Source organism: Orcinus orca, chromosome 12, assembly GCF_937001465.1.
Source record: "Orcinus orca chromosome 12, mOrcOrc1.1, whole genome shotgun sequence".
NCBI classification, from domain to species: domain Eukaryota; kingdom Metazoa; phylum Chordata; class Mammalia; order Artiodactyla; family Delphinidae; genus Orcinus; species Orcinus orca.
In genome coordinates, this window is record NC_064570.1 from 91067722 (window position 1) to 91139810 (window position 72089).

General features: G+C 40.3%; 2 long non-coding RNA genes and 2 pseudogenes across 2 annotated transcripts; all 4 read right to left on the reverse strand.

The window, feature by feature from the left end:
• Nucleotides 1–19962: 19962 nt before the first annotated feature.
• Nucleotides 19963–21003, reverse strand: LOC125960621 (centrosomal protein of 78 kDa-like; annotated as a pseudogene).
• Nucleotides 21004–21866: 863 nt separating this feature from the next.
• LOC125960622 (uncharacterized) lies at nucleotides 21867–34215 on the reverse strand. Its single transcript, XR_007470476.1, has 3 exons — nucleotides 33704–34215; nucleotides 22856–22962; nucleotides 21867–22032 (listed from the first exon to the last, which is right to left on the reverse strand). It is a non-coding gene; the product is annotated as an uncharacterized LOC125960622 (long non-coding RNA).
• A 12886-nt stretch (nucleotides 34216–47101) lies between these two features.
• LOC125960640 (centrosomal protein of 78 kDa-like) lies at nucleotides 47102–54239 on the reverse strand (annotated as a pseudogene).
• Nucleotides 54240–56140: 1901 nt separating this feature from the next.
• Nucleotides 56141–59297, reverse strand: LOC125960646 (uncharacterized). Its single transcript, XR_007470514.1, has 5 exons — nucleotides 59164–59297; nucleotides 58346–58564; nucleotides 57370–57437; nucleotides 56551–56646; nucleotides 56141–56239 (listed from the first exon to the last, which is right to left on the reverse strand). It is a non-coding gene; the product is annotated as an uncharacterized LOC125960646 (long non-coding RNA).
• Between the last annotated feature and the right edge of the window lie 12792 nt (nucleotides 59298–72089).

The window sequence follows — 72089 nt, forward strand, 5'->3', positions numbered from 1 at the left end:
GATGCCATCTAGAAGTACTCCTGTGCAGTTCATCATGTCAACCCAGCTAATAATTTTAGAATGTTCAGAGTGAATAATATATGCAGCCATAAAGCATATTTCTAATCAATGCAAATAATATTTTTCCTATGCTAAACCCAGAGTTAAGTTATAACACGCATCATAAGATTAATGGGCCATTTTTTCTTCATCACTTTGCTAAATTACTTAGTCTGGAAACCATTCAGAAGGTTGCGAATTGGGGCTGAGCAGTAGTAGTGAGACTGTGCCTCTGATGATGAAACTATTTCCACCCCGACCCCTACCGCTCCCTTCTTGGGAAAGAAGGCAACATTTCTCCTAGAAAAAGTCACAGGTTCATAAGCTGGCTTGTATAATACGTTTGGAGGAATAGTGTGTCTTTTAAGCAGAGCCTATCTCGGCATATAAAATAATTTTTACCTACCATTTAATGAAATTAACACTCACTTTGAGTCTAGGTCTTTTGCCATTTGACTCCTGGATCACGTCTATGGATATATGTTTTTCTTGAGACGAAGTGTGAACCCAATATAGTATCCATCATTCAGTCTATCTAGCTGATGTACATCATCTGAAGCACAAGCTCCCTGAGGCCAGGCACTTTATCTGCTCTATCAGTGTAGCCCTGATGCCTAGTGTCTAGCTTTTGGAGATTCTTAATAAACATTTGTACTGAATAAGGTATGTATATGGTGAGCAAAAGTTGGCTTCCCATTTTACCATCAAGAGTACCCCACTCATGTTCTGTGAACACTGGATAGCAGAATCTTACTATGTTATTTTTCTGTTCCCTTTGCAAGTTTCCTGAAAGGGCATTCCTGTCCTTAGAATGTCCATCTCCTCCCATCTTCCTGGAGAATAACTCTTCTTTCTTAAATACTTAGCCCCATTATTGACTCTTTAAGATTGAATGTATTACCTCCTTACAAACAGAAAAATGCAGTGCTTTTTTTTTTTTGGACATTTATCACCAGAAAATTATTCTAACACCTGAAATTCTGGACCTAAAATGCCTGGACTAGTGGTTCTCAAAGTCTGGTACCCAGACCAGCACATCAGCTGCACGTAGGAATTTTTAGAAATGAAAGTCTTGGGCCCTTCTCCAGACCTACAGACTCGGACACTCTGGGGGTGGGGCCCACTACCTGTTTCAGCAAGCTCTCTTGGTGATGCTGATGCATACTCAAGTTGGAGAGCCACTGCTTAGACCTAGAACTTAAGGTTTAGGCTTTGGACAGATCTGAGTCCTAAACACTACAGAGACACTGGAGTGACCACGAGCAAGTTACTTCTGGGAACCTCTTAGCATCTGTGTGCCTTGCTTAGCTAATAGTGATTTTAATTAATTAGAATAATGCACACAGTGTACTCAAGAGAGTAACCAAAGCATACTTTATGTTCCATAAGTTCTAGCTGTTTACCATTATCATCAATCAGAGCTTACTGACACGTCCTGAAGACATTCTTCTAATAAATGTAATAATGTGGTTTGTAAAATTAACGGCTTAGAAGAGCATATTACGAAGTTCATCAGACAGGGTCTCAGCAGCAGATCAGGGGTACATCAGTAAGGATAAATTGAGCCCAATGTAGAGAATCAAGAGATAGTGTAGTGCCCTGGGTTCAGTAAAAGTGTGGCTACTTTATAGGAGATGAAAGAGAAAGGAAGCCTTGCTGGAGAGAGAGTCCTCCCCAAAGATGCTGTGACGCCCCACAGAGAAACACTATACGTTAGTTGGGGGATGCGGCCAACTCCCAGCAATTTGGCAAGAATTAATACCCTAACTTCACTCCCCTCCTTCATTCCCTACAATCTTCTATTGGTACTCTTCATTGGTGAGCCAAACAGAAGCCAGAGCAAGGACACTTACTAAGCTAGGCCATGCAAGCCATCCATATAGAGTTGGGTGGAGAAAGGATGTGGAAGGGCAAATAGGACATATTTCCCGCAGGTGGTGAGTGAGCTGTAAAATCACTCGCCCTTCTAACATCATTGCCATTGCAGGAGCACGGAGGAGCAAGTGGTTAGTTCTGACTTGGCAGATCCAGGAGACTGCAGGACAGAACTGGTATATGAGTTGGGCTTTAAAGGTAGATTTGAATTTTAATGGAGAGTATGGAGTAAGAAATGGTGAAGAACCAAGGGAAAGGGAGATTCATTGCAAATGGAGAAAAGAAAAGTGGCATAAAGACAAGGAAAGTCAAGACTCATGGAAGAGATAGCAAATACTCTGCGTGTGACTGGAGCAGAGAATGGGTAGACGAAGGCTGGAAGTTAAGGTGAAGTCATCCTTGAATAACATTAAAGTTTCCTCCTTTAACCTCAATTTCCACCTTCTACTCGCTTCATTAACATTGGAAAATTAAAAGTGAATTTGAGTGGGCTGGTGACAATGGCAGTATGAAGCAAAGAGAAGAGAATAAGAGTAAAAAATTTAGTAGTACCTTGGTGAAGCTGGGTAAATGATGGGCGGTGGTGTCATGTCAAAGCATGGGCAAGTGATTGTGACAAATACAGGCTTATTTCTTGACTATATGACTTCAGTTAAGGTACTTAAGCCCTCTAGGCTGCAGTCTCCCAACCTGTAAAATGGGGATGAAACCTCGCTTCCTCCAAGGTTTCTGTGAGGATCTAATGATCAATGGAAGTAAGAGTTGAGTCCAGTAATCAGTTTTTAATACATATAAACTAATGTGAGGATAAGGGTAAGAATACTTGCTATCATTTATTGAATACTTATTATGTGTCCAATATTGTGCTAGTCTATTTACATATCTTTTCCCACTTAGCTTTCTTTTCTCTTATCTGCCTTTCTATAGGCAAGAGATAACTGATGGCTCAGTTATGAGGAAACGCAGTTGTGAGGAAAATGTCAGAGGGAAAATGTACCAGAAAGTTAATTCCTAATGGATCTGTCAGCCTTAAACAGAGCATGTCTGTGCTAAAATGTGTAAAATATCTGTGCTAAAACTACTCAATTGGACAAGTTTTGATAAAGTATTAACTTAATGAATAGGCATAAACAGCTTGGAGCTTTTTGGAGGGTATGTGGTAATATTAGTATTGGTGTGATGACTTTTGAAAGTTCTATGGCGTATAGAAGTCAAAAAGAAGACCCGGAAAGGGGGAAAACTCTCTCTGAAAGTTATTGGGGAAGTCTGGCTAGTAAGACTCCAAAAGGGAGAATCAGTAAGAGGCCAGGTTATTCATAGGCCTTCTAAGAATGTGTCCATGAGAAATATTTACAATGATTGGATGCCGGAATAAAGGAGAACACTGGCTCCATAAATGGTAACTTATTTTATACAAACAGGCTAATGATAAAAATAATGAAAATCTGATGGATTTTTGAGAGTTTCACTGACCAAACTGAGACAAAAGTGCATAACAGCTAGATGCTCATAGTTTTAATCAGTTCACTTTGGAGTCAAGTAAAGATAGCACCTGAAATGGTAAGGGACGTTTATGCAAGGTCACAAAGATTTGTGGTGGTGCATTTGGGATATAAACCCATTTCCATAAGAATTCTTTCAGAAGTCAAATGTTTGCTTGTCAAAAATAGCATGAACTTACTTCCAGGAAAAGTTCCTAAGAAAAAATAATTTGAGTAATGAAGCACACTGATGTAACAGTTAATTTAAGAACCCAGAAATAGAGGTAAAAAGTAAAGCAATTATGGGTTAAGAGTCTGCATAAATTCCCCTGGAAGGGGGATATGGTCAGAGATGGCAATTTGAAAACAGTGAGTCACCAAAAGTAAAAGTTTAAATTACAAGCTGTTTTGGGGGTCTTCAAGAGAGATTTTATAGATTGAACAACAACAGCAGCAAGGATAAGATATAACGCTGTCATGTAGACTGCAGCCTGAAAAGAAAGCATTGCAGAGAAGCCACATCATCCTGAATTTATATTTCCGTGCATTTGAACAGATTGGAGAGCAGTAAAGTTGTTTTAAGACTGAGTGATTTAAGTCAGCCAGCTTGTGAATAATATGAGATACTTTTGCATTTACATTAACTTATGTCCATAAATAACGAACTTTAACAATGAACAAAATCCATAATCCTGATAATGCTAAGAAAACTGGAAAGATACCTTTACCTTGAAAAGACAGGATAAAGAAGACAGCATAGAAATTTAGGGAGATTGCAGTTTTGGAAAAATCATATTAACATTTATTAGCTGCTACAGCTTTGAAATGTGATGACTTAAAGAAAGAAGTAGACTGTTGATTTCTAAAAGGTAATGTGTTGGCTGAAAGAGAAGAGAATCTTGTTGAGACCTAAAGTGTTCTTTTAAGGATATATTTCAATGTCATTTCAAAAAATAAACACATTTCCCATAACAAAACAGTGAGGTTAATGGAGTAATGCAGGTGAAAGCTTTTTGGCCCAAAGGAGTTCCATCCTTTGGAACAAAGTTTTATTGTTAAACACACCATGACCCAGGCCTGTGAGTGCCAGCACAGTGGCTGTTTTTACAAGATCTGGTACAATATTCACAGTAGTTCTGGCCTTAGCACTAGGCAAGGATCATTCTTTTTGTATCTTCCTGATTGCTTCCTCTACAGAAATGGGATAATCCCTCCTCTTCTAAACTGGAAAGTAGTTTCTTCCCTCAATAAAACTAGTTTCTTCTCCAGGTTGAGCTTTTCCAACTCTTAGAGGTCTAAAATGAATGATATGAAACATACTATATTTGCATCTATTTTTATTTAAGAGTTATTTAAGGAGATTTATCTAATTAAATAGGAATTTCCTAACAGATGCCAAAATAAACAATCAACAAGTTTTCTTTAAAGATCATATATATTATATAACAAATCCACCTAAGAGTTAAAATATAAGTAGGTATACTTATATTTAACTATTTGAAGATAATTTTTCTTCTTACCACTGAAGCAATAAGCAGGTAGTAGTACAATTTGGGGAAAACAATATTTCTGACTTTTGTTTGTTTTATTTTAATTTGTGATATTCATGAGATCTTTTGTGAAGCCTTTGGGTATATAGTAAAATTAATGGGTTTTTAACTTTGTATTGACTCGTATTTTTGTAGGTTTTAAATTTTTCTTCTGGCTTCAATTTATACTATCTCCTTTTACTTCTTCATTTAGAAATAATGTATTTTTCTCAGGATTGCAATCTCAGTGCAGTCCTCTACTTTTCTGTTTGTTGGACGTTCTCTTAGACATCTACATTTTTGTCTAGTTAGTACATTTCTAGTTTTTTATACAATTGATAAGAACTGTTTAATCTTATGAATTCTTTATATTTTCTCTTTGGTGACAAGATTTATAGGGATTTCCTTGGGCTTAAACTAGAAAGAAAAAAGAATTTGCATATGAAATGTTGAAGGCTTTGTTACAAAGTGGGTTAACATTATATGTATGTTTGAAATAAACTACTTCAACCAGAGCACCTAGCTGTTAACCTCCAGATTAATATCTATCATAAAATATGTGCATGCTTCCAACACATGGCATTGCCTCCTATTACTGCATGTCCAGGAGAAATTGTTTTGTCTTGTAGCAAAAGGCATTAGCTCTTTGCACATTTTTTTTTTTTTTTTAATGACAGCTATCCAAAAATCAAGCTGAACCCTTTTATGTGAGGGCAGAAAAGGACAATTTTTAGACGGGTCTAATATCCAATTGTACCTTTCAGTCACTTAGAGAGAAGGCTTAGACCCCTGAAGCCCAAAGTCACAGGTTTTTTAGGATTATGGTGGTATATACTTCCAGTTTATAGAAAAAAAATGCGTTGTAGAAAATCCAAGTTAAATCAGGACTAAAATCCAAGTTAAATCTAGAACTAAAGTTTTACTGCCCCAAATACTTGTAAACTCTAGGTTACTGCTCTGTTGTCCATTTCATCAATTGCAGAATATTCAAGTTAGTCTTTCAATGCTAACAAGAACATAAAAATGCATTATGTCTAAAAGCAGAACATGATTGCCAAGCCAGATCTGCGCATTACCTGAGAGTTTGGGGGGCCACCTAAGCGGCATCTACTTGTCTGCTACTGACCTTCAGTTAGACTTGCTCAAGAATTGTTACAATGTAATAACATACACCATTATGTACTCTTGAGTTTATTGAAAACACACAGCAAATGTGCACACACACATACATACACACCAGCACACCAGCACGCACCTACTCTAGAGCCTAGAATTTTAAGAGTCAGAACTTTTTATTTGCTTCTGGATTAAGATGGACCCTGTATTTCCTCAGCATGCTAATTAGAAACTCTATAAACAATTCAAAACCAGCTTCTTAAAATTCTGTTTTACAAAAATTGATGTTAAATATTGTCCTCAGAGAGTTCTACTCTGACTTTTCAAATTGTTTTTTTCTCCCTTCATGGGATAAACAGTTAGGGTTTCTTTTTCTTTGTTTTTTTATCTTTCATTGTAAAAAATTCTATCTTAAAAGCTGATTTATTATTTCTTCCTTTGCATGGATGACATGGGAACAAAGATGATATTTCATCAGTCTTGTTTTTATTTAAGTTGAAAGGTTATATATTTCTACTATCTACTGCAATAATGCTAAATATTTTTATAGTGCTTGTAAATCTTATGACATTATTTTTTTAGTTTGTATTTAAGGCATTTACTCAAAAGGGACCATATGCCTCAGTTCATGTCACTCTATCATCAGTGTGTATGGTCACTCTATTTTCTAATACTTTTAAGATTGGTTTTGGCCCCGATGTTCCTCTGCCAGATTTATTTCCTTTATTTTCCCCTATATAGCACCATTTGGGCCATTTAATATGTAATTTCCCAACTCACCTTTCATAGTTATTTTAAACATATGTATATATTTGAAATACCGAATTGTTTTGTATTTTCTAATTTTTGCAAAAGTAGTATCGACTAAAAATCACATCCTATTCTTTTATTTTTTCTACACAAAATTATTGTTTTAAAATTTGTCTATGTTGCTTCATAGAAATTATTGCTTCTGGCCACTGTCTAATATTCCACCATATGTTAATACCATGTTTTGCTTATCCATTACCCTGGTGATACATACTTAGGCTATTTTCAACACTTTATGTCCACCATAAAGCATTAATACACTCTTTCCACATGTCCCCTTGAGTAACAGTGCAGAGTAACAGTGCAGCCGTGGAATGGCTGAGGTAGAAGTCATATATATGCCTTATTTCACAGATTCCTCCCCAGAATAGCTGTACCATTTTCCCCTCACCAGCAATACTTGGAATTTCTCTCTTGCCATATCCTTTGTCACCACATGCTGTTAATCTGCATTTTTAAAAAGTAATCAATTTATTTATTTTTGGCTGCATTGGGTCTTCGTTGCTACACTCAGGCTCTCCCTAGTTGCAGCGAGAGGGGTCTACTCTTCGTTGCGGTGCGCAGGCTTCTCATTGCAGTGGCTTCTCTTGTTGCGGAGCACAGGCTCTAGGCGCGCGGGCTCAGTAGCTGTGGCTCCCAGGCTCTAGAGCGCAGGCTCAGTAGTTGTGGTGCGCAGGCGTAGTTGCTCCACGGCATAATTTGCATTTTAACTTCTGGAAATTTGGCATGTGTGGATTCATATGAAGTAAGGTGTTTTAATTCTGCATTGCTCTGATTCTAGGAAAGTTAGGTCTTCATATACTTTCTTGCTATTCATGTTTTCCATTCTGTGAATTGCCTATCATGACCTTCGCTCATTTTTCTATTGAGTATTCAGTGTCTTTAGAGATGCAGAAGTTTTTGTATTCAGATGTTGAGTCCTTTATTGGGTTTTAGATAATGTACATGTCCTCTACCCATCAACTGTTTTTCAGTCTGACTTTGGTATCCTTTATTGTACATAAAGTTCTAATTTTTTATTAAAGTACAATTGATTTACAATATTATGTTAATTTCAGGTGTACAACATGGTGATTCAATATTTTTATAGGTTATGCTCCATTGAAAGTTACTATAAAATATTGGCTATATTCCCCATGCCCTACAATATATCCTTGTATCTCATTTATTTTATACATAGTTGTCTGCACTTCCTAATTCCCAGTCTGTATCTTGCCCCTCTCGCTTCCCTCTCCCCACTGGTAACCACTAGATTGTTTTCTATATCTGTGAATCTGTTTCTGTTTTGTTGTATTCATTCATTTGTCTTATTTTTTAGATTCTACTTATAAGTGATATCATTACAGTATTTGTCTTTGTCTGACTTATTTCATTAAGCATAATACCCTCCAGGTCCATCTGTGTTGTTGCAAATGGCACAATTTAATCATTTTTTATGGCTGAGCAGTGTTCCATTGTGTATATATGGCATGCATTCTTTATTCATTCATCTGTTGATGGACACTTAGGTTGCTTCCATATCTTGGCTATTGTAAACAATGCTGTTATAAACACTGGATGTGGGTGCATGCATCTTTTCAAATCAGTGTTTCTGTTTTCTTCAGATATATACCCAGGAGTGGAATTACTGGATTATATGGTTGTTCTGTTTTGTTTCTGTTTTTATTCACATCTTTATTGGAGTATAGTTGCTTTACAATGGTGTGTTAGTTTCTGCTTTATAACAAAGTGAGTCAGCTATACATATACATATGTCCCCATATCTTCTTCCTCTTGTGTCTCCCTCCCACCCTCCCTATCCCACCCCTCTAGGGGCTACATCAGTTAACATTCCCACCAACAGTGTACCAGAGTTCCCTTTTCTCCACATCCTCGCCAAGGCTTGTTCGTTTTGTTCTTTTTTATGATAGCCATTCTGACATGTGTGAGGTGATCTCTCATTGTGGTTTTGATTTGCATTTCCCTGATGGCTAGTGATGTTGAGCATCTTTTCATGTGCCTGTTGGCCATCTGTATGTTTTCTTTGGAAAAATGTCTCTTCAGCTCTTCTGCCCATTTTTTTAAATCAGATTTTTTATATTAATAAATTTATAATTTTAATATAGTTAAATTCATCACTTTTGCTTCATACAATGTATGCTTCTTTATTTTTCAAAGATCTATTTCATCTCTTACCCTGAAATCACAAATAAATTACCTTGCAATTTCTTTTATTCTCTCTAGATTTTATTTTTCACATTTAGATATTAAAACTATTGTATTTTAGTTTTGTACATTAGGTGGAATTATATAACATAATGGTTAATAGAATGATTTCTGTGGGGTTTAAGTTCCAGCTCCACCATGTACTTCTTAGGCTAGTCATTTTATCTCTCATACCTCAGTTTTTCCACCTGTAAAATGAGGATAATAGTTTATGCCTTGTGGATTTTTTTGTGAAGATTAGGTGAGCTATATAGGACTGGGTACAACATAAGTGATATCACTAGGTTAAGATCCAGTCTCATATCTCTTTTTAAAATGAGACTGTTTCCCCAAAAGCTGTAATTCAGCTTCCTCCATTGGACTATGATTCCATCTCTTTCATGTGCCAACTTCCTATCTGTATATAGCTCTATTTCTAGGCCACCTGTTTGATTTGTTTTCTTGTTTGCCATTTCTTCCAAGGGCATCACACAGTTCTTATCTATCATGACTTCCCAATATATCTTAATGTATAGGGCACATTCTCCATTTTGAGCTTATTTTTCAAAACTACCTTAGCTGTATGGAGAACTTTATTCTTCCAGATACATTTTATTTTATTTTATTTTAATTCTTTTATAGGAGATAGAACAATCTGCTCTTTTTTTTCCTTTTCTTTTTTTTTTTTTTGGCTGCATTAGGTCTTCATTGCTGCGTGCGAGCTTTGTCTAGTTGCAGCGAGGGGTGGGGCAGGAGGCTACTCTTTGTTGTGGTGCACAGGCTTCTCATTGCAGTGGCTTCCCTTATTGCGGAGCACAGGCTCCAGGCTCGTGGGCTTCAGTAGTTGTGGTTCGTGGGCTCTAGAGTGCAGGCTCAGCCGTTGTGGTGCACCAGCTTAGTTGCTCCGTGGCATGTGGGATCTTCCTGGACCAGGGATTGAACCCATGTTCCCTCCATTGGCAGGCGGATTCTCAACCACTACGCCACCAGGGAAGTCCCCCAGATACATTTTAGAATCACTTTTTTATGCTGTCCCTCAAAAAAAAAAAAAAACAGCTTGGCCTTTTATTACAGTTGCATTTAATTTTATAGATTAATATAAGGACATTTATATTTTTATAGCAAGTCATCTCATCCGTACCTGTGATATATATTTCTTTTACTCATGTGTCCTCTAATAAAGTTTTCATTATGAAGATTTTCTGCATAATTTATTAGGTGAAACCCCATACTCTCTATAGGTTTTGTTACTATGGTAAATTCATCTTGTATTGTATCTAGATATTGATGCTATGGAGGAACACAATTGATTTTGGTGTATTAATTTTTTTCCAGCCCCTATGTTGAGCTCTTTTCTTAGATTTAATAGCTTATTGATTTTCCTGTGTTTCCAATGAAATACATAATCAAAACAATCTATAAATATGACATTTTTATCTATATTCTTCTAAACCTTCTCTCTCTTTCTATTTCTCTCAATACACAGCTCCAAAAAGGTCAGTTCCAATAGACCAGTAATGTTAGAAATCTTTATCTCAATTCTCTCCTTAAAGGAAATGCTAATTTTTTAAAAAAATTAGTAGTATAATAATTTTTGTTAGTGTATACATGTGCCATGTATTTTTGGTATATAGCCTTTATCAAGGAAAGATAGTTATGATTTGGATCTAGTTTTATAAAATTTACCCTACCCAATAGATTTTGAACCTCATGGGATGCTTTTTATCTCCTGTATCTAAAAAGAATGATGATATGATTTTCTCCTTTTTTTTAACTAATACAGTGAGTCACATGAATTGATTGGCTGATACTGAACCAACCTTGCATTCTCAAGGATAAACCCACTTGACCAAATCGTATTAGAGTATAGATTAGCTTTTGCTGTATTACAAACCACCTCACAACTTAGTGGCTTAGGGAGATCAGCTTGGTGCTTTGTGACCACCTAGAAGGGTGGGATAGGGAGGGTGGGAGGGAGGGAGACACAAGAGGGAAGAGATATGGGAACATATGTATATGTATAACTGATTCACTTTGTTATAAAGCAGAAACTAACACACCATTGTAAAGAAATTATACTCCAATAAAGATATAAAAAACAAAACAACAAAAGACTTAGTGGCTTAAAATAGCAATTACTTGGCAATTTGGGACTGGATTCATCTGGGTAGTGTTTACTTTTGGTTTTATCTGGGCTCCTTCCTGCAGTTTTAGTCAACTGATGGATCAGCTGAGTGAGAGCTGGTCTGAGACAGCCTCACTCACAGGTTTGGTGGTTGGCATGGACAGTGGGAGCACCTGGTCCACTTGTCTTCAGAACCTAGTGGGCTAGTCCTCGGCAACTGAGCCATCAAGCTCTTTTGCTATTGTCTCATCATGTGGGTTGAGTATGCCAAAGCCCAGTCCTGCTGAAGTGGTGACTCAGGAATGAGGGTGTCAGAAGGGGATTGTACATAATTTTTGAAACATCCTATCACAATGTTTTTAATATACCTTAAAACTCCGTGGAATAATAGTGTATTTAGGTTTTTGACTTATATTTTTAATAAGGAAAATTTGATTGTAATGTTTTTTTATATTGCCCCTGTTTGGTATAATATTCTTCTTGCACCTCTAGCCCCATTATTCTAGCTTGGGGTACTTAAAATGTATTGAAGGGGATAGAAATGAGTATTGCATCTTAAATAAAATAGTCGTGGACAAGTGGTTCCCACTTATCACTGAGGTTGTTCAAAAGGCTGCATTCTCACAGTGGACTATTGAACCCTTATGCACACCAAGCATTACATCTCACTTACACCTTACTAGCATTCTTGTGCTGGTTCCTTGATTTTAATTTAAAAAGTAATAAGTACTTGAAAAAATACAAAGTAAGAAGCAAAAACCCTCCATCACCCTAGTCTCTTTCCCTCACAGGGGAAGCAACTATAAAGTTAAGATGTCAATTTAAAAATATTTACAAGATGAAAATGATTCTTAAAAGTCCTTGGGGGCATTTAATCATTGAAGGGTATGCTGAAGAAGGTAAGTAACAGTTTGACCTCCAATCCAGAGACTATTGGCAATAAGTGTAAACAGTGCTCTAACAACATGGCCTAATAGAACTATAGAACTAAAGAAAAAGCTAGGATTAGGATTATTGGGTCCAAATTCACATTGTTCATAATGAAGAACCTTAAAATCATGAAATATTGACTGATCTCTAATTCTAAGTCATTCCAGAATGCTATTTTCTATGTCAAAGAGTGGAGTTTGAGAGAGAAATAAGAAGGAATAAAGTCCAATTTGGTTTTAAAGAATCATGGAGAAATGAAGATTATTTCTTTCATAATTTCCCTGTAGATAGAGCTCTTCTATGAGTGACTGTTTCACTAAAGCAGGGAAATACAGGGTGTTATCCAGAAAATCATATCAGTTTACTTCAAGTCAGTCCTCTTCTGGGCAAACACATCTTTAACTTCATTTGTATTATATAGTATTTTAAATTATGAATTGTTTTGTCTTCTCAGGTCAGTTTCTTCTAGCCACGTGGGTTTGTTCTCTATTTATTCCTTCCGTCTTCCCTCTCTTCCTTCTTCTCTCCTGTACTCCCTTTTTTATTAGTGAATTGGAAAGACGATTTCCTTATATATGCTAAACTATGCAATAGCAAAACCCCAAAATATAACTAACATTTTATGAAGAAGACAATAACAAAAAAAATTATAGTGGAAAAATCTTAGGAAACTGGAAGGAATTTGGGGGTCTTTCTGTCTCGAAGTAGATTTGGAATGTGCATTTCAGGTTCTCTTTTATAATGCAGGGTTGCTAGTTGAGCCTTTATTTTGTTTCCAGAAAAACAATCAGCTTACATATTTTTTTTAAACAAGGTTTTCTTCACCTTTGGAAATTAGTAATGATTAAAAAGAATATTATACAGTTAAGTGATGTCTAATTTTTTTCCTCATGAGTTCACTGTACTTCAGGTTATAGCCCTGATCTGTTTAATCCTCCAACAATCCTGAGAGGGAGCAAAGGGGCAGATGTTCTTTCCTCATTTCACAGATAAGAAAACTGAGGTTCAAAGATTCAAAGTGAGGTTAAGTGCTTCTGCCAAGGTCATTCTCTGAGGTGAAGCTGGAGCCAGGAATAGCACCTCATCCTCTTGTTTTCTCTCATGTGATTCTCCATCCGCTGACCCACTCTGACTATAAAAACGCACTGTACCAGGCCTCACACAGTCCCTGAAACGTCCTTTTAGTAGGACACTATGGTAGTGACAAGATTGAACAGATATAAAGAATGCTGTAAAAAAGGACCTGTCTTTTTTGTTGACTCCATCCCATAAAATTCCACAGCCACACTGCATGAGAAACATGAGACATCCATTAAGATCATGTTCCCATTAGTTCCCCAAATCTAGCTAGAACTAGACTTTGCAGAAATTGAAGACACATCTTGTGGCCTGACTGCTGAAAATGAGTGTCTCGGGAGTCAGAGAGGCATTGCTGCTCAACGAAGTCAAGAATGCCCTTTGCTAATTGTTTCTCCTCCATTTCTGAGGGAATTTAAATTCATGATCGGCACCATATATTATACTTCAATACTATTCATCATCCATCTTGTACGTATTTGCAGGAAAGAATGTTGCCCAAGTCATTATATCCCGCCATGATTCACAGTCATATGACCTTAGGTGGCAGCTCAGCAGGAGCTTACCAGTGCCTTAAATCATCCCTGTTGTGGACATACAAGAGCGTGACCTCTGACTTCCCAAGCTGTCTCTTCATGAAATGAAAATGGAACTGAGAGTTTAGGGGAAAGTTTTGAAAGTGTCTGGCTCTTGTAGTCATCTAATGAGGTCCTCATTTCTAGCTGCTAAGCATGCCCTTTAATTGGTGGTCACTCGAAAATCAATGATAATATAACTGTCCAACTCTTTGGAGCTATTTTTCTCTCTGCTTTCTATCCTGCAAGTACACGATAAAAGCAACCACCCATTCAGCCATTATCTTGTGTCACTTACTATTCAGAGATCAGTCTTCCTTTATGTGCTCCTTCAGGAAAGACCTGGGTTGTACTTTTCACTTGCCTTTCAGGCAGAGAGTAGAGTCCTTGGCACAGATTAAGTCCTCAAAAATGTTAGATGGGTGGATGGGTGGGCAGTGGATTGCAGCACATGAGCAACTACAGTAGCATTGTGATACATGACAAGGAAATGACCTCAGTTGGGGAAATAAATGCCTAGCACATATGCCACCACTTTCCCCTTCCATCTTCATTACAGTCCTTACTAATCTATTATGACATTTTTCCCCATTGGGTCTAGACATGACCTCAGGATGCTTGTAGAATATAAACAGTCCTGTGCAATGTAAACCTTGTATAATGTAAACAATGCTTTACTGTTTGATTTGAGTTGGGACACAAGAAGAATCCTATTTTCCGTCCATAACATAGACGTTGGGAATAATAACTAATGCTCATGTAAACATATAGATTCATAGGATAGAAAAAATAATTTTTAAGAAATGACCTAGTACAGACTCAGGGGGAAAATATATGTTAACTTGATTATAGAAATTTGGTTCAGCCACTCAGCTTCAACCTTCAAAAATCATGTCACTTTTTATTTTAAATCAACGTATGAATCCAAGGTATAGCAAAATAAACCATTAACCTTGTAGAACAGGGCCCTTCTAGATACGATCTCGTTAGGACCTGATCCTCCATGGTTGTATCTACACAGAGGGGTAATGCCAGTCCCCTACTGGGAAGTTGAATTGGAGGAAGAGATAGACAGAGATACTATGGATAATTCTAGACTGACATGGTCATCAAGAAGTCCTATGAAAAATAATTTCTGGTGAGTATAGAGTAAATCATCAATGAGAAATGGAGAGGATTGGAATTAAGTAGACTCATCACTAGTCCGTGGTTATTACCAGTGTACCAGTCTAGCAATGAATTACTCAAGGTAATTGATGCTAGGTGGTATAACAAACACTCCTGAAAGCCAAGTGTCTTAACTTAATAAATGTTTATTTCTCTTGTCAGAGACCCGTGTGAATTAGGTGGTTCATTCTTAGCAGATTGCTTTCAAGTAGTGAATCAGGAACCCATGCCCCCTCCACCTTGAGGTGTTGTCTTAAATGCATGACTACCTAAACTACAGCAGAAGGGAACATGGGCAATCATGCATAATATCTCCTGGCCAGGCCTGAAAGTGGTAGACCCATACCCTTTCAACAAGAATGCAAAAACTTGACCTCTGCCTGGCTCCAAGGGAGGTTAGAAAAGGTCATTGTTCTGTGTGTCCAGGAAGAGGAGAATGAAATGCATCTCACTGTCTCATCCATAGCTGAAGGCAGGTAATCTGTGACAGAGAGCAATGTTTGCAGATGGTGATACATGAAGATTGAGGAAGATTGATTTCTCAGTCATTGAGGAGTACTGTTCCATCTAACTGAGTTCTGAATGGTAATAAAGTCATCCACTGAAAACTTACCAATCTAGTTTGTGTGCAAGGTATTATGAATTATAGTCTTACCGTTAATTTAGCGGACCCACAAATACTTACATCTACCAAGCACCGTGCTGGCAACTGCAGCTTACCAGTACTTCTTTCCTGGGCCCTGGATAATTTCCAGTAGTTGGTATCGGGATCTAAGCTATCCACTTGATGTGGACACTAGTCCCCTTGTAGCCCTCTCACAGGAGCCTTTAACCATTCGTGGCCAAAAACAAAGGAAATGGGCAAGAGTTACTGCTCTGCTTATCAGAAAGTGTCTCCTAGAGTCTTGTCTCCTAAATCGTTTTTCTGGCCCCTTTATAGTCATCTTTCTTTACTCACATTTCTTGGCCTACTGAACGCTATAATCAAATCCGCCCTCAATTTTCTTTTTCCTGAAGTATATAAAACTACATTTTCTTCAGCCTTTTTTTAAAAAAAAAGATAATTATCTTGTTTATTTGTATTTGGAAAATCTAATGAGATCGCATATTTAAAAATCACATACTATCAAAAGATAGATAGTAGTAGTAATTCCTTCTGGAATATTTTTCCCCCTCATCCAACCAATGTTAGGTCCCTTACCCCCTTTCTTAGCAACTTTTATTAATTTCTTACGTGTCTATCAGAAGTTTTTTGTGGCAAAGGTACATGTGTATGTTTCAGAGGTTACTGTTGTCATGAATTCACAGAAGCCAGAGCCTGGAAAGCATTAAGTGGTCCTGAGCACCCCATTTCCAATGAGAGAGCGTAGCAGTGCTCAAACGGCTGGGTGTCCTATAATTCAACTCATTTCTGGCACTATCTACCTGTAGATAGCATCAGATCTCACATGTTAAGGGCTCAGTCCAGCAGGAATGCACACACACACTTCAGGTGCCAGTCACCAAGTATATGTTGTCACCTGTGCTTCTGACCCTTGTACCACAGATCAGAGGTTCCAACGACCCCCTTCTTAGCTTTAATTAATTTGCCCAAGTGACTCATAGAACTCACAGAAATATTCTATTAACTAGATTAACCGGTGTATTATAAAATGATAAAACTCAGCAACAGCCAGATAGAGAACATGTATAGGACGAGGTATGGGGAGAAAGCATGGAGCCCACTCTCCCCAAATCTCCATGTGCTCACCAACTGGGAAGCTCCCTGAACCCTGTCCTTGGGGGTTTATGGAGGCTTCAGTACACAGGCGTGACTGAATAACTCATTGGCCATGGGCGATTGAGCTCAGTCTTGAGTGGCTCTTCCCTGCCCTGAGGGCAAGGGGGTGGGACTGAAAGTTCCAACCTCTAATCACAAGGTTGGCTCCACAGGCTGCCCGCTCCCATCCTTAGGTGCTTTCCAAAGATCACCTTGTTAACATAACAAAAGACACCATTACCATCTCATCACTTAGGAAATACCAAGGGTGTTAGAAACTCTGTGGCAGAAACTGGGACAGAGACCAAAAATATAATTCTTATTACTCCTAAAGCACAGTTATCTAGGTAAATGTTTGTATCACCCCAAACAGGCAGTAGTCACCAGGGAAAATAAGTTAATTGCCAGTCTTTTCTATTAATTTTTAAAAATCAGATTTAAGAAGAGAATTTTTTTAATGGCCAGTGAAAATGTCTCTTACTTTAGCTCTTGCCCTTTTCTACTTATTATTTATTTTTTCAATTTTTAGTTTAGTTTTGAAAAGTGTCTTTAAGTTATTTTAAGGTTAGAACCGAACCTTCCAGGGTTAAAAAAATATTGCGTCTCTTGAAAGAGATTATTTTAGACTTAGTGAAATGGATTTGATGCTAGAGAACATGTGACATCATACATTTGACCTTTTTGAAATGATTTACGTTATATCAGCTACACTTTAAGTCCAGCAACTGTAACCAAAAAAAAACCCTACTAATTAAGGCAACTTTGCAGATTGATGGCATTAGATTATCAATTAAGATCTCAGTTTTAAACCAGATTTTTCCTCTAAATAGTGATCCAAAGAACACTAGTTTTAGGGTCAGTCTAATTAGTCAGACAGCTTCCTGATTGTTTAGCGCCTTCACTTGAAGTTTGTTAAATATTTTGAATATCACCTATGCTCCCATGGGACATTAGTGAATGTGAAGTCAACAAAAGAAAAAAAAAAGTAAGAAAAAGGATTTTGTAGTAAAATAAACTTGAGAAATCCTGGGTTCAGTAAATTTAAACATGTTTCGTGACTGCAGGACTTTTGAAATGTGGAATGAGCTATAATGTGCTCTGTGAATTTCACTGTTAAGTAGAGTTTGGTCTGAAGTGTTTTTAAACTTTATTTGGCTCTACAACCCTTTGTCAGTGGAACATTTTAAAGGACTCTTTGTTTCCAGCAACTTTGGAAAATGCTGTTCTGGTCTCAGTTAAGCCCTTGAAATCTTAGCATTTGGAAGGAGATCCACACACAAGCTCATCCAATTTCTGGTACAGAAATCTACCATGTATCCATGCTATAGGCTCACTCAGCTGTCGATGAGTATTTTGATAACAAAATGCTCACTACCCATAAATCAGCTGATTCTATAGTCGGAATGCTGGTCTGTTAGGAGGTTTTAACCTTTTAAGTGCCTTTTACTATTAGAAAATTTTAAGTTTTAAAATTTTGTCTATTGGACCTAGATCTGATCTCTGGATTAAGATAAGTCCTACTCAAGTAAAAGAATCCTTATTTTTCAAGGATGATTTGTACATGAAAAAAAAAATCCATATACTTAAAATCATCTGTAGTGACTGAAGAGTAATTGAAAATACATTTGAAAATAATTTTCATTTGAAATTTATGTCAAAATATGTTATTATATAAACGAATCCAGTATATTTTCTGTTATAGCCAGTAAAATTTAGGTTAAATTTTAATTAAGCACAAGTGCCACAATTAAAAAAAAAGAATTACATTTTGTTTTGAGTGATTATTTCAGCAAAACTGGTTTATGGGACAGTAAACTGTCCTTCACTGCATGTTCAATGTTAGCAGCTCAAACAGGCTAATTCTGGTAAAAATTCAACAGTTTTCCGAGGCCTTCTCTTAATTATTTGATACTCAATTGTTTTTTCTTTTACTTCTATTGTATCTCTTTTTTAAATTGTTAACTACACATCCTCATTTATCAATGGCTTTGTATGTTTAACCCAGCAGATCTCTGGTATTATTTACAATGGCTTCATGATATTATATCTTTAAAATTCAGAATTCCACTTTAAAGTTGATTTGAATTTTATTTCTATTATATGGTATTATGTTTATGTTATGAATCCATCAGTGAGTAATTTGCTGAAACAGGATGATCAGTTTGCTGACTTAGAAGGGCTGGAATCTATAGACACCTTAAAATTAGGATGTAGATAACGAATAGTTGGATGACAAGAAACCCTGTTATATGAAAACAGGGATAATGAGTGTTCCAAATCTTATCTTTTCTGTTCTTACTTTTCTCCAAAGGTTAGCTCTAGAGTCCTTAATTCTCCATTCAGCATTAAATTATTGACTATTTTGCCACAACTACTGAGCCTGCGCTGTAGAGCCTGCGAGTCACAGCTACTGAAGCCTGTGTGCCACAACTACTGAACTCCATGCACCTAGAGCCCATGCTCTGCAACAAGAGAAGCCACCAAAATGAGAAGCCTGCACACCGCATAGAAGAGTAGCCCCCGCTCACCGCAACTACAGAAAGCCCGCGTGTAGCAATGGAGACCCAACACAGCCAAAAATAAAATAAATACATTTATTTTTTAAAAAGTGGATGTATTTAAAAAAACCCCAAAAGGTCCTACTGTATAGCACAGGGAACTATATTCAATATCCTGTGATAAACCATAATGGAAAAGAATATGAAAAAGAATGTATATAAATGTATAAATGAGTCACTTTTCTGTGCAGCAGTAATTAACACAACACTGTAATTCTATACGTCAATAAAAAATAAAATTTTAAAAAACTGCCATAAAAATCACCACAGAAGGGGGACTTCCCTAGTGGTCCGGTGGTTAAGACTTCGCCTTCCAATGGAGGGGGTGAGGGTTCGATCCCTGGTTGGGGAGCTAAGATCCCACGTGCCTTGCGACCAAAAAACCAAAACATAAAACAGAAGCAATACTGTAACAAATTCCATAAAGACTTTAAAAATAGTCGACATCAAAAAAAATCTTTAAAAAAATCACATAAATCAGAAACAAATGAAACATAATAAAGTCCATACATTAAAAAAAAAGAGCATGGGTTCTGGTCACATCCCAGCTTCCCACTTACTTACAGCTGTGTAATTCTGGGCAACTCACATAATGTCTCCTCAGACTCCTCATCTATAAATGGGGATGGTAATAGTTCCCTACCTCATACTGTTGCTGTAATCCATAAACACGGTTAAGTGCCTTGGTAAATTGTTTGATGCTCTCTGTGAATTAAAATATGTCAATGGCTTCTGGCCATACGATTTATAATAGTTTGACAGTTAACCAAATGGTAAAACTATGCCATTTATTATTCCCATCTCTTTTTACCCCTTACCCTGTTTTGTTGTTTATGTTTTCTCCCACCACAGAGTGTTAGTTCCAGGAGAGCAAAAGCTTTATTTTGTTCACTGCTGAAAGCAATAGCACCCAGAAAAGTACTGTACATATGAAGCCCTCAGTAAACACTAGCTGAATGAATGGTGCAAACTGTCACAAGGAAAAATACACCAAAACTTTCATTATAATAAAAAAGTATAGATAAATCTTTCTCTAATGGCTTCCAGTCAAGTATTTTAAAACACCATATGCTATAATAAAAACATAAGTAATTTATTAAAATTTGAAGGCAAAAACATAATTTTAAAAGATTTTAAAATATTTAGACCTATGTTAGGTGTGATGGAATATGGATGCTTTCTGGAAATTCACAATCAGATCCAAGAGTATCACTTTCAGAATGTTCTAGTAGACTGAGTTTACTTTTAGTTGTCTTTGAAGAAACAGTCACTATTGTACTCTCTTTCTTAACAGAAATGTGTTTTTTCGAAGACTCACTTCTAATTGGTTCATTAAGCAAAGAATTATTTTGCCCAATTCCTTTGCTTTTCTGCTTTACAGGTGAGTCAGAGCAGGAATGCAGGTCCTTCCCAGGTTGTTTCTTAGCAGAGTAGTTTTTGGTATATTATGCTCTGGTCATTTTCTCTGAAGAAGACCTGCTATATCTAGGTAATTCCTCTTCTTTTCTTTGACTTCCAGTTCCAGAAATGACGTCTGCTGAAGGAGAACATGTTCTAGCAATGAAATCTTCAAAAGACTCCTGCTGCTGCTCTGTGACTGCGACCCCCAGGTTGTCTTTGGAAGTTTCTAAGGCCTCCTGAGTAGAGACTGGGACATGGAAGGAGTCGACAGGCAAAGGAATCCCAGCATCACCTGTAATTTTCTGAAACTGGAGGGAAAGACAAAAGACAAGACAAAAATTCAGTGATGAACAAAGCCAACCATTAAAAAGTAGAGTTCAAAACTTCAGTGTTACTCTGTGATCTTATTATTAACACAGTCAATTGATTATTCAGAAGATTTCAGAGCCAGTTTTTCTCTTAATTATATCCTGCCAAGTGATTCTCAGCTTAACCTAGCTATATCCAAGGCTATGTCCGCTACATTTTCAGACTTTGGTGACTGGGGTAGTTATTACCCATTTCCTTCCCCTCACTAAAAATAAAACCCTACTCTGTAAGAAAATTAATTTCTTTGCTATCCTCCAGGCACATGTGAACAGTATATAATATAGTTTGTGACCAGACTGTCAGTTCCCAAGACCAGTCAGTTCCCAAGACCAGTCTGAGATTGGCTGAGCTGGGCGAAGGGGGCTCCAAGTGAGGCTGGAGGAAAAGCTGACAGGTTTCCCCTCCCATTCCCATGACCAGGTGAGTCACTGTAATATCTTACGTATCAGCTATGTCAAGATTACTTATTTTAAAAATTATATCAGTACGTGTACCTCCATTAGTGTTCCTTCATTGTTAAGCTGACTGCATACAAATAGAAACCTAGATAAAATATGAATAGAACAGACATTTATACAACTTGAAATTTGGAATATTTTCTGTAATGTTTTCTTTCTTCATTAAGGAGAGTTTGCTTTAACTCATACACTTTCTAAAGAACTTCCGGTTTTCTTATGTACAACAATACAGTATCATGAAACAGGCCCACATTTACTAATCTCAGATTTGGGGAGGACTCCAGAGTCTTCTAGCTCCCGAGCATGTGAACTATTAGAGACTGACCATTATTATTTTCTCTCTGACTTGGTCATTTCCTTTTTGCTGATCACTCTTAGAATCCTTAAGTGCTGTCCTCTCCACTTACTTGGAGATTGTGCGTTGGTCCTGGGGCACTCTGCTTTGACTCTGATTTTTCTTCTTCAAGTGCCTTCTTTTCTTCTTTAGGTGGACTACTAACAGTAGAATTCATCTGGGGACGACCTAGTAAATGAAAATCTGACTGATCTATACCAGCCATTGTGGCCAGCTGCCCAAGCCTGGACCAGAGGAGGAAAGGAGAAAAGATAAAGGTTATTATAATCACAGAAGAGCAGTTTAGATTTCCCCAGACCTACAATCATGAAATACTTCTAAAATCTTAAAAGCCAACATCCTACTCCATACTACAAGCCTCTCTCTCCCCCAAATTCTCAGCCCTTTCCAGATTCATCCTCTAGGAGACATCCCACTGTCTCACTAGCAGCTTCAACATGTACCATGCACCCCGTCCACTGCCAGTCACACCTCCATTCCCACACTTCTTTACCACCTTTCCTCCAGTTTCCAAGAATGTGTTTGTTCCTTCCTTCCCAACACCAACTCATTCACTGACAAAACACCACTCCATCAACTATCAATCTCCACTTCCCTCTTTCAGCAAAATTGCTCACGGTTGAGAACCACTGACCTATATCTTCCCTGCAGATTAATAATAATTTTTATGTCTAAGACAAAAATAACTTTAATTCAAACTTATCAAACAAGCAAAGTAAATGAAAGATAGGAAAATTCTTATCCATTCCCGAATATTTTCAATGAAAACTGCTTTCAATTTAGTCTTTACAAAAAACTGTACCTACTAATTACTCTGTCTACAGGTTACTCTTTTATAATGGGCTCCCCACTCTACCAAAGCAGGCTCCCCTATTTGCATTTCTTAAAAAATTTAATTCCTCCTTTTAAAACGTCAACTATATTACCTATAATTACACTAAATTTGGCTAAATATGGCCACGTAAGTGATGAAAATTGCTCCAGTTCCTCAGCAAACTACCATTACAGTCGCAAAGAGAAGAATGCCATGAAGAGAAATGAACTAACCCAGCATCTTTAAGGAGATCCAAGAAAGCATGGAACTTCTGAAAAGAATTCTCAATGCTGCCCAAAACACCTTCATCATCCAGGATCATGCTTGTGGACATGAAGGGCTTCAGACAAAGAGAAAGTTACATTTCTTAACTGGGCATTTTCATGTTCTAACTACAAAAGAAGACGGAAAATGTCTGACATGATTTTTTTCTCATTGTCATCAAAAGTAGTCTTGCCTGGTTTCAAGGAACAAAACTAAAACACTCAAAATGTAATTAATCTGTAATTAACCTAACTCTCCACCAGTAAAGACAGAGACCATTATCACATAATAACCAAAACCCCCAGGCACCCAACAAAGTTTCCTATATAACGCTTAGGTGGTATATAAGTAAACCAAAGTTATCGTTTTATTAATGATCTTTCACGAAAGATCACATTTCTAACTGGTTCAATTCATAATGGAGCCTCATTCCACATCAGAAAATTACCTGCTTTAAGTTTCCCTTAAATTAGAAAGTGAATTATATAATCTGATCTGAACAAAACATATTACAACTCTGCTGAATGTTAAGAATTAACTTTAGTGAACAAAATATCTAATGCTTAACGTTTAAAAGTCCTAAATCATACCCAACCCAATTTATTAAAGGTACGATCACCAATGTTTTCTTTGGCTCCTTCAAAATATTCACTCCCGTGCACTCTTCCCCGTCCGCTCATCACCTATGCACTTAAAACCCCCTATAAGCTCAACTCCAGTATTTCTCAGAAAGGCTGTTATGTTCATGATGCCCCTTTTGCCTTATATAAGCAGGTGCTCACCACTTATTGAATGAGTGTCCGCCAATCCAGTGGATATGCACTTTGAAAAATTCCTCCCTACGCTCAACCTCTGATAAAGTATATTTAGAACTTTTTAGATTATGCCCTGCTTTCATGCACATTACCTAATGTAATTCTTACAGTATATATTTTTATCTTTCATTGCATTCTTAGAAGTTTTCCAATACCTTAAATTTATTTAAATGATTCACTTTCCTAATTCATTGCCAGGAGAGTCTCATCATGTCTTTTATGCTACTGTATATATAGTATATGCACAAAAAGTGCTTTCTTGAATCAAAGAATCATGAACAGATCATAAGCTAATGTCATAAAGCGCGTGTGCGCGCGCACACATACACACACACACAACGAGATTTTCATATTTTTAAAAACATGCTTTCTGGAATATAGATCATATGATCACTAAATACCAGTAAATGCAAAAGTCCATATGATACAACCAATTTGCAACATATTACAGTTTTAAAGTTTACAAACTATGTGTATATGGATTAAAATCAAATCGAAATAAAACCAAAACACTCCCAAAAGTATAAGAAATTGTTTACTTCATTGACTCATTTATCAGCCTTAAGTCTTATTACTCTTTCCTCCTTTAACTGCTTTAGGCACTCCTCCAGTTTTTCCTAAACAGAATAAATGTTATAACTAATTCGTAGTATAATATCCAAAAGCCTTTCCAGCTATAGGACTCATCAGGATTTAGGGGCAGAGCCAGAAGTGAACTCAGCTTTTAGTCTGCTACTGGTAATATCATACCATGCTAGTGAAATGAATTATCAAAATCTATCAAATTAGCATAGTAAAGATTTATTTAAATTCCACTTTTTCCAACATAAATTTGTGGCAGCCCACCATAAAAGGCATATGCGTATAACATAGCAAGTCAGAAATAAATAGTTAAGAACAAGAAAGAAAAGTTCTATTTTTATTTGTGGGTCTCTTTATAGTAGGAACTCCTATTAATGAACATGCTTAACACACCTGAATTGCATAATTGCAGATTCAAAAGCATTTTTTTTAAAGTAATCACTTTATTTTATTTTTTTTATTGCGGTACACGGGCCTCTCACTGTTGTGGCCTCTCCCGTTGCGGAGCACAGGCTCCGGACGCGCAGGCTCAGCGGCCATGGCTCACGGGCCCAGCCACTCCGCGGCAAGTGGGATCTTCCCCGGATCGGGCATGAACCCGTGTACCCTGCATCGGCAGGCAGGTGGACTCTCAACCACTGCACCACCAGGGAAGCTCCAAAAGTGATCACTTTTAAAGCAATTTACAGTCAAGCACTGTTCCTGGAGTTCCCTGGGCATTAAATCTAATCATCAAAACCCTAAGAGGGGGCTTCCCTGATGGCGCAGTGGTTAAGAATCTGCCTGCCAGTGCAGGGGACACGGGTTCGAGCCCTGGTCCGGAGAGATCCCACGTGCCTCGGAACAACTAAGCCCGTGCGCCACGACTACTGAACCTACGCTCTAGAGCCCCCGAGTAAAAACTACTGAGCCTGCGTGCCACAACTACTGAAGCCTGCGCGCCTAGAGCCCGTGCTCCGCAACAAGAGAAACCACCGCAATGAGAAGCCCGCACACCACTACGAAGAGTAGCCCCCGCTCGACGCAAGTAGAGAAAGTCCGAGAGCAGTATCAAACACGCAGCGCAGCCAAAAACAGATAAATAAAATAAATTTATTTAAAAAACAAACCGTACGAGGAAAGAACAATCACTAACTCCATGTTATTTTACAGATGAGGGAAACAGAGGCAGAGAAGTAGAGTAAGTAGAGCAGCACAGCCAAGGTCACACCACTAAGTAGCAGAGCCACACTGTGGACTCAGGAAGCTGGGTGCCATTCCTGCTCACGGAGGTGGTAGTCTTCCCATTCACCAAGGTCACTGAAATAAAATGAACACTGATAAACTCCCTTAGGAGTTTCAGGAAATAAGACACTTCGGTCCGTGAAGTGGGGACACTGCTTGCAATAGGCAGAATTCTAACAGAGCCCCTAAGACTCCTACTTACTGAAGTACACAAACCTTCCACTCATCCAATCAAACTCTAAATCTAGGTGCTGCAGTGAAGGGATTTTGCAGACGGAATTAACGTTCAAAATCAGTTGTTTTTTTTAAGATGGGGAGATTATTCTAGGTGGATGTGACCTACTCAGGCACCCCATGAAAAGGACCTGAACTCTTCCTGAATTGAAGTACAAAAGGGACAAGAGGGAGACTCTCCATTGCTGGCTCTGAAGAAGTCCAATGGTGTGGCAGGGAAGGCAAGTGAGAGGCCTCTAGGAGCTGAGACTGTCCCCCGAATGACAGCCAGCAAGGAAATGGGGACCTCTGTCCTGCAACTGCAGAATCTGAATTATGCCAACAAGCCGAAGAATCTTGGAGCCATTCTTTCCCAGAGCCTCTGGATGCTAACACAGCCAGACTGACATCTTGATTTCAGCTCTGTGACCCACACAAACTATGGTGAACATCCAACGTTTGGGGCTCAATGTCTTACACTTAAATTTCACGTGCTTTAACACTCTCAGGAGGGAACTCACATGTTCCCGTGTGTACCTGAGCAGGAAACCCAGTCATGCTGTGCCCGGACTTCTGACCTGCAGAGCTGTGAGCTAGTCAAATAGGTATTGTTTTCAGTCAGTAAGAGTGTAGTAAAAGAATCAATATCCTACTCAACCTCCAGGTTCGTGAACAAAATAAATGACTGTCATTGTTTTAGGCCACTGTTTCGGGGTGGTTTCTTATGCAGCGATAAACAATCAGAATTCCTATACTTATGAAAACAGTACGGTATATTTATACCTTTTAACTGCTTTGAACAATCACTTAAAGAATGAGGAACTCTATTATATGCCATCATTGGGAGAGGAACTGGTATCACTTTCTGAAGAGTAACTCTTGGTACCTAACAATAATCCTACATCAGGGGTTTACCCTAAGGAAATCAAAGATGTGGGCAAAGATTTATCTACCAGCATGATGTCATAAGATTGTTTATAACCAAACCCTAGAAGAAAGCTAAGAGCCTCCAAATTGGGACTGGTTTAAAGAAAAACAGCTCACCGTCTGAAGGAATGCGCTATGAAGCCACTAAGAAAAGAATGACACGAGGTCTCGACCAGAGTTAATGAATGGGCTTCAGGAGTTCTACATTCACAATATATCTGTGCGTTTTTCCTGGGAGATGATGCAAAAGCTTAATCAAATTCTCTGACGTAGAAGAGTATTTAGTGACATGGCAAAATATTTTTGATACTTTTTTAAGACAAAAGAGCAGATTAGGTGTGTGTACATGCAGAGGTGGCTTCTATTTCCTTCAAGAAGCTGTTCATTGTTTACAAACATTTGCTCAATGAACATATATTTTTATATTCAGAACATGTTTTAAAAATTGAGAGTCTAAGAACTTCAAACTCTTTAATGTTCCATTACTAAAGCCAGTCAAGTTTTCAATGGGGAAAAAGGAAAAAAAAATGCAAAATTCCTCTACTTTTAATACGATGGTTTAATCAATCTTCTAATTGTGTTAGAAGTGTTAAATTTTTGTGAAAAAGTGTATCCTCCTCCTACAAAGTATTCATAATTCATGTCCCTTACACGGAAATATGGAACCAAAAAAGTTAGAAAGTAAAATTGCTTGATATTCTATTACTTAAGTAAGACTGATGATAAGGCTTTGGAATAATTTTCCTTCCTGTCATCTGCTCTCCTTCCTCCCTTCTGTACACTGGCTAGGGTGATTTTTCTGGGACAAAGCTTCCATCATATTGGATATCAAATTTTATGTTCAACTTTTCTCCATTTAACATTGAAATCAATCATTTCTCATATAATCAGGGGATTCATAACCGTGATTTTTTTTTGTGGGCTACAAAATATTCCACTGAGTGGGTTTACTGGTTAACCATTTTACACATTTAAATTCTTTCCAACTTTTCAATATTATCAGACAATAACCGTTTTTATGCATGAAAGCTTTTTTCCATATTGAGAATAACGTTCTTACAATAAATCCATAAAAATGAGTTTGAGATCAAAGCAAATGAACATTTTTAAGGCTCTGAGGTACCTGTCTCCAAACTTCTTTCCAAAAGATTTCTGAGATTTTACACTGCCATCAGCGATGTATCACTTGGTATATAACCTCTACTATAACTGTTGGCTTACTTCCTCACTTAGAGTGCAAGTTATTTGAAGATAGGGGTGTATTTTATTAAGTGTTTACCCCCAGCACCTGTGCCTAGCACAGCGTAGACGGTCAATAAATAATTGCTTAATAAGGAAAATCCCTGCCAATACAAGATGTATGTGTGTGAAAGACAGACTGTGTGTTTTTCTCTAACTGGATAGATGAAAACGTGTCATCTTCTTTAATGTGCAAATTTTTTGCTTATAATTAGTAATTAAATTTCTCTTTTAGATTATATTGTAAAAATTCAGATTCTCTGAGGCAAATGGGCCTGGCACTACCCATTAGCTATATAACCTTGGACAAGTTCTATAACTCTAGGCCTCAACTTCCTCATCTATAAAATGGAGATAAGCTCCCATATCACAGAGCTCTTGTGAGGATTACATGAGTTAAAACACATATAAAATTAGAAGAGTGCTTGGTACATAGAATATGTTCAATTAATGCTGAATGAATGAACATGTGAATGCAAACAGTAGTGAAGGGCTTAAAATGAAATGGTCTCATCCCACTCCCACATCCAGCACTCAAGAAGCGACCGATTCTTTACGCAGGTTTTTAATTGTAAAATACGATATGTGTACTGAGAAGTGCACAGAAAAAAACTGTCAATGTGACAAATAAAAAGAGAATACTCACATAAACACTACTCGAATCTGAAAGTATTGATACTTGTCAGCATCTCAAACCGCCCCCTCCATATCCTTTTCTCATCACAAGCTCCTTCCCTCTTCCAGGTTAAACACCATCCTCACTTCTTGACAATCCTTTCCTTTAACCTGCATGCATCCCTAACAAAAGAGTTTAGTTTTGTCAACATCTAACTTTATGTAGAGGATCATAGTATATGAAGTCTTTTCTATCTTATTTCTTTCTCTCAACGTTGGTTTAAAAAATTCATCCACATTGCTGCCTGTAGCTCTAGTTCATTCAATTTTATTGCTGGATAGTTTTCCCACTGTACGAATACACAAAATTTATTTAATTCTTGACTCTTAATGGACATTTGGTTTGTTTTCAGTTTGTGCTAATGCAAATCATGGACAGGAATCCTGCTGTACCGGTTATTCTGGTGCATTTACACAGGGCGGGGGTGAGGGCTGCTGGCTCACAGGCTATTTATGTACCTTCAGTTGATGGAGAGTGCTAAATGCTTTCCAAAGTAGTTGTGTCGATTTATACTCCAGTATAAACAGGGTAGAGGATTCCCATAGTACTCCAGGTCTACAATACCTGAAACTACCAGACTTTCTTTATGTATTTGTCAATCTGATTGGCATGTAGTTTCCTTGGTTTTGACTCACTTTTCTCTTATTACTTAATGAAGTCATACACTTTTCTGTGTTTACTGGCTGTTTGGATTTCCTTTTTCATGAGGTTTACATCAATATTGTTATTTTTTATTTATTTTTTTATTACTATTTATTTATTTTTGGCTGTGTTGGGTCTTCGTTGCTGCGTGCAGTCTTTCTCTAGTTGCGGCGAGTGGGGGCTACTCTTCATTGCGGTGGCTTCTCTTGTCATGGAGCACAGGATCTAGGCACGCGGGCTTCAGCAGTTGTGACACGTGGGCTCAGTAGTTGTGGTTCACAGGCTCTAGAGCGTAGGCTCCGTAGTTGTGGCGCACGGGCTTCGCTGCTCCGCAGCATGTGGGATCTTCCCAGACCAGGGCTCGAACCCGTGTCCCCTGCCTTGGCAGGCAGATTCTTAACCACTGCGCCACCAGGGAGGTCCAACTATTGTTATTTGAATTCTTCTCCATTTCCAAGTAATACTCTTACATGACTATTTTCTCACTAATTTGGAGGCATTATCTGTTCACTTTCTAACTTACTAATAAGTAAGGGTTTAGTTCCTTTACACTCTTTCCTATGTCCACACTGCTCTGTAATGTCATCATGAGTTATTCCACTGCTCATGATCTCTTTGACTTGTAGTGATATACTTAAAAACCTACATTGTTGATCAACTATAAACACTCTCAACGTCACGCTTTGTAAAATGAGGACATTCATACCATCTTCCCTTTTTTCTACCTCCTGTCTACCTTCCAAACCTAGCTTTTACGTTGTCAAAGTTGAAATTTATATTCTGTTCTATGTGCAGTTAAGTCTTCTGTTATTCGAGAGTCAGTAAGGAGTAAGGTTTAAGAGAACAGGCAGAGAGCCTCAACTCAAAGCCTCAATCCAACCTTAAAATAGGTACAGCCTGGGCAAGTTCCTTCCCTGTCTTAGTTACCTGTTCTCAAAAGTGGGAATGGGGCATCCCTGGTGGCACAGTGGTTCGGAGTCCGCCTGCCGATGCAGGGGACACGGGTTCGTGCCCCGGTCTGGGAGGATCCCACATGCCGCGGAGCAGCTGAGCCCGTGAGCCATGGCCGCTGGGCCTGCGCATCCAGAGCCTGTGCTCCGCAACGGGAGAAGACATAACAGTGAGAGGCCCGTGTACCGCCAAAAAAAAAAAAAAAAGTGGGAATGATATTAGCACCAACCTCATAAGGCTATTCAGAGGATTAAATGAGTTAATATATGCAAAAACACTTAGAGCCTAATATATAATAAGTACATACTAGTACACAATACATTTCAGTACATACCAACTTAATACTAATACATACTAAGTATAGTTTACTTTAGTTATTAGTGATTACATGCAAGTTGACGATAAAAGCTGCAAACCAAGACAGTATTGCCATTATTACAATTAAATTAATATTGCCCACTGCAGATGTACTGTGTCTCTGTGTACAGACTACACCTTGTTCCATACTGTGCCAGTGTCACTGCCCTTGTGCAGGGTGACCACATACCCCAAGCCGCCTTGGGCTGTTCCAGTTTATACCTGTTGTCCTGATGTTACAGCATTAGAGCGCCTCCTTACACTATTGAAGTGTAAGGAGTTTGGACAAGTTCTGGTTTGGACAACAAATTAGACAGGTGGTCATTACCCCTGTGTGTCACTGAAAAGGGGGACATCTATAGTGTCAAGTTTAAGTGGATTCTTCTCTTCCTCACCAATAGTACGTTAAAAATCAATGATAGTTTAGTTTGCTTCATGTTTATGTCCATATAGCCTTTCGTCCTCTGGAGTTCAAGTTCCCTCTCCTCTTCCTCTCCCTCCTCCCTTCCAACAGTGCCTAATAGCTAGTAAGTACAACATGCCTCAAGGTGTTTCTCAGCTCTCAATCACACAGTCAATAGAAGCCTCTCCACCCTAGACTGGCTGCAATCTGCACCGAATCCCCTATTACCTTCCTTCTTGGTTTACTGCCTCATTTTGCTGGATTATTTCTATAAATAGCTTAAGGTGTAGCACAGGAGGTCAAATTTTCAAATTTCTTTGTGTACAAAATATCTTCTTCAGCCTCCACTTATGACTGATAGTTTGGCTGGATACAAACCCCTAGGGTGAAAATTATGTGCCTGAAAAACTTTGGAGGTATCTTTCTAATGCCTTCCAGGATCCATGGCGCTGATGACAAGTATGATAAGGTCAGATTTTAACTCTTTTTTTTAGGTGGCCAGTATTTTTCTCTCTGGAATGGATGTATCCTCTCAGTATTTTATTCTATTTTAATTTATTTTTTCAGTATTTTAAAGTTTCACAATGAAGGGTGCCTAGGTATGAGTCTATTCTTGCTCATCTTGCGTAACTGTTTTCAATCTGAGGCCTGATGTCTACTTTCAGCTGTGGGGAATTTTGTTGCCCTTTGACAGCTTCCTTCCATTTTTGTTCTGGGTCTGGAGTTTCTAATAGTAACATGTTGGATCTCCCAGATGCAGCCTCTCTAACATATTTCTATCACTTTTTCCATTGTGTCTTTCTTTTTTATATACTGAGAAATTTTTTAAATTCCTACTGAATTTATTTCAGCAACCATATTTTCATTTCCAAGAGACCTCTCTTGCTTTCTGACCATTCTCTTTTTAATTAACACCCTAATCTTATTTTATAGCTTTTTTACAGCTCTTTTTAAACCTCTCTCAGGATACTAATTAGGGTTTTTTCTTAAATTATTTTGTTCCCTAAATTGTCCCTCGTCCTACTAGGATACATTTTCACTCTTTTTCCCCCTCTCACGTTGGAAGCTTTACTCAACTATCACGCAAATGACAGTTATTTTCTATTTAAGAATGAGTGCAGAAAGCTCCCTGAAGTCAACGATTGATTGGTTTCTTATGCAGGAAAAAGCGGGGAGTAACTGTAATAGGATCTCCCCCAAACACAATTTTCTAGGGTGTAAAAACTCACACTAGCTGCCCTAGTTCTTGCCAGTTTCACTGGTTTCAAAATGAAATCATCTCATTTCAGGAGTGTGAGGGCGGGGCTGGGAGTCCACTCCTCCAAACACAACCCTTCAATGAGCTCCCCTATTTCAGTCACATTTTTAACTAACTCCACCCTCTCTCCTACATGCGCATCTGAGCATGGGCCTACTTCTGCAGGTGGGGTCAGAATCCTCCTCAGTTGCAGGTGGTCGCTGTGCATATTCTAGGTGATGCTTTTCCTCTGTCCTACTGCTTCAGTTTCACACTCTTCCACTTGTCTTCGGTCTTTCAAAACTATGTTGAAATCTCTTGATTCTTGTGGGCTTATATACTTGAACACTTTGATACCATCATTGTAGTGTCTTGTGAAAACGGAGAAGAGCTAAAAGGGTTCTCAGTACCTTCTGAATCTGCTATTCTGTGGTCCAGTGTTTAAACTTCTTGGTCTTCCCCAGTGTCTATCATTGCTTTTAGAAATACAATCTCCTGGTCTATTCGTGAAGGAAATGAATACATCACATCTAAAATGACAAGGAAGGCGGGTTAGATGCTCTAGGGTCTTGTCGTACTCTGCCATTTACTAATAAACCACTACGTGCTACAAATTGTAGGTGCTCATTTATAAAACGAAAGGGGGTAACCCTACACGAACTATAGATTTCTCCTACTCTAACATTTCATAATTTTCTAAGTTCTTTTCTTAAAATTTCTCTATATTATCATTAATTTTAATTAAAAAAATAAAAATCTAACTTCCTCTTTTGAAAATCAAAGAGTAATTCCCATAGTCCTACAATAATGGGATAATTAGTTCTGAAACCTGTCAAGTTTCATGTTTCATATGAAAAGAAAATCACATTAAATAATTTAAAAAAATTAAACATGAACTCTGTAGCACAAAGACAAGGTCCCCCCAAATGGTGTTCCTTTATTTACTAGAAATGTTCAGCTCTGCATTAAAGCTGAAAAAAAAAGAAATATATTATTTTTGAGGTACAAAAATTTCTTATGAAAATCAATTTTTCTTTTCTGTCCATACAAACAAAAGTATGGAATGACATTAGAGGTCAGGTTTAGTTGGTAATAGAATGTAGCTTCTTGATATTTTTTATTTTAGGAAAGGAGAATATCAACATCAAAACTTTTTTTTTACTTTTATTTAAAATGAGGCCATATTTTCCTCTTATAAAAACAGAGTTCAGCTAGAACTGTCAATTTCCTCATCTGTAAAACAAGAACACTGAATCAGCTGACTATATTCATTCAGAACTCAATTTCTTTATCGTATGATCACTAAGGTTCTCCCTAAATCTAATATACTAAGGTTCTAAGGAAAGGAAAATATATTACTAACGACATGTTTTGATTTTTATTTCTTAGAGTTCAAATGTCCACCATTCACCTTGGTCTAAGCTTAAGGAACCATTCAAGGGGATACAATGCAGGGGAAAACAGAACCCTCACACAAGCTGTGGCGTGTTGCAATCAGGCTTCCATTTGAAAAAGAATCTTCTCTATAGCTTTAAAGTGATAACTTTGTACCTGCAGTGCTTCTTGTTTCAAACGGATTTTCTCTGGCTCTTCCTGAACACTTTCTGAGGAATCATCGACCTCTTCGATTTCTGAGGAGGAAGGACTCTCTACTGTCACAGTCACAGGAAATTCTGATGGACCTGAGTGTCTGAAGAAGAAGATAGGAAATCACAGAGTTGTTACACTAAAGTGCAAAGAAAGAAGACAAGATTGTAAAAAAAGATAACACAAGCCAGATCCAAATATCCAAATATTAGAGGACATTTAACAAAAGTGATCTGAGGTATCATTATTTATAAATGTCTCTCACTGCTCCTTAGTCTAAAACAGGCAATGACTAAGTAAAATTACAGGAACTTATTTTTGCTATGTTACTGTACAGACCTCTGTTGTACATGGTTAGGATTAGTAATGGGAATTGCCCATATTATTTTATTAAGTTTCTTTCACAGAAGCCAAGTGAAGAGCCAAGGTAAACATTTTTTCTCAGATCAACTTTATACTGCAAATGAAAAATTTACTCTTCACCATCAGACACAAACAGTCTGGAAGAAAATGTAGTTTTTCAGAGGAAAATACATCAGTAAAGGGACTGATGAATAATCAGAAAGTCAACATATCTAAGCTGGGAATAACAGACATTAGAATTTTAAAAAAGAAATCACATACACATACACAACTAAAACTAACCCATCAAAAATTTCATCTTCTCACCACACTTAAGCCAAAACTAGGGTAACAGTAATACAATTCTCCCATCAAGATTCACGGCCACTGCAATGTTGTTCAATAGGACAGTTCCAAACATTTAAAACCTGACCTGGCCACAACCCCATAAAAGTCTACAGATCATAAAGAAGCGTGCTGGGATTATATAACCACGCAGAAGACAAGTCACTAGGACATCATTTTGACAACAAGCAGCAAACCCTGCAGCACAGGAAAACCGTAACAGGAGAACGAGGTGCACACCTCTCTCTCTGGGCATGCAAGGGCAGGACTGACACCCAAGGTGCTCTTCTCTCAACCTCAGCAGTGGTGCCTTTCACAGAGCAACTATGCAGTCTCCCCGAACCACTGGGAAGGAGAATCTGATACTGACAGTATTAGCTTGCCATGAGGCCATAAGCGAGGGAATGTGTGTGGCCTTGGTGAGAGAGCAGAGGTTTGGGAGATGTTGCTTTATATTGGCTTTCAGATCAGGAATTTGTACATATAGCCCGCAAACAACGTTTCTTGAAAACATGTGAACATTCTTCAGTATGAGAGCTCCATGTGAGGGGGTCAGAAATGGCACTCAAGTTCGTTTCACTGGGTAACAGCTGATTTGCGGACTGGAAAACAGGCTTCCTTGTTTACAGGCATAACCACAAGGCTGCCAGTTGTGTGCCAAATCCACACAACTACACAGTTGCATTGGGAGAGCGACCAAACATGTTTTACATGGATTTATTTCAGAGAGGGAAATGCTTCTTGTAAGGCTCTGTCAGTTTAAAAAGCAAGGAGAATGACCATCCACCTTTCCCAATTCAAGTCCTATATATCATAAATATGATAGCTAAACACCAGCAACTGATTACATACATCACGAGCTTTGATGAATGGAAAGCCCCTAAAAAGATATCAATAAAACGAAGTTAGATCTTCATGTAAATACATCACCAGTTAAACCCAGTTAATACAACTATTTAGTATTATGTACAGTATCCACACAGAATTGTGTATAAAAATAAATAAGCTCAAAACAAGGACCTGGAGGGCTCTGCTATGGAGAAAACCGAACAGAATTCAGGTGACTGGCTCGGTATAACTCTCTGAACTGCTGAGAGGCCCCTTCAGTTCCTATGTTCAGGATGCTTGAGATTTCAGTCTCACTTCTTTAAATGGAGATATTAATCATTCTCTAATTTACCACCCTGTGTGAGGAGGATGGATGTGAGATTAAGTGTCTCAGGAAGAAGATAGGAAACCACAAAGTTGCTAAACTCAAGTGCAAAGACTGGGGATTCAACACTATAGTTTATGCAACAGCAATTCACATTACCATTTGCAAAACAGTAGTCGGTTGTCCAATGGGGATTATAAACATCCATTTAACATGAGCAACTGAACAGATATTTTACACAGTAACTACTTCAAGTACTATTTAAAATCAATTCTCTTTGTTTTCTTAAGCAATTGTTAATCCCCAATTTCGTGAGTACTACCAAGTCAGTCATTTGAAAATCATCTAGAGCAATCTATTTCACTTAGCAAGCCTAAAGGTGTAGTTCAAGCATTTTATTTACTGTTCTGTGACAAAAATTACTATGAACAGCTATGCCCTGGATAAGAAATCAGGTAAAGCTAGTTTGACTCACTAAATCTGATTTACTGAGTTAATAAGCCAGTTGTTTTAGAATAGGTCGAATGCATAATTTTCATCCATTCTGTATTAAACTATTTCCCCTGTCTAAAATGTCTTTTTGCCCATTCGTACATATCCAAGTTCCTACTTCTGTGCTGTAGGGCTTCACGCAACTACACCTGCCTTTAATGAAACTTTCCTCACATGCACAATTGGTGATAGTTCTAGTCTCCTCAAGACTCCCACGGGGCTAGCTCTGTTGTGACACTTGAGAAACAACTTGAAACTCCCAATTACCTTTTGTTTTTCTTCCTTAGAGGGCTCACTGGGCAGAAGCCATGTGTGAGTTATCTTTTCTCCTCTATAGAGAGCACCAGAGACCGCTCACGTAACAGAAGTTCCAAAATAAAGGGCTCTGAATGGCTGAAAAGACAGGGAATGCAAACACGCTACCTGCTGCTTTTTGCAGGTTCTGCAGTACGCCACGCCGGAAACCAGACACACCAGGTGGTAGAGGTTCAGGACCATAACATTCTTTACCAGCAGAGGGTTTCCTTCCATTACGTACAGGTTGCTTTGCGGCCAAGCCTATGTTTGACAAAGCATGAAAAGAAGGAATCAAGATGCACCAAAGGTCTGCAGAGCAACTGTCACATGTGTACACTTTGAAAGGAATCAAACAGGCACTTGACAATGATGCCAAGGCCATTAAAAAGAGGATCGTTTTGTACAAAGGTTTTACATAAGCCAGCATTTTTAAAAAATATAAGTTCTCTACAGTAACAAGTTATTTTAACTAAAACAAAAGTATTGAGATGTGCAGAAATGCAAAAATAAATTTTTAAAATAATCCCGAAGTATGATACATTTTATGTATTATGCAGAAACACTCAAGTTTACTGAATCTTAGAACACCTTTGGCATTTCTGAATCTCAAGGACACAGAAACACAGATACACCCATGACTTCTGCCAAACAGAATCTTCAGAATTAGACCAAAATTTCAATTTAAGATGAATTTTTCTATGTAAAAACAATAAAAGTTATAAGGCTGCAAGTTGCTGGGTGGTAGGTGAGTCAATGTTACTCTCCTATAAGCCTGTCAACCTTCACTGCTCCTTTGATTTCATACAGAAATCACACACAAAAACAAATGAGACCCACTGGATAAAAGAGTGAAATGTGGAGACTTATCCTGTATTTCAGTAGTAAAGAGGCAAGTATCTTTATATGAAATATTTGGTTGCAAAAACTAGACCTACGTGTTAATATTTTATTTAGAACAAGCCACATATTAAAATTCACATTTAAATATTTAATTTGAATTTACTGAAGACAAACATCATAGGTTAAAATGGTTATATTTATCCTTCAAAGCTACTATATTTTGTGTTATTTTATTTATTTATTTTAATAGATCTTTATTGGAGTATAATTGCTTCACAATTCTGTGTTAGTTTCTGTTACACAACAAAGCAAATCAGCCATATGCATACATATGTCCCCATATCCCCTCCCTCTTGAGCCTCCCTCCCACCCTCCCTATCCCACCCCTCTAGGCCATCGCAAAGCACCGAGCTGATCTCCCTGTGCTATGCTGTTGCTTTCTACTATAGTTTAGCAACATTAGGATGCAGGGTAAAATGGAGTGTATGTGGTAATAGAGGACAAATATTTCATAGAGTGTAGCTTATTGATAATCACCACACGATCCTGTGTGATTTACATGCCTCTTAAAAATATATAGGAGCTCAGTTCATTTTGTGCTATTTTATTGTGTTTTTTAACTTAATTACGGTCAAAAAAATGTTTGTATGCATGTGGTTTGTATGTGTTAGCTTCCTTTACTTTCAGAAACGAATGCAAATACATTTGTATTAAAAGTTTTTTAAATTACACTTTTCTTGTTAGGAGATAAAAAAAATTTCTAATAAAAGTTCCCATCTGTTTTTAGGCATACATCATGACAATATAAATGTGACAGAATTCACACCATTATTTCACCCTACACTCACCAGGATCTAGGTATATACCCAGATACTGATTGGCTTACCTCTATGTCTCCAAATAACTGAGGCAAATAGAAAAAAAAAGCCCAAGAAATAAAATTACTCTTAAAATAGCTCAATGAGTTTGTACATTGCAGTTATATTTCCACTTTGTTTCATCATGCTAAATAAAAAAAAAACGTTTAACTGTTTTCTTCTCATTCCCTGATGCCCTATTATATACCACCAGGTACTAATTTTACAGAATTCCTAATATACATGCTTTATTAATATATATATTTCCATTTCTAATATCATAGCAAAAGTCAACTTAGCTATTTTAAGAATACTGTACACATGATATAAATTTTTAATAATAATATCTAATTAGTGTGATACCACAAATCTTAACTTCTTTGTATGTACTATTTATTAAAATATCACTCTCTTGAAATAACAATTGGCAGACAATCATAAGCTTTTTTTGACTTCATAAACACTCTTAACAACTTATTTAATACACTATTGTCCAAGCAAGTTGATTAACAGAGAATCAAAAACATACATCTTTAAGTAGAAAAAAAAAGCTGTATTTATGAAGATGTTTACAATAGTTTATTTTAGGTTATTTCCAATTGTTCACCAATTTAAAAAATTGACCAACTCAATGAAACCTTGTGAATACAATGTTAAAAAGTATAACTATGAATCACAGAATTTAAATTTAGTATGAAAAGATAAGAATGGCAAATTATATTGAAGTTATGTGGAATTATGTTTATAGACAGCAGGAAGAGAAAATAAAAATGTAAATATTGCTAGATAGGATAATGCAATTAGAGGTGGTCTTTTAAATTTTTCATTTTTATGCTAATACAATACCTTTATAAAACCCAAAAATCTTCAAACAACACATTTTAAAAAAATTGTGGTAAACTACACAAAACAGAAAATTTATCATTTTAACCATTTTAAAGTGAACCGTTCAGTGATATTAAGTCAACAAATTTTTAAAACTTTCAGAGGGAACCTGAATAAAAGATGAGTTGTCCATTGGTGATTTTAATGTATCCGGTATATAACTAAAGTCACCACAAAACTCTTTCTGGGAAATTGGCAGATCATAAACATAAAATATTTATTTTGCTTTATATCAAACCTTATTGTTTTGCTGTTTCAAAGTTCAAATTTACTCACAAGAAAGAGTCAGTTTCATATTAGATTTGGTTTCACAAATGCTGCTCCTGCTATTCATTCTTATCACCAAAAAAAAAAAAAGACTATTTGTGACTAACGATAATATGTTCCAGAAAATAAAAAGTTAAAAGGTTTTCAATCTGCATTTCTGGGAACCTAAATTAAAGCATCACACAACATTTTCAAAAACAGAAAAGCCATTTGATTTGACTAAAAACTTAGTTTTAAGATGGCAGAAAGTACCTTGATAATTTTCTTTTAAGAAAGAAAGAAAAACAAGCCATTAAAGAGAAATTCTTCTGAGCGAACTGAAACATGTTATGTATGTCTGACTTGGCACTCCTTCCATCTGGAGAACTTTTTTGATAATTGCTTTCATCACAGAATGATCTAAAGTAAAATGAATTGAAGTTAGAGTAATTATTTCCCAATGAGTGGCTATTTCCATTTAAAACCAAAAGCCAACTAATTATTGCTTTTCCCATAAATTTAAATATGAAATCTACATTATGTAATTATACCCTTAATACCCCTTTGTGTATTCTAATTTCTTCCTCAGAAACCTAAGATGCCATCTTGCAGCCTGCCCACAATGGCTACTATTTTGGCAGCAACAAAGGTCAACTTTAAACATTTTGCATCTAAAGTGGCTTTGGATACCTTTGGATAGAAAGTACAGTCTGAGCACTGTCCAGACACTTAGATACCTAAAGGGCATCTAAGATAACAAATCAAAGTCCTGATATTCCCTCAAAAGCTGCTCCTCCCATCAGCCCCCTTTTTCTAAGTGATACCACCCAGTTGCACACATAATTATCAACGACTTGTCTCCTTGTTACTATTCCCTTCATACCTCACAACTAATCTATCTGCAGGTCTTGTTAGCTACACCCTGAAAACACAACCTGAATTCAACCACTTTTCACTTGCTGCAAACTTCCAACCTAACCTAGGCCATAAACATCTCTTATTTGGACCCCTGTGATTGTCTCCTAACTGGTCTCCCTGTTTCTCTTCTTTATCCTCCCAAGTCCATTCTCTATACCAGGTCACCTTATTCAGATACTATTTGGATCATGCCTTTTTCCAGTTCTAAACCCTCTACTCATTTAGAATAATCCACATCTTTACTCTGGCCTTCAAGACTTTACAAGAGCAGACCCCTGGCTAGCTCCTTGACCTCATGTCACACCACATTCTTCTTCACTCAGTACTCTGCCCAGATTGGCCTTCTTGCTTTTCCTTAAATACTCCACCCACCTACATGCCTGCATACTCATTGCCCCCTTGTCCTGGAATGTGCTTACCCCAGATCTTCCATGGCTTGCTCCTCTCTTCATTCAGGTCTCCATTCAAATGCCACTTCTCCAGTGAAGCTGGCCCCTAACTAACCTGTCCAATGGAGTCCTACCTGCCCCCCCTCCCTCTTCTTACATTTAGATATTTTTGCACTTCCTACTCTCTAAAATTATATTACTTATCTCTTTACTAATTTCTATCTGAACTCCTTCACTAGAATGTAAGCTCCATGAGGGCAAGACTTTTGTCTGTCTGGTTCACTGCTTTATCAGTAGTGCCTAAACCCGTATCTGGCACACAGAAGGTATTAAAAAAATTACTTGTGAAACTGACAAATGAATAAAGTACTCCTTGCAAGAATTCAGAGGTTGCACAAGAAGCAAATAATGCTCTTGGTGGAAGCAGGCTTAGTATCTAGGTTCACCTCTATTCAGAGTAGAGATAAGAACAATTTACAAGTATAAATCACTTTAATCAGTGAATTATCTGCTCAAACCATAAGGGAAGTACAACATTAGAAAAGTACTGTTTTCTAGGATACAAACAATTAACAAATTCAAACAACGTGTGTATAGAGAATACACACTAAAAACCTATCATGAAAAGTATGATGGTCAAGAACTCTCGCAGTAAAAGGTCAGACAAAAACCAGAACAAATGATCATGAATTCTAGTAGTTCTGGGGCTGAACAACCTACTCATTTAATCAAAAGGGATCATCGCAAAAGCACAGGTATTTAAAAATATTACATGAGAGGAAACTATCATGAGTCATTTAAGTGTTGAGTGGACCATCACATTAAAATAACTAGAGTCTTTCAACGCCCCATGACATACAGAAATAGCAAGTCAGACATATGGATCTAACAGCATATGATACAACCCTTACAAACTGTCACTACAGAAGAAGGGACGCCCGGTGTAATTAACCAACTAGCCAAATGAATACAAACAGCCAGTAAAACTCACCAGTAAATCAAATGAATACAAAATAAAACAAAATGTGGTTATTCTCCTATCAGATTAAGCCAAGATTCTGTAAGAGAAGTCTTTAAAATGTCTATAACCCTTTTGATCCAAAAGAAATAGTCAGAGATATAGGTAAGGATATATATCAGAGTACTTTTTGTAACTGAAAAACTGGACATACCTTTTATACAAGATCGGATAAGCTATGTGCACTGTGGCATATTCATATAATGGAACACTGAAGGGTCACAAAAAAAATGATGCAGTAAGGCTTCCCTGGTGGCGCACTGGTTGAGAGTCCGTCTGCTGATGCAGGGGACACGGGTTCGTGCCCTGGTCCAGGAAGATCCCACATGCCGCGGAGCGGCTGGGCCCGTGAGCCATTCCCGCTGAGCCTGCGCGTCCGGAGCCTGTGCTCCGCAACGGGAGAGGCCACAACAGTGAGAGGCCCGCGTACCACAAAAAAAGAAAAAAGATGCAAATTTACTGACTTGCTAAGATGGTCATACTGAATTAACTGAAAAAAGTTATAAAATTTGGAGTAATCCCACTTGCATAAAAAAGGGAGAGGTACTCATTTTTGTAGTCTTACAGTTTTTTAAAAGTGCTACCAGCCAGTGTTTGTGAGAGGCAGGCTTCATTCACATCCACTCTTGGGGTGGACTACACATTGGCATAGCCTTTCTGGGTGGTAATTTGGCAATGTGTATGAAAAGTCTTAAAAATATGTCACACTTAGTCATTCCACTTGCAGTACCTTATTCTACAGAAGTAAGCCCGATGGACACAGAGATGTATATACAACGTATTCACATTGTTTCTGACATGGAAAAGCAAACTGTCTCAATCTAATTGCAAAGAACTGATTATAGGACATCAATATGATGGAACACTACATGATACCTCATTAAATGAAAAAAGCAGGAATATGAAATAGCAAGTATACTACAATTCTATTTTTGTAATCCCTAAGTGTACAAATATATTTATAGAAAACAATAAAAAGACTGAGAATATATACACCAAAATGAACAGTGATTATGTCTGGGTGTTAAATTTATAGGTAATTTTTCTCTTGTTACTCTGTATTTTCTGTAAAGAATATATGTAACTCTTAGAGAAAGTTTAAAAGCAACATAAAAGCTATCAGAAAAATGAGGCCTTAAAAAAAGTCCTATCACAACAGTATCATGCCAAAAGCTAAGCATATATTACATTAAAAATTCAGTATTTTCAATTTAAGAATTTACCTCCAAGCCATAAATCCTCACTAAGAGATTCTGCAAAAGCACGAGCACCCAGGTCACCAACGAGCTTGTTGCAGTTCAGAGCGATGCGCCTCAAACCAGGCATACAGTCAAGATCAGGTCTCCTGGAACGAAGACTCTCAGCTCAGGTTTCTTCATGCCTTCTGGTAGTCTGATACTTCAAAGATCTAATGGGATGAAATTAAGATGCTTCAATAAGGAAACAGGATGTGCCTACTGAGCATGGCTTATTATGTCAGAGATTTACCCACACACATATCACGCATATATGCCAGGAGAATCAAGCTGAGAAATTAAACAGTCAGTTCTGCTTTACGAGTCCAGTGACCCACATTCTAGTCGGTCAGTGATTAGATTCCAGCCACTGGATGACCTGTTTTTGAACAGTTATGTAAAGTTGGATAACTCAATTACAGTCTAAGAATTATTTTCCTTATCTTCTAAGTCAGGGAATTGATTCTAAATTCTATCATTGCTGAGGCTCTAAATTTCATCATTCTGTCCTCCAATGGTCTCCAAACACCTGACTGGGCAACCCATAAGAAAACTTTTTAATATGCATCTTATTTTTTAACAAATTATATACACAAAGTTCTATACATATAATTTAGGTACATTATAAACTACACAGATATTTTTAAATGATACAAAGCTAAATAGGTTCTAATATTTTCTTTTCCTAACTCCTAAGGCATTATTGAATTTTATTTATTTTTAAAAAGTATTTATTTATTTATTTGTTTCTTTGTTTGGCTGTGCCGGGTCTTTAGTTGCGGCCTGCCGGATCTTTTAATTATTGCATGTGGGATCTAGTTCCTTGAGCAGGGATCGAACACAGGCCCCCTGCATTGGGAGCGCAGAGTGTTAACTGCTGGACCGCCAGGGAAGTCCCAGGCATTATTTTTAAAACTATATTTACAAAATGGATCTTACATGCTACCTAGGGTGTGGACACAAACTTCAGAGGCCTGGACTATGCACAGCCAGTTTGATGTGCCTTGGGAAGATAATGGTTTGATATTTAACCACAAGTCTTGTCTTAAAGACATTCAATTCTTTATATTCATAAAATCAATTTTGGTAACAGGGAACACTGACTTTAAATCAAAAAAGTCTTGTTACATTCTTGAAAACATAAAAGACTCAAAGTGCCTTTGACACTCTAAAAGCAAAATCATTAGTGGTGAAAAACTGAAAGCATTTCCACTAAGATCAGGAACAAGACAAGGTTGCCCACTCTCACCACTCTTATTCAACATAGTTTTGGAAGTTTTAGCCACAGCAATCAGAGAAGAAAAGGAAATAAAAGGAATCCAAATCGGAAAAGAAGAAGTAAAGCTGTCACTCTTTGCAGATGACATGATCCTATACATAGAGAATCCTAAAGATGCTACCAGAAAACTACTAGAGCTAATCAATGAATTTGGTAAAGTAGCAGGATACAAAATTAATGCACAGAAATCTCTGGCATTCCTATACACTAAGGATGAAAAATCTGAAAGTGAAATCAAGAAAACACTCCCATTTACCATTGCAACAAAAAGAATAAAATATCTAGGAATAAACCTACCTAAGGAGACAAAAGACCTGTATGCAGAAAATTATAAGACACTGATGAAAGAAATTAAAAATGATACAAATAGATGGAGAGATATACCATGTTCTTGGATTGGAAGAATCAACATTGTGAAAATGACTCTACTACCCAAAGCAATCTACAGATTCAATACAATCCCTATGAAACTACCACTGGCATTTTTCACAGAACTAGAACAAAAAATTTCACAATTTGTATGGAAACACAAAAGACCCCGAATAGCCAAAGCAATCTTGAGAACGAAAAATGGAGCTGGAGGAATCAGGCTTCCTGACTTCAGACTATACTACAAAGCTACAGTAATCAAGACAGTATGGTACTGGCACAAAAACAGAAATATAGATCAATGGAACAGGATAGAAAGCCCAGAGATAAACCCACGCACATATGGTCACCTTATCTTTGACAAAGGAGGCAGAAATGTACAGTGGAGAAAGGACAGCCTATTCAATAAGTGGTGCTGGGAAAACTGGACAGCTACATGTAAAAGTATGAAATTAGATCACTCCCTAACACCATACACAAAAATAAGCTCAAAATGGATTAAAGACCTAAATGTAAGGCCAGAAACTATCCAACTCTTAGAGGAAAACATAGGCAGAACACTCTATGACATAAATCACAGCAAGGTCCTTTTTGACCCACCTCCTAGAGAAATGGAAATAAAAACAAGAGTAAACAAATGGGACCTAATGAAACTTAAAAGCTTTTGCACAGCAAAGGAAACCATAAAGAAGACAAAAAGACAACCCTCAGAATGGGAGAAAATATTTGCAAATGAAGCAACTGACAAAGGATTAATCTCCAAAATTTACAAGCAGCTCATGCAGCTTAATAACAAAAAAACAAACAACCCAATCCAAAAATGGGCAGAAGACCTAAATAGACATTTCTCCAAAGAAGATATACAGAGTGCCAACAAACACATGAAAGAATGCTCAACATCACTAATCATGAGAGAAATGCAAATCAAAACGACAATGAGATATCATCTCACACCAGTCAGAATGGCCATCATCAAAAAATCTAGAAACAATAAATGCTGGAGAGGGTGTGGAGAAAAGGGAACCCTCTTACACTGTTGGTGGGAATGTAAATTGATACAGCCACTGTGGAGAACACTATGGAGGTTCCTTAAAAAGCTACAAATAGAACTACCATATGACCCAGCAATCCCACTACTGGGCATATACCCTGAGAAAACCATAATTCAAAAAGAGTCATGTACCAAAATGTTCATTGCAGCTCTATTTACAATAGCCCAGAGATGGAAACAACCTAAGTGTCCATCATCGGATGAATGGATAAAGAAGATGTGGCACATATATACAATGGAATATTACTCAGCCATAAAAAGAGACGAAATTGAGCTATTTGTAATGAGGTGGATAGACCTAGAGTCTGTCATACAGAGTGAAGTAAGTCAGAAAGAGAGAGACAAATACCGTATGCTAACACATATATATGGAATTTAAGAAAAAAAAATGTCATGAAAAACCTAGGGGTGAATCAGGAATAAAGACACAGACTTACTAGAGAATGGACTTGAGGCTATGGGGAGGGGGAAGGGTAAACGGTGACAAAGCGATAAAGAGGCATGGACATATATACACTACCAAACGTAAGGTAGATAGCTAGTGGGAAGCAGCCGCATAGCACAGGGAGATCAGCTCGGGGCTTTGTGACCGCCTGGAGGGGTGGGATAGGGAGGGTGGGAGGGAGGGAGATGCAAGCGGGAAGAGATATGGGAACATATGTGTATATATAACTGATTCATTTTGTTGTGAAGCTGAAACTAACATACCATTTTAAAGCAATTATACTCCAATAAAGATGTTTAAAAAAATAAAAAAAAAAAAAAAAAAAAAAAAAAAAGCAAAATCATTAGTGTCATTTTCCTATTAACAATGGCTTATAAAAGCTCCAAGCAGAAATAACAGCAATCACTTACACAGTGCTTAGTATGTGCCAAGCACTATTTATACAAATGAGTTCATTTAAACCTCACAACGAGGCATAGACGTTAAGTGATTTGTCCATGGTCACTAGCTATGAAAAGGGAGAAAGGGAATTTGAACCTAGACCATTTGGCTTCGGCACCCAAGTTCTTGACTGTTCTCTACCCGAGGGGTCAATGGACTTGCCCTGTATAGGCTCAAAGAATTTTTCAATTTCTAAAATCTAAATTTAAACATTTCCAGCTTTGTGGGCTATACAGTTTCTGTTGCAACTACTCAACCCCACTGGCGTAGGCTGAAAGTAGCCATAGCTACCATGTAAACAATGGGTTCCACTATGTTCCAAAAAACTTTACAAAATCTTTACAAAATCAGGCGACGGGCCGGATCTGGCCCACCAGCCATAGTTTACCTATCCCTGATCTGCACCACCAAACTATTAAAAAGACTTCATGTCAAATTATTAAATAACTTAGGCCTCAATACAGTAATTATAACCACTGTAAAGTTGTTAAGGCATTAGTTTAAAAACTGTATTTACAAGTTGCCGATGTAGTGATGTTTATTAGTTTATAAACTACAGCAGCTAATAGACACTTGATTCATTTAAATCTTGAAGACTATAATTTAGTCTTGAAGACTAAATTAAATCTTGAAGACTATTATAAACTATAATAGTTTCTTCACAGCATCACAATCAATGTTTTCAGTAACTAAAAATACATAGAAGTATTATTATGTATTATATATTAAATCTCCTATTTCTAAAATTAAGTGGACTATCTTTACTAAATGGTAGAAACCCAAACTGAAAACTGGTCTTATTCTTTCAACAAAACGAAAGATGCACTCACAGGTATCAAAAGACAAAAATTAACTGCCATCTGTGTCAATGTATTAATGTGCTTCAATCACATATGTTTTCATGAAAGTTTAAACATAAAATCACCTTTAAGATCCTGGCCATGTAATCTGCTCCCTGCCATGTCAGATTATACCCCGTGAAGTTTACTGTCTTAAGAGTGATAGAGTTCTTTACACCTTGCCAAATAACTAAAAGGAAAAAAAAACCCCACACACACAGTAAGATGAAGAGCCTATACGTTTGTCAATCTTGACTTATTTGCTTTTCTTGAGTCAATTGGAGGTTTACAGCCACATTCTTAAAATCATTAACTACAATCTTCCCAAACAGGTAATTGATGAACTGATGCATTCTAAAGCTTGTCAGTAACAAAGTTATTCCAGTTTACAGCAACAGTTTAATTCTATTTAGTACTAAAACTGAATACACTGGATACTGCAAACTTTCTTACCAACCACTCAGTAAAGTACTACATACTTTTGAGACAAAGGAAAAAAAAGAAAAACCTAAAGAGCATAAGACTCTTCCGATTTTCAGTTCCAATGATACATGCCAACCTTGATGATCAATCAGCGATTTAAATGTCAACTATAAACCCAGTATTTTATTAGCTGCTATGCAGTATACTAGAGCAATAGAAGAGGGAGGACCTCAAACCCTCTGTTTCCTCAAATTGAAAGGCAGGCTTCCTTACCCCTTCAGACCACTAATGGACACAGGGAACGTACACTAATGTTTCAGGACCCCAATCAAGAATCACTGCTTTGTGATTAGGTCCATCATACACCCTCACCATCACCACTGAGTTTGCTGCTCCTACGGGACGTTACATATATTTCCTATTTGAACACATACCACAGTGCATTATAATTATGATTGCAGATAGATGTTCTAACAATTTAAAGAGAATGATGACTTTTTTGCTCTTTACATCTTGCTATTTCCCGTCCCATAATATTTCTTGAAGAGAAACCATAAAAATATAAAGAAACACGAAAAACAGGAAATATACAAAACGTGTGGTTTGTGGCTTAACACAAACTTAAGTAAGATTAATTCTGACAGTATCCAGCATGACAAACTTCCATGGTACAAATGAGAATGGACCAAGGTTTGAGCAGGTACAGGAGACAATCCACGCATGCACAACACCAAGAAAAGGTAGACAGGAAAAGGTAGACAGACATGGTGTGTAGGAAATCACGAGACCAGTCCGATGGGAAGAGACTTAAACAAGACTGAAACTCACTTTCGAAACCTCCGTCTCCAACTGGACAATTCGCAAGACACAGGTTCACCAAAGTGGCCAAATATTCAATCCCTTTAATGGGGAGGAACAGTTTTAAATTTTATTGCTTTAGTTTGCCCCAAAAGCAACTATCAAAGGTTGGCAGGACACAATGAAGGCTTACTTTTGTTAACATAGCTAAGTCTCTCTCTCTCAGAACTAGCCCACTTAGCTCCAGGTTCCTTAGCGCACCCGATGCACTTACACAGCCTTCATGAGCTCTACACAACTGGAAGGTCACATCTTTATTTCTTATCGCAGGAACACGACTTCTGTAAACTTCATTTCTGTCACAACCTAAAGCAAAAATATTGTAAAATGAGTGGTTTAAACCATACATTTTATCATCATTAAAAAGCACCTAAATAAAAAGAAAAAAAGCATCTGCTCTGTGCTAAGGATTAGAAACGACTCCTGCCCTTAAAGCCTTCATTAAGGAGGAAGATGTATAAACTCAAAATTTCAATCACATGAGATAAATAAACATAACCTTTATGCACAGAGGTACCTATGGAGGCAAAAAGTTATATCTAAGTGACAGCTTCATGAGAACCCTGAAGTAGAATCTAGAAAGATGAGGCTATGCAGAGTTGGAGTAGGAGGTGCATTAACTGCAGAGGGAACATCTGTGAAAAGACACTCAAGCCTGACTCCTGCTGGGCACTGTAAATACTTCAGGTGGGGACGACTAAAGGCCAGGGGTCCAAGTGTGAGAAGAGACACAAAGGCAAATAGAGGAGCTGGCAGAAGCAAGCCTGGGAGAGAGCATGGCTTTTATCCCACAGGTGACGAGGCCTGGGACTACCACTAGCTGAGTAAGGGTGCCTCCGCTGATTAGAAAAAGGCGCCCCGCTGCTGAAGGACCAATTAGACAAAGGAAGTGATCCCAAAAAGTTCCCCTTCCTCAGGGCCAAAGAACGCCATGACAGGGCTTCCCTGGTGGCGCAGTGGTTGAGAGTCCACCTGCCGATGCAGGGGACACGGGTTCGTGCCCCGGTCTGGGAAGATCCCACATGCCACGGAGCGGCTAGGTCCGTGAGCCATGGCCGCTGAGCCTGTGCGTGCGGAGCCTGTGCTCCGCAACTGGAGAGGTCACAACAGTGAGAGGCCCGCATACCGCAAAAAAAAAAAAAAAAAAAAGAGCCCCATGAGGCTTGGCCCAGCACAGTTCAGACTACACGCCTCTAGGCAGGGCAAACGCTGCGTGGCTAGTATGCACTAACTCTGTGTGGGCAAGCCATTAGCAGCATTATTTTAAGCATAGCTTTTTATGTTACAAGATCACTCAACCCGAGTAGGCAGATGAACTTAGAGGAGCTGAGCCCAGGAGCTGCGAAACCACCCAGGAGTTTCTGCCATAGTCTGGGCAAAATGTAATATGGATGAAGAAGCAAATTTAAGAGGAGGCCAAAATCTACAAGCTAGCCCCACTGGATGCAAGACATAAAGGAAGTTCAGTGAAGGAACTCTGAAGAGAATGGGCTCAACAATAAATTTTTGTTACATTCAATGTAAAATATGTGGCAAAATTAAGTACAGTGGCCTTTAAGGTCCCTTCCAGCTCTAATTTCTTTTGATTTCTAACTTATTACTCTGCTTAAGTAAAGTCCCTTCAGAGGTACAGAACAGTTCTTACACCTGAATGGGATGCAAAGAATAATCTGACTTCTGTTCACCAGGGGATGAATTGAACTGTCTTTGCAGGAGAGAGAACAGATGGTGTGAACCCCAGATCCTAGTAAAGGGCCAGGCACACGATAAGTATTCAGCTTTTCGAAAACAAATGAACAATCATTTCCTTTCCTAGATCTTCACACCCTTCCTCTGCTAGCTACTTTCTCTCAGCTTATAAACATCCTCAAATATACCCACTTAAAAAACTCTCAGACCTATGACTCTTTGGATATTCTTGTGGATAACCTAAGTCTCTCCCATGCCTTCAAACACCTGTCCTTCCAGAAAGCCCAGATCTGTATCTTGGGCCCAGACCTGGCCCCTCTACCAGGCCCCTCTAAAGCACTGAAGATCAAGTAAGATCCTCTCCCCACCTCCAATCCCTCGCTACTGTGCTCTGTATCTCACAAAAAGATGCAGCTGTAAACTGTCACCCACACTTGCTGCCCTCCCTTTTCTAACTGGTCACCAGGCCTCACCCATTCTCTCTCAGATCTGCAAAATCCAGTCCCACCTTTTATAACTTAAGTGGGACCCTTTGATTACAATTCACACTGCACCCAATCAACTGCCTTCCACATGGAGGTCCCAGTGAGCCTCTAAACCAGAATTCCATTTCACTGTTCTTTGGTGTTTCCCACAGCCTTCAGGATAAACATCCAAACTTCTGACATGACAAACAAGGCCCCTTTCTGTGGGGCCCCACTAGGTTTCCAGTATCAACTCTCATTGCTTTCCCAAACCCTGAGTTCCAGTCCTGTACCTGAGTTTTGCCATATTTTTTTATATTTCTCAAACTTTGACACACACTGCTCCCTCCTGCCACCCCAGGAGCTTCTACATATCCTTAGAAAGGATGGCACCTCCTCCAAGAGCCTACCCTGAACTTTCCCTTCCAAGATTCTGTGCTCTGCAAAGGGGAAAGATGGCGGGGAGGGATACATTAGGAGTTTGGGAATAACATATACACACGACTATATATAAAATAGATAATCAACAAGGACCTACTGCATAGCACAGGGAACTCTACTCCATATCCTGTAACAAACTGTACGGGAAAAGAATCTGAAAAGGAATGGATATATGTATAACTGAATCACTTTGCTGTACACCTGAAACTAACACAATATTGTAAATCAACTATACTCCAATATAAAATAAAAATTAAATTAAAGAAAAAAGAGATTCTATGCTTTGTAGCACCAGAACTCACTTCTTCCAGAACACTGACTACTGTGCTTGTGTTTACTTGCCACCCAGTAGAAGGGGAGCTTACCTAGGGCAGAAGCGTCGTCTCCAGCAGCCCTTGGTTCTGACAACTCATTCAAGTACCAGGATACTTTACACACATAACCTGCTTAATTAATTCTAAGAACCCACAGAAAGAGTGGTTTTTAATGTCATTTTACAAGTGTGGGGATTGTAGCGCAAAAGAAACCTGCCCAGGCCACAGAGAGCATAAGCCCTGGAATTCAAACCCTAAGCTGCCTTCACACTGGTGCTCTTTCCACTATAGGATACTATTGAAAAAAATTTCTTTTTCCTGAGCCCTGTTTGAATGGAAAGGAGATGAAGCTGGGATATATCAATTTCCTAATCGCTTTGGTCTGTACCAGGCAAAGTCATTCAACACACCAGGTAACATCTGTGCAACCATTAACGACGCTCCAAACTGTGCTAAGTGTTCTACATTGTAGAGTCTACAAGCATTAACAGAGTGAGACCTTGTAACCTCCACAGAGAGTGGGTCCTGTTAAGCCCATGCTACAGATGAGAACACTGAGACCTAGAAGCCTTAAAGCACTCGGCCGGGGTCACCGAGCTGGCAGGGGTCCTAAGCCGCACGCCCCGTCTAGTGCACGCACACCCGGGCACTGGGCACCGGTTCTAGTGCCCACCCTCCACCTTGCACCATCTAAAACCCCGCTTCTCAGCGCCCACATGAGGGCCCCTGGAAGCGGGAACTACAAACCTGTCTCGCCAAGCCGTGGCTGGAAGAAACTCTGGATACAGATCACGGGCAGAGGGTGCTCAAGAGCGGCGTCCAGTCAACCCCACGGAGGCGGTCGGCGTTGAAGTCCAGCAGCCCTCCCGCAGGGAAGCGCGACCGGCGGGCAGAGGCAGCGAGTCCTGCAGCGCACACAGCTCCTCACAGCGCCAGAAGTCGGCCACGCTGTCGCGGCGCAGCTTCACCGAGTGATCATGGCCGGAGCGTGGCCTCGGGGACGCTGGCTGCGGACACGATGCCCACAGCCGCCTGGCGGTCCCTGCTCGCCTCCCGGCCCCTCGGGCGCCCACCGCCCGGCGGCTGCGGCGCCGCAGCGTGGGCAGGACCCACGTAGCAGGCGGAAGACGCAGGGCCACGGGCCCCAGCTACGCCGGCCCCCTCCATGCCACGACCCCGTGACCCCGCATCGCCGGCTGTTGGCGCCGGCCTCAACGCCCCGCGAGACGCGGCGCGGCGGTTTAAACTTCCGGGCGGGCCCTTGGGGGCGGGGCTCGAGGACGTCAGCGCACGCCCTGTGCGCCAGCACGCAGCCCCGCCTCCCAAGGGGACCCGGCTTGAGGAGTAGTGGTGGAAACTTCGAGACTAGGACGGCGCGAAAGGTAGGAGGTGTGGAGAATTTGGGGTTTCGAAAACGCGTTTGCTGACTGATCCAAACAAAAGTGAGACATGATTGTATCAGCGCATTTTAAAAGTAAACTCCCACTAAGTGTCTGTGCTCGCGCCGCCCAGGAGAGAGTGTGCACTTCGTGAGGGACACAGGAAAGGCTGAGTGAACGTTTGCCTGTGGTCCGTTACCTGGTGCGCGGGTGTGTGAATTTCTGCGGAGAGCCCTTAATTTCTGTAGTTTCTGCTGACTTGACACGGTGGTTGGCAAACGGTGACGTGTTCCGTGCATTCAGGACATGATCGTGGTTACTAATAATCACTTTGTTTATTTATTTGTACTGACAACTCCGAGAATTTACTACTGAATATCCACTTTACAGAGGAGAAACTGAGGCGTAGGAAGTGAAGTGACTGAGTGAGAGGAAGGACTCAGACGATTGGTGTCAGTAAATTAACCCTGCAAGGAGGCCGTTAGACAGCAGTGGCTCTAGCGATGCGGCTGCTTACGTAAACCAACCAAAATCTAAGCCTGTCAACGCCTCAGGGTGACGAAAACCGCTGAGGACAACCAGTCACAAACCACCAACTAGGCGTTAAAGCCATAGCAAATCAGTCATTTCCTTGCTTTGCTTCTGCCCTTTTAAAATAAACATCTCTGCAGCTCCTGTGGCTGGAGTGCTCCTCACCTCTTCCGCTTTGTGGTGCCTGAACTGAATCTATTTTTGCTCACATAAAGTGTTAAAACTTTAAATATGCCTCAGTTTGTCTTCCAAGATTGGCCGTAGAAGTTGGATTTGTGTCCAGTTTCTAGAACAGTGGTCGTCCTCTGGTCAGGCCTTAGGCGTTACGTGTACAACGTTCCTCTTGTACCACCACCTTCTGGATCCCTCCACCCACTACCAGCTCCCACGCATCAGATCCCCTAGATGTGGTCAGCAGTGGCTTTTACATGCAACGTGCTCACATTATAACATCGCAGACACTCCTGTGTCCTCCAGCCACTGTGTGAAGTGAAACATTACCATTCCTGTTGAAGAGTCCCTGGTGTGACCACTTTCCCAAACACAGCCACTCCCCAGCTGACCCTGGACTGTTTTTTCTTTGGGGTCTGTTTTTCTTCAGATGATTTTCTAGTAATTTATACAAATATGTGAATCTGGATAAACTAATATATTTTACTCTCAATTTCAGGTTGCATCCTTTGCTCTCCAGCAATCATTGGAGTGCTGTTTTCAATATGTCCACGCAGGGATTCAAAATAACAAAAATGCTTTTGAAAAATAATGTCGTAGGTTGACAGAGTGGTTTATAAATTATAGCATACGCTTATGCACTTAATTCTTCCTCACAACCCTGCTTATCATGGCTGGAATTGCTGCTACCCCTGTGGGGTCAGCTGTGGGCTGGCTGTAGCCGGGCCGGGGGACTGACGGGGCCACATGCCTCTTATGTCCCAGCGAGTAACTGGGGCTTGTGTTCATGGGGGTAGCAGGGCTCCGAGAGGGAGAGTAGAAGCATCGTGGGACCTAGTTCTGAGCTGGCGCACCATCGTTTCTGCTGCCTTCTATTGGCCATGGCAAGTCACCTAACTTTAAGGGTGGGGAAATCAACTCTGCCTCTTGATGGGAGAAGTTGGAATGTTACATTACAAAGAGTGAGGACACAAGGAGTCAACCTGGAGCCATTTTTGCAATTTGGGATGGCTCTTGTTGCCTTCCTCGAGGAGGACGTCCAAAACCATTTTTCAAACATCTCAGGTTCCTATAAATCTCCACCTCTGGTTTGGTGACCCATAAAAATTCCCAGTCAGTTTTGGTGAGGGGACACTTGGTGACAGTGTTGTCTTTCGAAATGAGTAGTTCCGTTACAGATATTACATTGCTCCCCATACATTATTTATAAGGTTTCCCTGTTTGTATGTATTGTACAGGCCTCTTTTTTTTCTTTCACACACCCTAGAGATGTCATAGAGGCAGTAAATGTGTCCAACTTTTTGAGAAATTGGATCAAGTCTTACCTGTATGGAATGCTGTCATACGATGTCAATTCCCACTACATTACCTTTCATCTGACACACATAGGGTCTGTAAACAGATTAAAAGTAGTAAAAGACATGGAGCGAGAGAATTTTCATTATCTTGTGCTTTGAAAACTTGGATTTTCATTGGTTTGAATGGGCCTGAAAATGTATTTTTTTTAGTAGGGACATAGAAGCCTCTAGCGGTATTCTTAACAAAGCAAGGTGAGTTATAAGCAATCATCTGATGGAGGGTAAATGTGCCACAGTCCAGTTTAAGAAAAATACAATATAAAAGTCTTACCATGGAAGAAAATCTTTATATGATCTTTTGGAAAAAAAAAAGCTTCAAGAAACATAAAGACATGACACCATATTCAGTTTAAAGTCAGTGACTTGTAAGCAAGGCAAAGCAAAGACAGTCTGATTAAGGCCGTTGCATTGTTCTGGCATTTTTTAGGTCTCACCCACTTCTGTGGCCATTTTAGAACCTAAGCTTCTAGGGCACAGAGAACTTCATCTTGACGTAGGGCTGAGCAAATGCACGGAGCATTTCTCAATAAGTAGGCATTAAATTCTAAGTCCAGAAAGAGCCTTCAGATGCCCTCTCTTTACCGCTTGGTAGAGCTGTTTTAACCATCCCCCGAAAACAGATTTTTTTCTTTAAATCTCAAAATTCAGAGATTCCACAATCAGAAGTTACTTCTCATATTGCCTTGTGGTCTGCTGTGGGCATCTGTCGAATGGTGTGAACTCTGCGTGGGGAGACTGGCCTACCCTCGAGGCCCACGGTTTGGGCTGCGGTGGTGCCATGCTGTGCTCAGGGGCCTTCTTTTTTGGAAGTCTGGGCTCCAGTGAGCCTTGGTCATGTTCTTTTATGGAACCTTGGGTGCTAGACCACTCTGACCCTCAGTCTCATTTGCAGGTTCTGGGGAGGATTAAATGAGCTCATGGGATATCCAGGTGACTGAGGCAGAGTCGGCTCGGGATGAATCTTTGCTTCGTTTTCATTAGCTGCGGAGAAGACGATGACAGCTTGGTGCCTCTCCAACTTTAATATGGGTATGCCTCTCTTGGGGATCTTGTTAAATGCAGGCTGGTATTCAGTAGTTCTGGGTGGGGCCTGGATTCTGTGCTTCTAACAAGCTCCTAGGTGACGGTGACGCTGAGGGCAAGGGTTTGGCACCTGTGTTTCTCCCTTTCCGGAAGAGCAGGATGTCTGCCCCACCCCCACCCCGAGAGGAGAAAACATCGGCAATGTGACTACTAGGAACCAGCTTCCCTCACATGCAAGGGTCCTGTACCACTGCTCCCAACCATTCTTTCTGAGGCGCAGCAAGCCAAAACACTGAAATGCTGAGGTTTGCAGCAAAAAGGAGGTTTATTCACAGGGCAGCCAAGCGAGGATGTGACGTGACAATAGGTCTCAAATCCGCCTCCCCAAAGGCAAGGGGCTTTGGATATCTGTGGGATAAAGAATAAAGAAGCAGGGCAGTATGAGGCATGGGGAGCATGAGGAAAGGTGATTGGAAAAACGTGTGCTCATCATTGTTCTGAGCTGGCGTAACTAGGCTACAGGCCTCAGCACATTCTCAGGCTGGAGTTTTCGGCCCTCTGATGGCAGGAGGTCAAAAGGCACTTGCCCGGGTGGAAGATCTGTGGTCCTCTCCACTCTAAACCAGCTCAGCCTAACCAGGCACAGCTGATTCCAAGTTCCTGGACGATCACGGGACAAACATCTTATTGCTTATGCTACATGCTACTTGGAGGACTACCTTGATGAGTGAAGACGGGATTTGACTAATCATGACACCTTGTTTCACCTCCAGGCGAGCAGAAGACAGCTGTAGGCTGAGTCTGGCTCCTGGCACCTGGAATTGGAGGCAGGTGGTTTAAAAACGGGCTCTCCCACCCTCTGTGTGATATTAGGTAGATAGACTATTGAACCTTCCTGTGCCTGTTTCTCCACAAGCAGCATGGGGACACTCAGAGTCCCTCTCTTGGGGGCTGTTATGGGGCTTCAGTGAGATATAGATGCATGCACAGGCACACGGGAGACACCCAGTGTGTGTTCCCTTCGTGCTTATTTTTATTAGGACACCAGTATTGTTAGAAGATTTCTGGTTTGGACAACAAATTAGATAGGTGGTCATTGCTATAGTTTATGCGAGAGCAATTCACATTGCCATTTGTAAAAAAGTAGTTGGTTGTCCAATGGGGATTATAAACATCCATTTAACATGAGCTACTGAACAGATAGTTCACACAGTAAGTACTTTATTTAAAATCAATTCTCTTTGTTTTCTTAAGCAATTGTTAACCCCCAATTTCGTGAGTACTACCAAGTAAGTCACTTGAAAATCATCTAGAGCAATCTATTTCACTTAGCAAGCCTAAAGCTATAGTTCAACCATTTTATTTACTGTTCTATGACAAAAATTACTCTAAACAGCTATTCCCTGGATAAGTAATCAGCTAAAGCTAGTTTGACTGACTAAATCGATTTACTGAGTTAATAAGCCAGTTGTTTTAGAATAGGTCGAATGCATATTTCTCATCCATTCTGCATTAAAGTGTTTCCCATTCGTACATACCCACATTCCTACTTCTGTGCTGTAGGGCTTGGCTGAACTACACCTGCCTTCAGTGAAACTTTTCTCTCCTGCACAATTGGAGATAATTTTAGTCTCCTCGTGACTCCCACGGGGTTACCTCTGTTGTGACACTTGACTATTTGGTGGCATATTTTATTTGAAAAAGCCTTCCGTTACTCCGGGCACGTCAAACAGTAAATGCTTTCTCTTCGTAAACCTGCATAACAGTTTTCTGAACTCTTCTGCTCTGGGCAAGATTCATCAGTACACCAGGCAAACATAGTGAAAGAGGAGACAGTACTTGTGTTGTATTCAATTGGGTCTTGATACCTAAGTGTGACTCTTAACCAAGGATTATGCAGTAGTTAAGGACACAGATTCAAGTTGTTTAGGGTGTGTCCTAAAGTGTCAGTGGCAGAATTTAAGTCTCTACTCTGGAAATTGTAGACCTGAGACAAACTACTTCCCTAAACGTCATTTCCTACATCTGAGAAAGATAATAGTATCTACCTTGTAGTAGACTGAATAATACCATTGCCCCCAAATGTCCACATTCTACTCTCCAGAACCTGTGAATGTCACCTTAAATGGCAGAAGGCACTTTGCCAGTGGGATGAAAGTAATGGTTCTCAGATGGGAAGATTCTCCTGGACTACCTGGATGGGCCCAAATATAACCACTGGTGTTCTCGTAAGAGAGAGGCAGAGGGAATTTGTACTCCAAAGAGAATGCGATGACGAAGTTGGGGTTGCATTGATGTGGCCGGAAGTGAAGGAATGCTGGCGAGGAAACAAACAGATTCTCGCTTAGAGCCTCTAGAAGGAGGATGGATGGCCCTGTCGACTTCTGGTTTCAGCCCAGGGAAACTGGTTTTGGACCTCTGTCTTCCAGAACCATAAGAAAATAAGTGTGTTTTGTTAGAAGCAAGCACATTTGTAGTCATTTGTTACAGCAGCCATAGGGAACTAATGCCTACCTCATAGGAAGTATTTCTCCAATTAAAATGTGTGAGTGGAAACACACTTAGTGGCATGTGTGACACACACTAGTTATGCTACCGTAGGTCGTTCTTGGAAACTGAAGCCTTGGTTTGGAGAGATCATCAAAACCAGTACAATGGTTGCCATGTTTCTCCTTGTTCAGCCTGGTGACCAACCTGGTAGAGAGAGCTCCATCCTTTCCCACAGGACCCCACCTGTGGGTACGTAGAGGGAAGCGGTTATGTCTCCCTTAAGGCACCTTTTTCTTTTCCTTTCTACTTTTGTCTTCATTAATCTTCATCCAACTGACCTTTCTAAATTTTACAGAAAGCAAAACCATTTCTCCATGGATTCAGATACTACCCCAAGTTAATATTCCAACCAAGTTCTCGTTCTTCCGGGTCTCATCACCAGAAATTTCTGAGCCTAACTCTACTCTAGTTTCTAGAATCACTCATTTTCTCATTTCTCCCTTCTCCTTTTAGTTCAGAGTCTTGTCAATTGAGTTCCTTCCCTAACCACAACTTATAGTACGGTGACACAGCAAAGTGATGAAAGTCTAGACGGTCTGGTTTTAATCCCGGGTTTTGCCACCTACTTACTGTGTGGCATTAGGCAAGCTCTTCAACGTCTCTGGGCCTCAGTTGCCCCCAGAAAAGTGAACATTATGAATATTCCCTACCTCTAGGGTTGCCATTATGAGGAATAAGTGAGTTAATATTTGGTAAGCCCTTAGAATAGTACTTGTTATAGTCTAAGCACTACAGTTGTGCTTGTTAATAATAATAAATGAAATTCCAAGCGTATAACTTACTCAACTTTCTGTCATAACTTTGAAGTGTTGGTCTGTCTGTTGGCTCACGTTGCAGGTAAATGAGTCGAGGCATGGGCTGAGGCATTGCTATCACTGGGTGGTGTGTTCCCAGAACTTGGAACAGCGGTGTGAAATGGGTAGTGGTTCTATTGGAGACAGGGCAGACTGGAAAATGACAGCCTGGGAAGGAGGTGTGGTGTCCATAGCTTTGGTGTTAGAGGTGCTGCCTGCTGAAGCACCAGTGCCGGCCTAAGCCGTAAATGGGGTGCTGGGGTAAAGAGGAGCAGGATGGAAGATGACAGCGTGGGAAGGAGGTGTGGTGTCCATAGGTTCGGGGTCTGAGGTGCTGACTGCTGAGGCACCGATGCCCACCAAAGGCGTAAATGGGTTGCTGGAGAAAACAGGAGCAGAATAGAAGATGACAGCGTGTGAAGGAGGTGTGGTGTCCATAGGTTCAGGGTCTGACGTGCTTCCTGCTGAAGCACCGATGCCCGCCAGGGCCGTAAATGGGGTGCTGGGGAAAACAGGAGCAGAATGGAAGATGACAGCGTGTGAAGGTGGTGTGGTGTCCATAGGTTCGGGGTCTGTCATTCTTCCTGCTGAAGCACCGATGCTCACCAGGGCCGTAAATGGGGTGCTGGGGAAAACAGGAGCAGAATGGAAGATGACAGCGTGTGAAGGAGGTGTGGTGTCCATAGGTTCGGGGTCTGACATGCTTCCTGCTGAACCACCGATGCTCACCAGGGCCGTAAATGGGGTGCTGGGGAAAACAGGAGCAGAATGGAAGATGACAGCGTGTGAAGGAGGTGTGGTGTCCATAGGTTCGGGGTCTGACGTGCTTCCTGCTGAAGCACCGATGCCCGCCAGGGCCGTAAATGGGGTGCTGGGGAAAACAGGAGCAGAATGGAAGATGATAGCGTGTGAAGGAGGTGTGGTGTCCATAGGTTCAGGGTCTGACGTGCTTCCTGCTGAAGCACCGATGCCCGCCAGGGCCGTAAATGGGGTGCTGGGGAAAACAGGAGCAGAATGGAAGAGGACAGCGTGTGAAGGAGGTGTGGTGTCCATAGCTTCCATATTAGAGGTACAGCCTGCCTGATCTGAGAGCAGAGAGTGAAAGTGGGAGAGCCTCTTCCTAGATTCTAACTCCTCTGAATTTATAGCACTGGCTCTGCCTGGCTTTATGACATATCCATTGTACGTGTCACAGAGAAAGAGCGGGCGGGGCAGGGGGTGAGGCAGGGGTCACATGCAAGCCCAGCTGCTGGCTTAACCCCGGCCCAAAGGCAAAGGGCGGGGCCCCTTCTGGACTTTCTAGTGGCTGGGACTTCTGGCTGTGGGTGGCAGGTGTTTGGCACCAGATGGGCCACCATGCGGAGACTGTTGGGGACTGTGGAAGCCTCCTCCAGAGCTCACCCTGCCTGGGGACTGGCTCTGCAGGCCCCTCAGCCCTGCGTATGTATCGGCCAGGCCTTCCCCACCACGGGGCCCAGAGGCCAGAGCCTGCTCAGACCTGAGGGCAGGAGGCAGCCAGAGCTTACCAGGGTGTGGGCCACCTCGTCCGGAGACCTCCCCAGCTCCTCTGCGAGACCTGGAGACAGGATCGCCTTCTCCAGGGCTGCTCAGCTGCCAGCATGACCATGAGCCAGGTGGCCAAGGTTTCTGAGCAGGAGATGCAGAGCCCTGATCCGACTGGATGCTGCAGCCCACGATGTCCCTTCCTGGCAGATAGGTTCTTTCTTCACTTCTTGTTTGAAATTTGGTAAAAGAACATTTAACCCTTGGCCTGTCCTTCAGGGTATATAGATGGTAGTGGCTTAGCCGGGATTCGATCCAAGCCTGTGTGATTCCAGAGCTTGTGCTCTGGACTGTGGTGCCTCCTTATCGTATATGCTTCATGTGTTACTTGTTTTTCTTTTTTTCTTGTAGTCCTTATGGTACTTAGCCCTAAGTGCCATACCTGTAACGAACAGCTACACTGCCCTGTAGGAGGTCTTCTTTTGTTCAACGCCTGAATTGGTCATCCACCACACTGTGTTCTAATCTCAGAAGATACAGGTCAGGGACCACCAGTTGTCAGCATGGCACCATTCCATATTTCTAACTGAGGCTTGAAGCCCGTATTTTCCCTTTGTCTAATTTGAAGGATCCAGATATGTAAAGATGATACTCTAGATAAATCATGGGCTATCCTGAAAGAAATTCACCAGTGAATTGTTCCGTATGGATTAGAAGCCAGCTTCTCTGGCCTTCCTGGAGTATATCCAGTAAGGCGTCTCATTCATGTCTAGAAAGCAAATATATCATTTATTGCAACTTCAGCGTGGAGCGATGTATTGGTATAAAGTACGATCAACACAATTTGGTCATTGTGAGTATGACAGCTGGGTCCACTCTTTACTACACATATGTAACTCTAGGGATTCTTATGCCCAAGGGAGGAGACGTACTCTTGGCTGTCTAGGACAAGGGAAGCATGTGTTGTTATTCAGGAGCTGGAAGCTTCAGCATGACAGGTAGGAATTGAACAATCTACACATCACTTGACCTTGCTTAAAACTTGTTTCTTTGGCTTGCTTCATTGGAGTGTTTTCTCCCTCCTGGGGCTGACAGTGTCTGTTATGTATCATGCATGTGACATGTAGAAGTTTCAGAACCCAAAATCATATAGATCAGTAAAAATGTATATATATATATAAACCTATTGAAACTCACACTGGGCATAATTCATATATTCCAAAATCAGTTTGACCCTCTGCTCATGAGATTCTTTTTATGGTATGTCCCAGCAAATCGGGGCTTCCATCCCCAATAAATTTTGGGGTTGAAGGACACAAAAGCTTTTGCTCAGACCTAAATTCTGTCTGAAAACAAGGGAAATATTATAAGCCCTTTGTAACCTCTCCAAGAGCAGAAATGATTTACAGCTGTGGCATTGAACCATAATTCCTCGATCTCATTTGAGAAGAGTTCAGTTAGAAACAGTGTCTTGATTTTTGTTTCTTTTGTTTCTTCCCTGTTTTCTTGTCTTGCTTGCCAACAATCCATTGTAATTCATGAGTTAGTATGGCAGCAGGCTGAGTGTTCCCTGGAGCTCATTAAATGAAGTGTTTTTCCTAAAATGACGTTTGTCTCCTTGTTTTCAGCCCCTCTTCCTTCCTCTGCCCTTTACTATAACCAGAGCTCAGCAAAAGCTGAGTGACTTTGTGCAGACCTTACGTAGGCTCAGCCTTTTTTTCTTCATTATTTTATTCATGGCTCCTCCATTTCATTGTTTGCCTTCTCGAAATGTGTTGAAATCTTTCTGTGGTTGATGACTTCCAGAATATCTTGGCTTTTATTGGTTGATTAATTTTGGTATTTCTACAGTTTTATTTGGATATGGTTTCAGGAGGAACAGAAAGTAAATATATTTCCTAGTCTGCCATCTTGAGCTGAAAATCCCTGTGGATTTTAGCATCCAATGTTCCCATGGGAAAACACCCAACCATGGCCTTAATAGATGTAACACTCAAGATTTCAGCTTTTCTTGAGCAATCACTCAGGATTTCATATGTGGTCATTTCTAATGGGGAAATAATAACTATCTCATGACGTTGATTTGAGGATTAAATTAGATAATGAACATGAAAATGCTTTGTAAGATTTAAAAATCAGTAAAAATGTTTTTTGTTATTATTTGATTTGTTGCTATTTCAACTTCACTTGACAGTTGTTTATGACCTTGCGTATGTGAGAAAATGTCCTCTGGGTTATTTTTCTGAAAGCCAGAATGTATTTTTCAATAGCTCAATGGAACTGGCATCATTTGTGAAGGTTAAGGGTGAAGGGGTAAATGTTTCTTGACACCTATCACTTTACAGTGTTTTCAGGAACTAACTGACTCATGTATTCCTCTTCCAAATTTGGTTGAGGACCTCCTACCAGCCACATGCTTTACGTCAGGTGTTGGAAAGCATTTTCTGGATTTTAAATATCTTAGGCTTTGTGGGCCATGTACAGTTTCTGTAGCTTCTCCTCCTCTTTCCTCTTCAACAAGCTTTCTAAACATGAGAACCATTATTAGCTCACAGTCCCACAGATCCAGGCTGAGAGCCTGATTTGATTCGTGGCCATTATTTGCCAATTCCTGCTCTGCGTCTTCACTGAGGAGGGGGACCATGTTTGAGTAATCATTTCTTTGAATCAACTGTTGGTCTTCTGGGCCTTGTCCTTGCTCTCCTACAGTCTCTAATCAGCGTGGCATCCAGAGAGATCTTGTTAAAACATAAGTCAGATCATGTCACTCAAATTTCTTCAGTGGCTTCTTCACAGAAAATGCAAAGTCCTCAGAGTGCCTCCACAGACCTAGAAATCTGGGTGTCTGTTTCCTCTCTGACTGTTTCGTTCTCCTCTCCAATTTGCTCGCTCTGTTTTCCACACGCTGACATCCTTTCTGCTCCTTGGATACTCCAAGCCTACTCTTGCCTCATTGACTTTCTGCCGCACGCCAGCCGCAGAAACAGGATTTCACCGCCCAGGGTCAGAAGGGAAGGGGTGAGGGCCTGAAGTAGCACTGACGAATGGGGTCAGAAGCCCATGGGGTCAGAAGGCTGCAATGAGAAGCCTACTCACCGCAACAAAGAATAGACCCCCGCTCGCTGAAACTAGAGAAAGCTCGCATGCAGCAATGAAGACCCAATGCAGCCAAAAATAAATAAATAAAACATAAAGTATAGAATCTTAAAAAAGCAACAAAAAAATCGATAAAGAATATTACGAGAATAGAATCACAGGCCAGTTTCTCCTTTGAACATGCATGCAAAATGTGTAAAGAGAAGCACAAACTGTATCCATGGTATGTAAAACAATCATATATCAGAATCAAAGTAGCTTTATTCTGGCAATGCAAGGTTGCTTTAATGTCCAAACATGAAACTGATCCCAGGAATGAATTAGAGTGGGGAAAGAATTCATTTAAAACTGAAGTCTTGGGACTTCCCTGGTAGTCCAGTATTTAGAACATGATGCTTTCACTGCTGGGGCCCTGGGGTCCAATCCCAGGTCAGGGAACTAAGATCCTGCAAGACATGAGGCAGGGCCCCGAAGAAAACAAAAAAAAAAGGGAAAGAAAGAAGTCTTACCCAGGAGAAGCACAAGATAGAATAAACATAACAGATAACACCTTATGAAAAGTAGGTGAAGATTATGGAATATTCTAAAATTTAAAACAAAAAGAAAGTTTTAAAGATTCAAAAGGATGTGACAAATATAGTACATAGGCAAAAATGAAATGAAATAAAATATACAAATGATGGGAACCCAAAATTCCAGATGCCCAAGTCCTGTCTCTGAAGAGTCTCATTCAATGGGTTCAGGATTTCCTCTATATTTGAAAACCTACAGGTGATTCTGGTACGATTCACAGACACAATGTAAAGCTTCTCTTTTACAGGAAAGAATACCAGATTATTTTGTTATCTTATAGTTATACTAACAGGTTGTACTATTGACGGATAAGTCTGCTGTGAAAATGCACCCCCACTAGGCGTAAAAAAGGAACTAGTAGTCTCTACTGCTACTTGGTGGCAGCATGCATGTATTGCAAGGGCAATTATTGTAGCAGTCCAAATTAGTGGAACATTTTAGAATTGGAAGACTACATACAGATCATCTAGTCAAGCTTCCAACTATTAAAGTTGTGAAAACTAAGGCCCATATAAATGACATGATTTATCTCCAAAGAGCATTAGTGAAAGTATGAAATAAAAAATATCTCTGAACTTTTAATTTAGTGCTGTTTTTATTAATCTCAAGTATTAGCTTAAACTTCAGTGTGACAGATTTGGGATTGAATTCTTGCTCACGTTTACTGGTTGCGTGCCTTTTAGTAAGTTACTAAAACACTTTTCTTAAAAATAGACGTATTTATTTATTTATCTTTGGCTGCCTAGGCTCTTCGTTGCTGTGCGCGGGCTTTCTCTAGTTGCGGTGAGCGAGGGCTACTCTTTGTTGCAGTATGCGGGCTTCTCATTGTGGTGGCTTCTCGTTGTTGCTGAGCACGGGGTCTAGGTGCGTGGGCTTCAGTAGCTGTGGTTCACGGGCTCTAGCACGCAGGCTTAGTAGTTGTGGCACATGGTCTTAGTTGCTCCGTGGCATGTGGGATCTTCCCGGACCAGGGCTCAAACGTGTGTCCCGTGCACTGGCAGGTGGATCCTTAACCAGTGCGCCAACAGGAAAGCCCTACTAATACACTTTTAACTTTGCTTTTCACGTATGTAAAACGGTGAGCCTTGACTGATATAGAATATGAGATAACCTAGCACTGTTCTTCACACATATATGTAGTTAAAATTTTTTGGCTCTCATCCCACTTAAACAGCCTCTATCCCCTTAATAATGAATGTGTCTTTCAGCTAGCAGAGCACCCCAGATCTGACCACATTCTGGCAAGAGATATAGGATTCTTTTTCTTACTGGGGGTTCTTTATACCTGATATTTGAAGTGCACTTAAACATGAACAACTCTTGTTTATACTGTATTAATGGATTTGATGGATGAATTTTAGAAAGTAATATGCAGGAATTGAGCTGCCTTACTCTCAAGAAATATAATTCGATAGTGGTGGCTAGAACGATAAACAGTGTTTGGACAGGGAGTCTATATTGGATGTGAACTTCCTGTACTCCCATTCGTCTATTAAGAATAAATAGAATCCTTTCAAAATGTATTTTAAAGGGCAGTTATTTCTTTCTGCCTCATTTAAGTTACCTGCAAGAAAAAGACAATCTCCTGCATTCATGTTTAATAGGCTTTTAACGTAAAGCAGATAATTTTTTGCAACATTTCCCAAACTTTTCGTTATCCAATTGGCTGAGGCTTCTCAATGACTATCATTTCACAACAATATCTCCATCTTCAGCTTCTTTCAATGAATTGGCCTAATAGATGTGCCATTAAAACAGAGCTTCACTTTCAACGTATTTTTAATTTTGTATTCAAAGGGTATGAAGGATTCAGCCATAACAGTGAGTGGATTTCTGATACATGCTACATGATGGATGCAACTAAGTGAAAGGAGTCAGGCATGAAAGGCTACATATCGTATGGTTCCATTTATATGAAATGTCCAGCAGTGGCAAATCCATACACACAGAAAAGATTCTACATTCGTGGTTGCCAGGGGTTTGGAAGAGAGGGAACTAGGGAATGACTCCTTAAAATGGGTGTAGGTTTCCTGTTGGTTGATGAAGATGTTTTGCAGCTCGGCAGTGGTGATAGTTGCACAACATTGTGACAGTAGTAAATTCCACTGAATGGTACAGTGAATTGTAAAATGATCCAAATGGTGAATTTTGTGTTATGTTCATTTTACTACAATAAAAAGGAGAAAGAATTCGGGAAAGACTTAGAGTTTGGGAAACTAAGGTGAACTGGTCAAGAAAAAGACAGCTCTATTGTTCAGTTTTCTCTCAGCTCTCCCAGTGCATTAATCCTCAGCAAAAAGTAGGCTGAACTTATAGATGATAGTCATTCAACACAGTCCAGGGAAAAGTAAATAAAGTAAAACCCAACTCTTCTTCTTTAGCACATGTATGAAAGGTTAACTTGCTGCTCAGCCACGTGGACCTTCATGAAGACGTTTCACTTTAGGTGTCCTCTACTTCAGTACTTTACTCACAGCTCATTCACACATGTAGGCAACAGCATTCCTTAATTCGATGGAATCTGCAGCACTGGTTGTGATCAGTCTCATGAAAAGAAAAGGAAAGGTGGCGCGGAAGCCAAGGGAAGAGAGTTTCAAGACAGAGACGTTGTTTAAGATCTAACTCGGGTTGGCGGTCACAAAGATAAGGATTGAGAAGTAGTCCCCTGGACTTGTCAATGGAGAAATCATTGGGGGCTTCAAGGAGATCAGTTTCACGAGAGTAGTGGGGCAGAAACCAGATCGCAGTATAGATGGGAGGGGAGAAATGGGGGGCAAGTCAAGAAATTGATGGCAAAGGGAAAGAAGGGGGGGTGGATAGGAGGACAGGAGAATGGAATGGAGGAGAGCATTTCCTTGTGGCTCTTTAATATGGCTGGGAGGGGCCAAAAGAGAAGGAGAGCGTGAAGATGTAGGAAGAGGGGGTGGCATCCCGAGCCCAAGGAGGACTGGCCCCTGTCTTCAGCTCCCACCAGCTGGATGGTCCCTCCCTCTAGCTTTCCACGTAGGCTGTGGAAGTTGCCCCTTGCCTCCTTGGATCAGCTGCCCTTGATTCGTTCGTCCTTTTCTTATTTCTCAGCACATCTGGGTCATACGTTATGTGAAGACAAACAAATCACCACTGATGCTTAATTTTCTTGAAAAATCCCCCAGGCAGGTACCATTTTGGAGAACTACCTATTGTGCCTCAGCAAGCCAAAGTAGCCCATTTTTCCTCTCTCATTGGGAGAGATTGCTGTTTCTTGGAGAACCTGATGAAGAGGGTGACTCGCGCTTAGGAATAACGTTGCTTGAAAAGTGCAAAAGGTGAGGTAGTTTGGCTCTGAGGGGCCTCTGAGGCCTGAGACTTCCTGAGAGATGGCAGACTCACAGCTCCCATTTCCCTCTGACCCTGGGCTATGAGCTCATCAAATGAGATGGTAAATAAAGTCACTGACATGGTTTAAAGGATAATTTTGTTCTCTCTTGTTCACTCAGAGCAAACTGAATGGAATTTGCATACAACATATGGATGAACCATCCATACGATGGGGCTTGACCATATCCTCATGGTTCCCCTTCCCTTTTCTACATCTGGCCCCTTTAGCTCTGCAGACTTAACCCCACACCATCAGTCCACCCAGTCGGTCCACTGGACGTCTCTTCCTCTTTCGCATCTGGTCGTTGTCGTCACCTTGTTCTCCACTACCGCCTCCTGCAGTAGCTGTTAGGTCCAGAGAGGTTGGTTCACTGTGAGCAAGTAACTGTCAACTCCATGGACAGGTGGAAGTGACTTGGCAGCCGGGATGCGCCCACCCTGAGTTCATTATACCCATGAGGGTCAAGGAGAATGGGGATGCAGCTGGTCTGCAGAGCCCCGGTAGTTCTGAGACACATGTTCCTGGATCCACACGTTGCTCCGTACCCAGCCTTGCCTTTCTTTTTTTCTCTCTCTTGACTCCATCCAGGTTTCTGCTCTCCTTGTCCCTTCGGGGAGGGAGGCCAGTACCAGTCCAGGTGTAGTCCCCCAAAGCTTCCTACTTCCAAGCGTTACGTAGGCTTGTATATCCACTTGCTTGGGTTGCCCTGGCATTCGTGCCAACAAGTTGAGTGGTTTAAGCCCTAGGCTCTCTTTTCTGGCAAGAATGTGCCTAAAAATCTCCACCTCTGGTTTGGTGGCCTCTAAAAATTTCCAGTCAGTTTTGGTGAGGGGACACTTGGTGACAGTGTTGTCTTTCGAAATGAGTAGTTCCGTTACCGACGATACTTTGCTCCCCATACATTATTTATAAGGTTTCCCTGTTTGTATGTGCAAACTATTTGTGTGCATATTTTGAGAAAAACATTGTACAGGCCTCTTTTTTATTTCTTCTGCACACCCTAGAGATGTCATAGAGGCGGTAAATGTGTCCAACTTTTTGAGAAATTGGAACAATCAAGACTTACCTGTATGGAATGCTGTTAACGATGTCAATTCCCGCGACAGTACCTTTCATCTGACACACTTAGGGACTGTTAACAGATTAAAAGTAGTAAAAGACGCGGATAGAGAGAATTTTCATTATCTTGTGCACTGAAATCTTGGATTTTCGTTGGTTTGAATGGGCCTGAAAATGTATTTTTTTTAGTAGGGACATAGAAGCCTCTAGCGGTATTCTTAATAAAGCAAGGTGAGTTATAAGCAATCATCTGATGGAGGGTAAATGTACCACAGTCCAGTTTAAGAAAAATACAATATAAAAGTCTTACCATGGAAGAAAATCTTTATATGATCTTTTGTAAAAAAAAAATAAAAGCTTCAAGAAACATAAAGACATGACACCATATTCAGTTTAAAGTCAGTGACTTGTAAGCAAGGCAAAGCAAAGACAGTCTGATTAAGGCCGTTGCATTGTTGTGGCATCTTTTAGGTCTCACCCATTTCTGTGGCCTTTTTAGAACCTAAGCTTCTAGGGCACAGGGAACTTCATCTTGACGTAGGGCTGAGCAAATGCACGGAGCATTTCTCAATAAGTAGGCATTAAATTCTTAGTCCAGCAGGGGCCTTGAGATGCCCTCTCTTTACTCCTTGGTAGAACTGTTTTAACCATCCCCCGAAAACAGATTTTTTTCTTTAAATCTCAAAATTCAGAGAGTCCACAATCAGAACTTCCTTCTCATATTGCCATGTGGTCTGCTGTGGGCATCTGTCGAATGGTGTGAACTCTGCGTGGGGAGTCTGGCCTACCCTCGAGGCCCATGGTTTGGGCTGCGGTGGTGCCATGCTGTGCTCAGGGGCCTTCTTTTTTGGAAGTCTGGGCTCCAGTGAGCCTTGGTCATGCTCTTTTATGGAACCTTGGGTGCTAGACCACTCTGACCCTCAGTCTCATTTGCAGGTTCTGGGGAGGATTAAATGAGCTCATGTGATATCCAGGTGACTGAGGTAGAGTCGGCTCGGGATGAATCTTTGCTTCGTTTTCATTAGCTGCGGAGAAGACGATGACAGCTTGGTGCCTCTCCAACTTTAATATGGGTATGCCTCTCTTGGGGATCTTGTTAAATGCAGGCTGGTATTCAGTAGTTCTGGGTGGGGCCTGGATTCTGTGCTTCTAACAAGCTCCTAGGTGACGGTGACGCTGAGGGCAAGGGTTTGGCACCTGCGTTTCTCCCTTTCCGGAAGAGCAGGATGTCTGCCGCACCCCCACCCGAGAGGAGCAAACATCCGCAACGTGACTACTAGGAACCAGCTTCCCTCCCAGGCAAGGGACCTGTACCACTGCTCCCAACCATTCTGTCTGAGGCGCAGCAAGCCAAAACACTGAAATGCTGAGGTTTGCAGCAAAGAGGAGGTTTATTCACAGGGCAGCCAAGCGAGGACGTGACGTGACAATAGGTCTCAAATCTGCCTCCCCAAAGGCAAGGGGCTTTGGGTATCTGTGGGATAAAGAATAAAGAAGCAGGGCAGTATGAGGCATGGGGAGCGTGAGGAAAGGTGATTGGAAAAAGGTGTAATCATCATTGTTCTGAGCTGGCGTAACTAGTCTACAGGCCTCGGCACATTCTCAGGCTGGAGTTGGGGAAAACAGGAGCAGAATGGAAGATGACAGCGTGTGAAGGAGGTGTGGTGTCCATAGGTTCGGGGTCTGACGTGCTTCCTGCTGAAGCACCGATGCCCACCAAAGCCGTAAATGGGGTGCTGGGGAAAACAGGAGCAGAATGGAAGATGACAGCGTGTGAGGGAGGTGTGGTGTCCATAGGTTCGGGGTCTGACGTGCTTCCTGCTGAAGCACCGACGCCCGCCAAAGCCGTAAATGGGGTGCTGGGGAAAACAGGAGCAGAATGGAACATGACAGCGTATGAAGGAGGTGTGGTGTCCATAGGTTCGGGGTCGACGTGCTTACTGCTGAAGCACCGATGCCCGCCAAAGCCGTAAATGGGGTGCTGGGGAAAATAGGAGCAGAATGGAAGAGGACAGCGTGTGAAGGAGGTGTGGTGTCCATAGCTTCCATATTAGAGGTACTGCCTGCCTGATCTGAGAGCAGAGAGTGAAAGTGGGAGAGCCTCTTCCTAGATTCTAACTCCTCTGAATTTATAGCACTGGCTCTGCCTGGCTTTATGACATATCCATTGTACGTGTCACAGAGAAAGAGCGGGCGGGGCAGGGGGTGAGGCAGGGGTCACATGCAAGCCCAGCTGGTGGCTTAACCCCGGCCCAAAGGCAAAGGGCGGGGCCCCTTCTGGACTTTCTAGTGGCTGGGACGTCTGGCTGTGGGTGGCAGGTGTTTGGCACCAGCTGGGCCACCATGCGCAGACTGTTGGGGACTGTGGAAGCCTCCTCCAGAGCTCACCCTTCCTGGGGACTGGCTCTGCAGGCCCCTCAGCCCTGCGTATGTATCGGCCAGGCCTTCCCCACCACGGGGCCCAGAGGCCAGAGCCTGCTCAGACCTGAGGGCAGGAGGCAGCCAGAGCTTACCAGGGTGTGGGCCACCTCGTCCGGAGACCTCCCCAGCTCCTCTGCGAGACCTGGAGACAGGATCGCCTTCTCCAGGGCTGCTCAGCTGCCAGCATCACCATGAGCCAGGTGGCCAAGGTTTCTGAGCAGGAGATGCAGAGCCCTGATCCGACTGGATGCTGCAGCCCACGATATCCCTTCCTGGCAGATAGGTTCTTTCTTCACTTCTTGTTTGAAATTTGGTAAAAGAACATTTAACCCTTGGCCTGTCCTTCAGGGTATATAGACGGTAGTGGCTTAGCCGGGATTCGATCCAAGCCTGTGTGATTCCAGAGCTTGTGCTCTGGACTCTGGTGCCTCCTTATCGTATATGCTTCATGTGTTACTTGTTTTTTTTTTCTTGTAGTCCTTATGGTTCTTAGCCCTAAGTGCCATACCTGTAACGAACAGCTACACTGCCCTGTAGGAGGTCTTCTTTTGTTCAACGTCTGAATTGGTCATCCACCACACTGTGTTCTAATCTCAGAAGATACAGGTCAGGGACCACCAGTTGTCAGCATGGCACCATTCCATATTTCGAATTGAGGCTTGAAGCCCGTATTTTCCCTTTGTCTAGTTTGAAGGATCCAGAAATGTAAAGATGATATTCTAGATAAATCATGGGCTATCCTGAAAGAAATTCACCAGTGAATTGTTCCGTATGGATTAGAAGCCAGCTTCTCTGGCCTTCCTGGAGTATATCCAGTAAGGCGTCTCATTCATGTCTAGAAAGCAACTATATCATTTATTGCAACTTCAGTGTGGAGCGATGTATTGGTATAAAGTACGATCAA